At 42.6% G+C, this 72089-nt stretch overlaps 1 protein-coding gene across 1 annotated transcript; it reads left to right on the top strand.

Moving 5' to 3' along the window:
• The first annotated feature begins 28793 nt into the window (after positions 1 to 28793).
• PRKG2 (protein kinase cGMP-dependent 2) lies at positions 28794 to 64046 on the top strand. Its single transcript, XM_075751390.1, has 18 exons — positions 28794 to 29305; positions 40083 to 40249; positions 41915 to 42028; positions 45186 to 45291; positions 46617 to 46680; positions 47983 to 48060; positions 49100 to 49194; positions 49986 to 50054; positions 57050 to 57148; positions 58056 to 58206; positions 58728 to 58864; positions 59028 to 59117; positions 59371 to 59512; positions 60277 to 60440; positions 61128 to 61250; positions 62169 to 62231; positions 63041 to 63107; positions 63943 to 64046. The coding sequence occupies exons 1-18, from the start codon at positions 28794 to 28796 to the stop codon at positions 64036 to 64038; spliced, it is 2337 nt and encodes a 778-aa protein (XP_075607505.1). The 3' UTR covers positions 64039 to 64046.
• Positions 64047 to 72089: the final 8043 nt, after the last annotated feature.

Here is a 72089-nt window from a genome sequence, read left to right as displayed (position 1 = left end):
TGGACGGAAGCCATAAGGATCATCAAGTCCAGCTCCCTGCTCCTCACAGGACTACCTAACACTAAATCATGTGATTAAAAGCATTGTCCAGGCATTCCTTGAACTCTCACAGGCTTGTAACGGTGGCCGTCTCCCTGGGGAGCCTGTTCCAGTGACAGACTACCCTCTCAGCGAAGAACCTTTTCCTAATGTCCAGTCTGAACTTCCCCTGACGTGCCTTCATTCCATTTCCTCATGTCCTATCGCTGGTCACCAAAGAGAGGAGATCAGCAGTTCCCCCTCGGCTGCTCCCCTTGAGGAAGTGGTAGGCTGCGATGAGGTCACCCCTCATCCTTCTCTTCTCCAAGCTGAACAAGCCAAGTGACCTAAGCTGCTCCGTGTAAGTTTTGCCCTGGACACCCTTCAACATCATAGCTGCCCTCCTTCTTAAACTGAGGTGCTCAAACCGCACACAGTACTCGAGGTGGGGCTGTACCACTGCAGTGTAGAGTGGGACAATCACCTCCCTCACCCGGCTAGCTATGCTGTGCTTGATGCACAGCAGGACACAGTTGGCCCTTTTGGCTGCCGGAGCACATTGTTGAGTCATATTCAACTTGCCATCAACCCAAACCCCCCAGGTATCTTTCCACGGGGCTGCTCTCCAGCCTCTCTTCCTCCAATTGGTACATATAACCAGGATTACTCTGTTCCAGGCGCAGAATCCAGCACTTGCTCCTGTTGAATTTCATACGGATAGTGATTGCCCAGTTCTCATCTATCTATATCACTCTATGTAAGGCCTCTACGCCCTAAAGGTAGTCCACAGCTTAGTACCATTGGCAAGTGTACTTAATGTACATTCTATTCCTGCACCCAGATCATTTATGAAAACATTACAAGTGATAGGAACATTATCTAATTTACTGGTGACTATTTTGGCATCAAGAAACAAAGCAGTATCTACCGATAGCACAAGCCAGAGATACAGATGCATTTTGGGTGTGAATAACAAGTACATGCTTGCTAGCTGTGTGCATGAGGAATTTTTCTCCATGTGAAAAACACTGTTTAGGGCCCAAGCTGGAGGCCGTATGACAGCAGGTACCAGGAATTAGCGTTGGGTAATAAAAAGTTAGTACCACAACGCTTGGCTTGCTGCTGAATTCTGGGGATTGTCTTTTTATAGCATAACTCCAAACCACATTACTTCATTAGACCATGACTTACAAAGGCCACAATGCAAATAGTCCAAAGACTAAGAAGAACATCTGTTCTCCAGCATGCAACTACATCTCCCGGAGACGTAGTTTGGAAGCATCTCTAATACTTAGTTACAGAGGGCTTGCTTTCTCTCGACACTGTCTGACACGAAGCATTGAAGTATAAAGTAGTGCTGCCATTAAGCAACTTTTCTGGAACCAAGCCTTTATGAGGCTTTTGCATTCCTCTGGGGCATGTGCCTCAAACACTTTGTAGCAGGGGTGCATCCCAAGAAACTTAGTTAATGCTTGATTTAGGTACGGAGTGCTGTTGCGTAATTTAACAACAGTTTTTGAATTTGCCGCAATTACTGACACAATAGAAGAAGGGACCTGCAAGCTGGAGCTAGCTGGTGCCAAATTCGCACCCAGAATGTCAGGATGAAAGGCAAGCAGGCTGAGGTTTATCAGCTTGGTTTTTAAAGCCATGCATTTTGCAGATGCTGCCCCAGATCTGTATTTCTTCACTTGGAGCTCTCGTATTGTTAGGCTTACAAATGACCTTGGGATTTCTGAAACCTCTCGAGGCCCCAGCAACCAGGGAAAGATGGCTGTCAACAGACAGCACCTTAAATAACTCCTGCTGCTATGGGACATGTGCCACAGAGGTTACAGAAGCTCAGAGCTTTCTCTTATTCTCTGCAGCAGCTAAGCAATAAAAGCATGATATCAGCAAAGTGGCTAGCTTTAGACATTCACCCTTTGTGCCAGCATTTACAATCCACTTGGATTGAGCTGTAGCTGTCAATGCTAGGAACACCTTCTTCCCTGCCAAAATTTTGCTCTTTGTTCTGTTAACATCTATTGCAGCAGTTGTGCAAGGCCCTTCTCCAGTGGTTCTGGGTCAGATGCTCTGACATACTGTGGGAGATGATCCCCAGCAGCTTTGCAGGATGCTTGGTCTGCAAGCAGAGGTGAAGTTACCAGGTGAGATATTGCAGAGTCTAAATAAAGCCCATAGGGGCAGCTGCCTTGTTCCATCATTAAAAGCAATTCCCAGATCCAACAGCCATGGAGAAGATGAGAAGGCCTCCTGCTCCCTCTCTGAAGTTTTTCAGAAGTGATATGGTCTCAGAATGTGGTTTGGGAATCCCTTGGAGCTGTGGTCAGCAAGGGGCTGAGTCCAGGGAAGAAGAGGAGCAAGATATACCTACAACTACTTCTCCCAAGGTACTGTGCCATTAGCTGGGACATCATGTGTAAGGCCCTGATAACAAGTGAATGTCGCAAACACCCATCTTGACATGCACAGGGATGGGCTGATGATGACCAGGGAGTGTTGAACAAGAACAGAGCCTGCGGAGCCAGGATAACGTCTTGTGAGACCACTCCTCTGTTCCCGAAACACGTAAACGATGACCACCTGTGCCCTGTGCGCCATGTGCCTGTGAAAGATCATCACGCACTTGGTCAGCCCTGAAGCGGGTGGGGCAGCGAGACCCCCCCAGGACCCCCACAACCCACCGACTCATTTCTAGAACGTTTCTGAACGTTCCTGAGTGCATATCGCGCCTGCTCAGTGATAACAGACCCCCGCCTATGGGGCGGGCACATCAGGTTATAAAAAGGGAAAACAAGTTTTCGGCGCGCGCTCACCACCTGAAGACCGCAGCTACGAGCAGAGAACATCGCTGGTGGTGATATTTTTTTTTTCTCTCGCTCTCTCTCTTTTCTTTCTCTCTTTCTTTTCCACTCTATCACTCTCTTTGTCTCTAACTTTGTTTTCGGCACATAAGGGTAATATCGTCACGTATTTTGCTAAACCCTTTCCTTTCATAGTTCTGCTAAGTTTTGAGCATTGTTATGACTTTTCCCAAGCCTCTATCTTTTAAAGTTCCACTGAGTTTTAAGTAAATTTATGATTGGTTTGAGCCTCTAAACTAATTGTCATTACTTCTGATTACCGCGCAGAGAATTAAAAACTTAACCTCACCCTAACTGACCGAGTGGGATGGGACATCATGGAACTGAACATTGAACTTGTAGGGGAATTCTGCCAGCTGGTTCAGCAAAGCCACATTAAATAACTTCAATCAGATATATGGAGATATTTTGCTAACAAGTATCAAAAATCAAAGTGTGTCACTATTTCCAAATAGAGAGCTAATAGAACTGTCCAGGAGAGGGAGGCAGGTAGCAAAAGAACACAAATCATGGCATTTCAATCTTTCTGCATGATTCGAGTGTACAATATATTCAAAAGAGACTTCTTTATGGGCTGGAAATCCCCTCTCTTCCTCAGCTGCACTATCAAAGAAGCAATGTCAGAAAACGCTAAAAACATCATCAAAACATCTGATTCTTAAGTACCACACCATGGTCATTTTTCTGTCACAGAATCAATCTGATATATATATATATACATGCCCTCTTCACTATTTCTAAAGTTGCTCGAGAAAGAAAATTTGCACTGTCCTTTTCTATCAATAAGCGGAGCTAAGATCTGTTTCTGGGTTTCTTTTCAAAGGCAAGTTTTGTGTCAAGCTCCAAAGGAATATGCTTTGTATGTAGAAGAATGAACACCCAGATGGCACCCAGAGTCACTGCTGACATTTTTATTTGGTGGCTATGTTAAGAAAACTCCCGAAAACAGACTGTCAGATCCCAATATACAGAGGCATACAAGGTATTACCCCCTGCTCGCAGTTGACAGATGCACTGATTTCCCATCCTAAAGAGATGATGGCCAGAGTCAGGCTGAAGAGGTTGTGTGGCATTTAATTATTGCTTTCCAGAAGTCATGTTCTACATAGTGGACCTGTATCCTCCCGGAGATCCAGGGCCAAGAATAGGAAGAAGACAAGCTGCACAAAGCTGGATTAGAGCAAGCTATTTACCCCCATCTTTCCACTCACTTTGAACCAATGTACTGCCTATATTAAGTTATATTAGAGGCGTGTTATAAGCAAGGTAATTTATGTTAAAGAAAAAAATCCATTTTGTAAATATGTCTTCCTTGCTGCTTATGATTTTATTCTTTTATGGTTAAGAAATGCTGTCTCTCACTCTTCCATGGAAAGACCGAGTGGTTATATTTATGTTCTGAATTCTGCTGCTGTACCACTTTGAAAGAGCAAAACCTCTCTCTCTCGTAAATCCTGTGAAATATTTGCAAGTTTGCTTCCTCAAAAAATTTCTTTTTTTAAAAAAATCCTTTTGTTTAAATTTTAATTCTTTCCACATCAGCATCTTCACTGCAGTTGCGCCGAATGATAAAAGGCATGCAGAAAAACCCATGTATGCGTTATACATTCGTTCCCAGCAGGGAATCTGTTCTTTCATCATGTTCACGCTAAACTGAATTATTCAATTAATTCAAACATCTCTCTGAGATTCATTCCCAAATTCCTCCTCTGTAATATCAAGAGTCAAACCATCAATTGATTGGATGCTTTTCTCTGGCAGTTAGTAAAGTAGCATGTACATTGTTTAATTGTATTTGTTAAGAATTTTCAAGCCAGGCGAATTAGCGATGAGCTGCAGTTGTATAGCACATTTAAGTTTCTCTGTGTTCTACCCAACAGTTGAAGGAGAGCAGAGGGGGTGGGGAGGGCAGGGAGGGGAAGAATAGGCATATATAGAGAAATGTGGCCACTTGCTGCCGCATGCCTTTCATGAGCTGGGCTGTCACTAAATGCATCACACTGGCAATAAAGATACGATCATTTGGCAGTGCAGCACCAAGTCTTATTTTTATGAACGCAAATGACACCACAAGCCAAGAAGTGAAAGTCAAAACCCTCTGTTCGCATCACCAGCTGATAAGGCAGTCAAGTTCCAAAATCTTTGGTCTTTGCTTTCAAGTAATACCTCTGCACAGGTCTTTATAGAGAAGAGGCCAGCCCCGAACACATCTAGGATAAAGAAAAGGCAGCACTAAGCACTGCCAGAGCAAGGTGAACACATTAGACTCAGTGATAGATAAATCATTGATGAAGAGGAAGAAGTTTCCCGCTGACTTAGCCTCCTGTTTGCCCTGGAGCTTAGTTTTCAAAGTTTCTCAACTCTGGCAATATGGACCAGCATCAGTGGGCGTAACCAGGGCTGTATTGTTCTGAAGTCAGACATACTGACTTGGCAGACGTTTCTCATGTGAGCTTCAGCGAGCAAAGTGCAGCGTTGCTCTCCAGGTCTCACCCACTAATTGCCAAACGCTTCCTCCATGTTGCTCAACATCTATCAAATACAAATCAGTATTACCTCCATTGCATTCACAAAAAAGCATGCCTCATTAAAATTGCCTTAATTCCACGTTGTTTACCATGAACAGACTTTGACAGCGTTAGTGTTCTGACCCTCTAATGCATTTGCTTCAATAAACAGACTACTTGAAAAATAATTTAATGGCTCTAGAGCCATTAAGAAGGAAATAATGTTTCAAAATTGCTGTAATTCTTATAACAGTTACTTGTTATTTGACATTGTGGTTGATTTAGTGGCCTGTTGTTCTTGCACACATACACTGCTGGTCTTAAACTCTCTCTGCAATAACTTGGAGATAGACTCCATAAGCTCTGACAGAAGACAGGTAGTGATTCTGCCCTTTGATCAAACAGGATAGGAGACCAATCATCCAGAGAGCAACATGTGCTGTGTTAAACATGCTCTATAATTAGCTCATGGTACAAGATGGCCTCCCCTGTAAGCATCCTACAACATTTTATTTCTCTTCTGCCATCTTGCCAGAATAAAAATAAATTGAGTGGGAAACAGTGCTTATGTCAGATCCCTGTGCTGGCAAACTCTGTTTTTCCTGGTCTACCACTGCATTCCCATCTGCACGCAGTAGCAGGGATTTCGTGGATTGGCTGTCTCCAGGAAACTACAAGGGGAGCACAGATGTATGACACAGAGAAGATGTGAGGGTGCTATAGTGGAAAAATACACTGTCTGCAGTGTCTCTTATAAAATACTTGCCAGAACATTCATCTGTGAGCACCTATTAGCTGCTAGTCATTCATTTCCTTATTCTGAAAGGTTATTATCATATCAAGCGGTAGATAAAACTAGTTAAACAAACCACGCCTTACAAATATTCCATAATCAAGGCAAGCATTTCATGGACAAGCAGCTGAGTTATAAAATGACCCACAGCTAAAACTTTTCTTAATGTCTATGAAACCAGCTACTTTCATAGACAAATGTGCACCGATGCAAAGTCTCAAACAGCTATTCAGCTTCACTTGCTGGATCTCCTAGGTTTAGGGTGATTCACGATCAGTTCATTGGAACATTTGACCAGGCACACAGTCCATCCCATTCCACAGCCCTGCATATGGGCAGGGCTGCTGGTTTGTGTCTCCAGGTGAAGCCACATAGCTTCCTCCCATAGACAGGCCAGTAGTCAGCAAAGTCCTTAAGAGCACTGCATGAAAGCCACCGTTTACTGGCATGCTGAGGTCCCTTAAAATCATGCCGACCCACATCCTTGGCAGTTCGCTGCCTGGCAGCCTTGCTGTGTAAGCTCTGGGGACTTGTTCAGGACCCAGCAAAAAAACATTCAACAGCTCTAGCTGTTACAGTGTCTCCTACACATCAAACTTCCTCTCTTACTCAAGGCACAGCATCCTTCCTCCTCCCTATCCCACTACTGAGTTTTGTCTTTTTTTTAATATATCCCACTATTAATTTGTACTCCTCCTTCGTGTTTACGCTGTTTCTTCAGCCATGTAGAGATTTAAAGTTTCCTTCCCCTTAGCTGGTAAATACATAATATATCTAACTCCTTTAATCTTTCTTCCAGGAGCCAGTCCGTCCCAGTTCTTAGTACTTTTGGGTCATCTCTGAACTTCAGGACATTTGCCTAGGTCTCTCAAGCACTTAGATATGCAATAATGAACTCAGTAATCTTGCTAGAGGAAAGTTAGATCATGCTACCTACGATTTAGACAGCTGCCACTTACTGCAATTAATGGTCTCATTTGTTAAGACTGGAATCGCTGGGACAGCCCATCAAGAAATTACTTGCTGCTACCAAAAATCCCAGAGGGATGCTAGTCAGGTAGTCTAGCTAACAAATTATATACTTATCTATAATACAAACAAAAGATACTTGGCTATTCAGAGATTTTGGACAAAATAAAGACAAAACTTTTAAGCTAAGAAACCTTCTGTATCCCTGCACACATGAGAAACAAAAATAAAAGGAATGCAGTGTGTACACTGCTGAGAATTAAGTCAGGAGTTCCCTCTATCAGCTTCAGGCAGCAGTAATGGTGCAGTGAAGAACAGCAAAACGCACGTGAGATTCCCAGCTAGGTATCACAGTGGCCTAACTTTACTTACTGATGCCAGTGAAAATCCCACCAATCACAATGCAAGTGGGTTACACTGACACATTACAAAACCCTCAGACCAGCACTCTGCATACGTATGTAGAAAATGATAGTCCCTGCCCCAGAAACCTTACCATTTGTACCAGAATGTAACTGATGGGCAAGAGACTGGGTATATCAGGAAGGATAGAAAAATGACATAAATCACAGGGTAACAACCATCTGCTGTTTAGGAACAGGAAACCTAATTCACCCCCTGCCCACCCACCACTGCTCAATGTAGTTTTTTGACCACTCTGAAACCTGGTCCCTCCTCTGTCGGTGATCCGTGATGTGAATTGGTGGGGAATTGAGCAATGAGGCCTGTCAGCTAACACACCTTAGACTGCAGTGCAGATCCTCCCCTGTTGCAGACCCATCCAGTGCACTCAAGCAGTGACATTTATCTTCAATAAACCCTGCATGATCAGCAGGATGCCTTTCCTGTGCACTCACACACATATACACATTGCAGCTGTGATAGCATAAACAATTAATTTTTGATAGGAACAAATTGATAAACAATTCATTTATGGCTTTACAGAGAGTCCAGGAGCTGAATGCAGCCTTGTGTGTCACTGCTACATGACCCTTTCTTATGCTCACCACACACATACAGGGAACACGCTGTGTTTTACTGCCATCCTATGGCATCCTATCCTTCTCTTTTCTGAACACTATTTTAACTTGGGGCATTTATAGGACAGATATAAAGCTCATTGCATGAGGCAGTCTACATGTGTCCTGTCCTCCCTCCCTGGCATTACCTATTTGTTCTATCAAAAAAGATTGGGCTAATGCTAAGACCACAGGCAGCCAGAAAGAGGCTGGCTTAAATAGTCAAACCAGAATTGTTTCAGCACTGCCTGTGTACTCCTTCCTTTCATATAATAGGAAACGCTGCTTAGATTTCACTGCCTTGGCAGTTGGTTGCCTGTTTTGCCTTGCTTAGATTAAAAATGGCTGTGGCTCAGGCTTTCCTGCCCACCTCAGATGATGAGAGCCTGCCATGTACTGAGCCATGGCAAAATGGGGGCCACAAAAGCGTATTAATGAAGCTTCTGCTTCTTGATGTGGCGCAGACATTATCCCAGAGCGAGGAGGTAGAGAAGCCCGCTCAAGACCTAGTAACAAAGCATGATTGCACCAGGCTTTTTCTTCTGATGTTTGTGCTTCCATTGCCTTTCTGCTGGAGACAGCAGGCCAAGCTTGCAACCAGTTAAATACCCTCTGTTGCAACAGCATGAAGGGTAGCAGCTGCTAGTCCTTTCCCTCTCCCCCCACAACCCAGAAAGTCAACACATTCCCTTGGCATATTTGCAGAATGGTCTTCAATTTTTTTCCGTATTAGCAGCTCAGAAAGGGAATTAGCTTAATACTTATTCTGCAAGGAAGTCAGCAGATTTCCCCTTAAAACCTAGTGAATTTGATACATTAAATAATATCACTTTGGTTGTCAGTGGACTTGAAAACAGATACTTATATACAGCAAAGGCACCTGAAGCAATGCATTTGAATACTACGAACAGGCCGATTTCTCTTGGGTATACCGAATTAAAAGCTTCACTGTATTTCTTTCTTTTTTTTAATCCTAGGGACAACCTGCATTCCTTCCTGAAAATGTAGCCCCTGAAAATGTAGCCCACGTTCATGTCCTGGTTTTTACCCCCAGCTGGCAGCTGAGCACCACGCGGCCACTCGCTCACCCCTCCTCCACCTGGACATATGGGGAGGAGAATCGGAAGAAAAAGGTAAAACTCGTGGGCTGGGATAAGGACAGTTTACTATGACAGCAAAGGAAGAGGGAAATAACAAGAACGATACTTAGAATATACAAAGCTGGTGACACGGAATGCAATTTGCTCACCAACTGAGACCCGACACCCAGCCAGCTGGTCTCTGAGCTGCCGCTCCTTCCGGGCCAGCCCCCTTTATATACTAGGCATGACATCATGCGGTATAGAATACTCTCTTTAGCTAGTTTGGGTCACCTGTCCTGGCTGTGTCCCCTCCCAGCTTCCGGTGAAAATTAACTCTGTCCTAGCCAAAACCAGGACAGTTAGCTAGTTACCTGATTTACTGTGCCCCGCAGCAGTTCTTAAAAGAGGACAGTTCCAGAGGGAGGTACGTCTCCTGTCACAAGATTCAGGAAAGGCAATATCACACTCCTATTGGCCTGATATGCTAGACAATGGATACGATTTGTCTATGTTTATCCACATTAGGACAGAGCAAAACTTGATTTACTGGTCCTCTTATCTCTACTCATTTTGCGTCCTGCTCCTCAACTCATACCTTTAGGGAAATGCTAAAAAGCCAGGATCGAACATATTCAGAATTACAGGCTCCTGCATTATCATTCCCGCTCCCTAACGAACATTGTTAGAATAAGCCCCCAGTGCTGAAGTTTCTCAATATATGAGCTGCGTTGAGAGATAGATTCATCACTGCAATGGGATATAAACCCATGTCATTAGGTAAAGAATTATGGTAGCTCTTGTCAATCTGCAGTTGTTTAGGAAAAAGGTAAGAGCTGTCAACAGGAAAAACTCTGTTCCTCTCATCTTCCAAGGGGAAAATTTACTTCTCTTGCATGACTATCTCCACAGAATCTGTGAGGATTTTGTGGATGCAAAGCTGATGCATAAGGGATGAGGAGACCAAGCCCATTATCACTAATGAAATGTAGACCAAGACCTTCAGAACACGGTGTTATATGTAAAGAGAGATTCTCCCTGCCCCCAGCATTCTGCAGTTTAATTTTCACCAATGACAAACACGTCAGATTAATATTTCCACATTTGCACATACTGAGAAACTTGTTGTCATGGCAAAGAAGATTTTTTTTTTTTTAAAGAAAAAAGAAAACCACCTAAAAGACATTTCCAGTTTCTGTGCAAAGCCAGAAAGCAGTGACAGTGCACCAAGGAAAGAGCCTCACCCTCTCCGAACAATGACTACGTGAGCTTATTGGTTGTCTAATCTCACCAGCAGCTACTTGGTGAAAAATGGATTTAAATTGACCTGTGTCTATCAGACACTTCCCAGCAGTCCTCTGCTTAAGAGCAGCCATTGGCAGAATTGTGTGAAATTTCACTGACTGGAAATATGCTTCCAAAAGCCAGTTTTGAAAAACCCATAATCCCCAGAGCAGGGATGTTGTCACAAGACTCAGGCAGCGTCCAGAACTTAGAATGCACCCGATCTCAGAGACCCATGCTCTCCTCCCATGTCCTAGAAGTTCTGCTGTCCCTGTAGGTGACCCTGTAGGAACAAAACCACCAACCACCAGAAATGAAAACAAACTAACCATAATTTATTGCAAGAAACAGATGTCCATACAGTTCTCAAACAAGTTTGGATGCCACCGGAGCTGGCTCACTCTTAGCTATAGAACAAGAGCAAAACCAAGTATGGGTAGCACTACTACAGGGGTGACCAAAAAGCTCTCAGGGTTTAAGGCAGGGGGGCGGGGGGAGATGGGGAGGATCCGTAGTGCACATTCACTCACCAGTTATAGTGAGGGCACCCAACTCAACCTCGAGGAGCATCCGTGGTAGGCGTCCCCTGCCACAGGGAGGACCGCATGTCACAGACCTGCCGCTCCAAGGAGGACTCAAAAATGGCCTCCAGCAGGACTCCGTGTATACCTTAGTCGGATCGGGGCTCGTGGTCATACATGGTAACTCACTACAAATTTCTTTGGACTGAGGTGCCTCGTTGGCCGAGAGCCTTGTCCATCAACTGAAGGGGGTCTCGCCTGTGGACTGAGGTGTACACATGATGGTGATCCCTAGGGAGTGCTGTGGCTCAGCTGTTAATAAGTTTCTAGTGTTGTCGGGTCAGGTGTGCCTGCCACAGTAGGGCACTGTCATGATGTATCACCAGGTTCTTGACTGACTCAGGCATGATGATCAGTTGACAGTCCAGGAGTTTTGCCCATATACAGATCTGGTGAGATTCAGAGTCTGTCAGTCATGGAGCACAGACATGTCAGAGGCAGAGATACCCCTTTTCTGCAGAAGTCACTGGTTCTGTAGACAACACAAGAGCAGAGGTTGTCATTTACCTAGACCTTAGCAAGACTTCTGAGTCAATCTCTCATAGCATTCTTGTGGCCAAATTACGAAGGCAGAGACTGGATGGGTAAGTGAAAAACTGGCTGGAGTAATGGGCTTAGTGGTAGTGACTGAAGAGCCAAAGTCTAACCTGCAACTTGTAACATTCTTCAGCGATCAGCACAAAGACTACTGCTGTTTGATGTCCTCATCAGCTACCTGAGTGGAAAAAGGCCGCACCCATCCATTTGCGAATTCCACCAAATCAGAGGAGGAACAGCAGATATTCTGGAGGGTCAGGTCAAGGGCCCTCAACAGACTAGATGGCTGAGCTGAGAAGAAATGTCATGAAATGCTACAAAGGCAAATGCAAAGCCTGCATCTGGAATGAAATAATCCCATGCACTAGGATATGCTGTTGAGCAAGTGGTTTGTAGCTGAACATGAGCCAGCATGGATGGAAGCTCCACTTATTTTGATTCTGAAATGCAGATAAACCTCTGCTTTTGTTTTTCTAAAGAGCAAAACATTGCTCCTTTCTAGTGCGAGTGTGAGCTACCTTGAAAATTGCCCTTGGGAGTATTAGTACAACCTGTGACCAGCTGGAGAATTCATCTCATGGTTACTATTTCTAGCAGGTAACCACCCCCTGAGGATGTGACCTTCCAGAGGAAACAGGGTTAGAGAAACTCATGTGTACATATGTGTTAAAGCACATGTTACAGGGAAGGTGATGCTCCATTTAAAGCATTAATCTAAGGCCTGTGAAATCTAACACATCCTAGATATGTGCAATGCATTCTCCACAGATGGAAAGTCTTTACAGCTAATACCCAAACATAGTTGCTTGAAAGGATTTCCACTGCAGTGCTGCCTAGCACTGGTGGTTATGCTATGCATACTTAATGATCTGGCTTTGTGTAGCTAAACCAGGGACTGATTGCCTGGAACGGAACTTCAGCTGAGGCAGTGGGAACTCAAAGACAGGAGCCAGCTTGCGAATAACCCTAGAGCTGATGCAAAAACATGTATTGACAATCCAAGCAAAGGCTGAACTGGAGCTGGAAAGGCTGTAATCAAAAGCAACACTCAGCACCTTAAAGAAGAGGGGACAATTGGGCTCCTCATCAGCCCCACTGCAGCCTGAGGAAGCAGCACTTGTGTAAGCTGTAAAACAGTGCCAGCTCTTCACTAAATTGGCATGCACTGTTAGTGGATCAAGTTTTGGCAGGGCATGGTACCATGTTGTGGAGAACCCAGATAGAGCATCTCTGCCCAGGGCTTCTCTGACTGCTGGTGCCCAACAGGTGCTTGGCATTGGGCTCACCTAGGCATTTGTGGTGGGAAGGAAAAAAAACACAGTTGTAGTTATGTAAGAAAGATGTCAAATCTGCATTACAGCCTCCACAGCTAAGACAGACACGCACAAGAAAACAAAACAAAACAAAAACCCTCATGGAGAACCAACAAAGGAAAAAAAGGGAAAAAAACCCTTACTGTGATATATGTACCACAAGTCCCCAGCTACAACATAACCCAATTCTTTCTCTGAAATATTTTGCCTGCAGCACACTCCATCATCCACCCAATCTTATAAAACATAATAAATGCTTGTCTTCATCTGGAGCACATGTTGGAAACAAAGAATACCGGAATATGTCATTTCTTATAAAGGCCTGAGGGGGTATTGTGACCAGTCAAGTGCTACAATTACATTTGCACTTCAGTGACAAACAAGCCTAAGTGTGTTAATAACGCCCGTGTGCTTTCCACTGCTGGTAAGCGAATTTAAGGTAAAGACTGCCCTCTAGAGCAGGTTTGGAGAAAGAGCAGTCGTGCAAACTCCACTCACATGCTGCAAAATCACCACCATTCATACCTCTATTACAATCACGGAACCAGGTTGCAAGATTTTTTTGGTTTAATTGTTATTTTTACATCTGTTTTGCCTCAGATTGATTAAATCATATTTTTCCATCTGCAGACCCAGCAAAGCACAATTACTCTTGAGTGGTGACAATATTTAGGAGTCATTTTTTTCAACAGTCTGGCCCACCACTAGATATCTTTTCTGTGTGGGTATCACCCAGAGCCATCATCTGTCAGGCTGCAAGGTAGTCTTAATGCTAATTCTGGTGGGCACTCCCACCACATACAAGGCGATTGATTTTTTTTCTCAATCCTCTCCCCAGCCTGGGAAAAAAGTTCAGTGCCAGTGAAAAGAATAAATATATTGTCACTTTGGTTAAGTTTGAAAATCCAAACCTCAAAGACACTTTGAAGACTTGAAACAGAGAAATGAAGAAAATTTGTGTTTCTGAAGATGTACTTTCATTTTTTTGGCTACCAAAAAAGCATTTAGGGTTTAACTTAGTGGCTTCGGTGTTAGGCTTCATAAAAGCTTCATTTTACAGACTTTGGCAGCAATAGAGCTTGAGGCGTAGCTTTACATTTCTGGCCTATGCAGCTTCTTCCTAGGGCTGCAGCAATTCAGCTCTGTGTAGAGGGAGTCAGATCAGGGAATTCATCTTACTTTAAAGAAAAATAACAACTACTACCTTTCCTTTGGTAATGTTTTTTTCAAGACAGATTGGACCGTGCATCTACAACAGCATGAAGTTTTGGCTGTTTCACCCCCAATGTCCTGGGGCCATTACAAGACCAGCAGAGGAGACCTATCAGCAGTTCTCCTCTTGGCTCACTCTTGGACACTGCCTTTATCTTGATGCTAAACACTGACATATGAAGTCAGGCTTCTGAGATATCAGAAAAACACAGCTCTACATGCAAAGAACTGATGGCAGAAGGAGCCCAAACTTCCAAAGCAGCCTGATGTCAGGACCCTGAGAGCACTAATGGGCCTGATTCCCCCTCTCCTGCACCTCTGTCTACCTGCACTGAAGCTCAGGCCTGGACATTCACTGCTGTCCTGCACTGTGCTGTATGAATGACGATCACCAACTGTGTTGCAGCCAAGCTTGGGGGCCATGGACCTCCTTGATCTGAATCCTGATCCACAGAAAGACTTCCTGACTTGACCCTAGACTTGCCCTGTCACTATGAACTTGCCTGAGGGTCACTGAGCTGTGTCTCACCTGGCTTACTATCACTAACACTGCCAGCTTGGCCTGGACCTGCTAGTTATCGGAGAGTTGTCTGATGGTCTGGACGCTTTGCTGATGCTACCTGCCATCCCCAGGCTGATCCTGCTTGCCTGACTTGGGCACTGTGGGATAATCCCTGGCTGGGGATCCCTGTCCTGCTAGTCCTGCATGCCCTGTGGCTTCCGGCTCCCTGTCCATCAAGGCAACCAAGGAAGAGATGTGAGATACAGATGGGCCCGTGATCGAGGGGTGGACTTGAGCATGGACGCCATCCCACAGGTCATCCATCAATGTGAAACATGTGCCGCAATCAAGCAAGCCAAGCGGGTAAAGCCTCTGTGGTATGGAGGACGATGGTTGAAATATAAATATGGGGAAGCATGGCAAATCAACTACATCACACTCCCGCGAAGCCGCCAAGGCAAGCGTTACGTTCTTACAATGGTGGAAGCAACCACTGGATGGCTGGAAACATATCCTGTGCCCCATGCCACTGCCCAGAACACTATTCTGGGTCTTGAAAAGCAAGTCCTGTGGCGACATGGCACCCCAGAGAGAACCGAGTCAGACAACGGGACTCATTTTCGGAACAACCTCATAGACACCTGGCCAAAGATCATGGTATTGAATGGGTGTATCACATCCCCTGTCATGCACCAACCTCTGGGAAAGTTGAAAGGTACAATGGACTGCTAAAAACTACCCTGAGAGCAATGGGTGGTGGGACCCTCAAACACTGGGACACCCATTTAGCAAAGGCCACCTGGTTAGTTAACACTCGGGGATCTGCCAATCAAGCTGGCCCTGCTCAGTCAAAATTTCCACGCCCAGTAGAAGGGGATCAAGTTCCTGTAGTGCGCATGAAGAATATGTTGGGTAAAACAGTTTGGGTTATCCCTGCTTCAGGCAAAGGCAAGCCCATCTGCGGGACTGCTTTTGCTCAGGGACCATGGTGCACTTGGTGGGTGATGAGAAAGGATGGGGAAGTCCCGTGTGTACCCCAAGGGGATCTGATTTTGGGTGAAAATAGCCAATAAATTAAATTGTATGATGTTAATAGCTGTATGAATGGTAGGACCATAAGAATGACCCAAAACTAATGAAGGATGGACTTTGGAACTAGAACTGACTTCAACTGGTGCCCAGGAACTTCATTGAAATTCACATCTTTGACATCCAGACTGCGAGCATGGACCATAGCAGATACACCAGCCGTGAAAAAAAATCAACTCCGGATGCAGCGTGCAACAAGCCAGCAGCACGTACCATTGTTCCTGCTCTGAGACACTGTAATGGCAGATGGAACCCAAAGCCATGGACTAAATGACCTCAGTGGACACTTTATAGAGTGATGGCCCATGGACTAAGAGAATGGTGTCTGTGAAATAATCTGGGCATGACATAGATGGTATAGAATAAGGGGTGGATAATGTCCTGCTTCTGGCAAGGATAGAGTTAATTTCACAAGGAGCCAGGACAGGTGACCCAAGCTGGCCGGGGGCTATTCCATACCATGTGACGTCATGCTCACAATAAAAGGGGGGGGGCTGGTCGGGCAGGGGAGGAGGCTGCGTGGTTTTCGGTGTGGTTCTGGGACAGGCTGAGTGTCTGGTCGGTCCTTGGATCGGTGAATTGTTTTCTGTTATCACCCATTGTGAATATCTGTTATCAGCACTGTTGTTGATTTTTTTTTTCTCTCCCTTGCTGTCCCAGTAAACTGTCCTTATCCCAACTCTCCAGGCTTGGCGGTTGTTTTTCCATTCTCCATTCTCCTCCCCACCCCACCAGGGGAGAGGTGAGCGAGCAGCACGTGGTGCTCAGCTGCCAACTGGGCCTAAACCACATCACACCCCATGCAGCAGATGGAAACGTTAAGAGAACGACAAAAATGTCCCCTAAATATGGTAGGTAACATTTCTGCTGTGAAGGCAGAATATGTTATTGCAAGGCTATAGTAGAAACAGTTAAGCTTCCCACTTTTCTAAAAAACCATACCTTTCATCACTTAGCACATGTGATATATTCCTTTGCATGTTTGTTCATTTAACTTCCCTCACTGCTTTCAATTCACATTCTCAGTGCACACTCAGGTTATTAGTACATAAGAAAGAGGAAAAAAAGGACCCAAAGCACAAACATTGTAATTATGGAGAAAGACTGGACTGTAATTCCTCTTGCCTGGATAAACTGTTCACTTTTTTAGCTCCAATGGCCTGTTAACTCCATTAATAGTGAGTGTTTTCATCACCAGTCACACATGTGTAACTCTGTGGAAGTCAATATGCAAAAGATGACAGCGACTCAGTAACAATATTCAAACAGATTTGCAAGGTCTTCTCCTGTAATCATGCAAGCCCTAATTTTGGGAAAAGCTGGCCAGGCAGAAGGAAGGAAGCAATATATTGGATGGATGCCTGAGGTGACATGGGCGGTAGCCAAAGAGATGGATGCACAGAGATCTAAGCCGACCCCACAGTGGTGTCCCTGGGCAGGCTTGTTTACTGTTCCACACTTCTGATGGGAAATCATCCTTCCTCCACTGCCAGTCCCAAGTCCGCTGCCCAACACTGCAAACCCAGCAGCTGCTCTCCTAGGCCTGGTCGACCCACATAATACTCAGCTGGTGACACGTGGGGTATCAGAGGCATAGAGATGGCACAGGAAGATGTTACAGGGCAAGTTGGTAGCCTGAGGAGCAGCTTGCCTCCTCTCCTTTTGAGATGTCATGGGTCTGAAAAAGAGCAGGACATGCCTGAATGTGGGGTACATTTCTGAACCCCTGTGAAGAGGGATTGGGTAGGGATCTGAGGTGAGGCTCATCACGGCTACAAAGGTCTATCAATGCCCTGAGAACCCTGATGCTGTATGTAAGAGCTGTAGTTTTCTGGGGAATTTAATCCACAGCCTTTCTGCAACTTGCACCATTATTAACTTAGCATAGTTAAAAAAAAACCTCTGGGATTTGGATAGCTGCTCTGCCTGAGGGGGCAAACCAAGGGCATACTTGTGTCAAACCAGAGCTTGATGAGTAGAGTTCTTCCCATTGTGAGTGAGGTATCCTCCTGAATTATTTTATTACCTAAGCAGGACCATTGCTTAGAGACAGTGTACTATTTGGAGCATGTTCATGAATCTGCTGGATTATTTTCTTAAATGGACTGAAAGATGAGCCTAGAGAAAAAAAATCTATAAACTAAGAGTGCATTTCTTCAAAGGCTGCAGAGATATTTCACAGAAGCTCACAGCACCACTCTACATCACCACAAATTTGGAATACTTTTTCACTCACTATATTTATAACTCAGACAATGATTTGGTCTCGCTGGACTTGTGTAGTGTACGAGATGCAGCAGGTTGTGCCTTCACACCACCTTAAAATAAAACAAGGACAAAAAATAGCACAGATGTTATACAGGATGAGCACCCCAAATTCATCCTCAGAGGTACCAGGAAGTAATTTTCTCAGACATCTGATCCGGTTACAGCTATTTAAGCAGTTACTATGCATGAGCTCAGTTGTACTACAAGCGTGCATGCAAGTGTAAAGTAAAGCTAAATATACGTTAAGCTAAACTTAGCACTGTTGGAAATTAAATGGGCTTATTCTAAATTGCCTCATGTGATGGGAGTTGAGTGTGCACATGAACAGTTGTGTAGTGGTTCAGCTGATACAAGCTAACTCCTAGCCATGCTAATGAAATCTGTAGACTGAGCCCTCGCCCATGGTACAAGAACAAAAACGCATTATTAGAATTAAAACCTCACAAACTGATGCTTTCTGGAACAGTGGAAATGTTTCCTAAGACATGAAAATTACCTTTCTGTATTTACTGCTGCAAGTTATTCCTGAAGTAAGGAGCTTAGCAGGATCCGGCAAAGGATTAGATGTTTATTTGAATAGTACGACTGAAGTTACTTTGAGTGAGACAATTTCTTGGAATTTATAGTACATGCAAAATGGGACTTTCTAGCAAAGTAATTCCATGCAGAAAATGTCCTATGTTGACAGTTATGCCTGTCAGATATTGACATCTGTCAAAGCCTCTGTGGCTCATTGCCCAAACCTGCCATGGTAATTCCGATAGGCAGACATGCCCCCCTTCAAACATGGACTCTGAGCCATCCATAACTTGTGTCTTCACTCCTGTAATTTGTTTCTGATAAACATTAAATTCTAGAGCAAAAATTATTTTAGCTGTCCACCTGGGTTAATAGAATTGTGTCCATGCTTGAGCTGTTCTGGCACTGCTAATAATCTTGTGTGGGAATTATCTTACTGGCTTTTCATAGTTCTGGATTAGGAGGACGGACACTCATGTGAAGAGGTACATGTTGCTACACAGGGCACCCTATGTCAGCAGCACTTCCTGCCTTCTAGTGTACTCTTCCTCAGCGAGAAAGTGACAAGAAAGAGCTGCCTTTCCCTTAGGCAAAAATCTATCTCCACGAGCTGGACCTCAATTAGCAGAATTGGTTTTGATGGCATAAAGTCCTTCTCCGGTATAAGTGAGGCATTACCTCAAGGTCCCCGTCAAGTGTGAGCAGACTGTCAATAGCAGTAAGGATGTTCTTTTTCTGGGCTGCCTAATATGTGTCCAAAGCAACAAAGAGGCGTTTTTAAGCAAAATTCATAGATAATATAATGCAGCCATGCAAGCAAGGGCTCTTGGGGAATTGTTGTTATGTTACTCAAGAATGGGGTAGTAATTAAGGACTTATCAGGACCTCTGTCAAATGACAGTGTAAATTATTGATTTAATTTCAATTTATTAGGAAAGCTTATTTCCAGATAAGTGTAATGTTTAAAAAATTTAAATTTAAAATTTAAAATATATATTTGAATATTTCTATTTGAATTATTTATATAAAATTTATATTTTAAATTTATATTTGAATATTTCTAGTTAGGAGCTGTACATCAGAAATGTGTACAGCACTGGCAATTTTATTTTTTTTAGTAAAGCTGAATATTTGACTGAGTACTTTCAGACACCCTTTCATTTCTGTGCAGCTAGACATTGATGAATTTAACTTTCTCTGTAGTGAAGGGATCTATGACCAAAAGTCTATGAAATCTGTTGAAAGGTTGAATTATTAGTGTTTCCTGGCATCATCTTGGGAAACAGAGTTAGAAAGCTGATCTCTAAATGAGCTGCAACAAAGGCAGAGGGATATATGTATGATGTCTGAAGGAGACAATTTCATGTGAAAAGTCTCCTAACCTCACAAAATGAGAGATCAGAACAGCCATTTCAGATGATACTGGTATATTCTCTTCATGCTGAGAAATGGCTAATATCAGAAGTGTTCACCATTCCCCAAAGCCATGAGAACAGTTGAATCAGGAATCAGATCGAAAATTTTCTTATATACATCAGCTAGATGTCATAATAACATTCCGATCAGAATCTGTATTTGATGAAAAATTCTGTTTTCAAGTGGCTATTAATCCTTTAAAAATAAACACCAATTCAACCAAATTTCTATATGAAAACCTTTCCAAGTGAAGAATGAAATAATCCCTTTCCTTTTTTAGCAGAAGCTTTCCTGTTTTTTTCCAGCTGTGTAAGCACTGTGTAACTCTGCTGAAGTTGTGAATGTCTTTGGCTAAAGGTAGAAGCTGACTGAAATTATGTACTTCAACAATAAACCAGCAGAGAAACTAACTGACTAGACTTATGTGTCGAACATAACTCAATGTTTAAAAATTTAACTTCTAGAAACAAGTCCTTGATTTTCTGCTATCTGGCAGAGCATGGCATAACATTGTGAAGGAAAAGAGACTGTAAAGTGAAGCTATCCTCATTTGATCATATTTTTCTTTTCAATGTAATGCAATACAGATGTTTTACAGCATGTAAACAAAATGGGTGCCTTCCTAACAATATAAGCTTTCCAAAGTTGGGGTTAGTTCCAAAAGCAAAAGGGACTCAAGACATCAGTGGCAAGCCTCTCAGCAATAGAGATTCTTACTCCCCCAGCTCCCATTCACAGAAAGTCCCAAAGCACTTTCCAAGTAGCCTAAAACAAGAGCAAAATCTTTGTAGCAGCCAACTTAAAGCCATGACACCCAGAAAAATACAGCTGAGCTTTAGCTGGTATTTTTGCCTTCCTTATTCAAAGTGAGGACAGCATTTCCTTGTAACACAAGTTCTTGCCTTATGATAAGTCAGTCATCTGTGATATTTTCCTGCATTTAAATTTTTCTGGATTTTTCACAGGATGAAACTGAACCAAAGATGTTAACTATATGGCCAGAACAAGAGGAAAAGCTGGAGTTACCATTTAAGTTGCTCCTTAATCCTGAGGCTCAGTTCACGCTACAGGTGAAAAAGCTGTGATTAAAAAACAGATTCCATATGTGTTCCTGAAGAATTCCGGATGCAGTGGAGATCAAAATGTTCTTCTAAATGCTTTCTTGTAGTAGATAATAATGAACCTAAAGTGGACATAAAACCAAGGTTGGATTTGTAATGTGTGCTCATCTATTAAAAGACACTAGGAATTTTCACTTCAAACTAATGCTGCATGGCTGAAGCTACAGCAGGCTTTGTCTTTCTTAACCCCCTTGATGATGTCAACCACATACCTTTCTGGAACAGACATTTCTTTAAATCTGTGCTAATACATATTTTTCAGGGGGGAGGCTACTAAGGAGTACTTCTCACATTGTCATCTATAGCTTACCAGAAGGCCACAGGGTCATGTGAAGTGATTTATACTATCTTTATGATGATTTCCAACACAACTGTGAGGATAAGGTGATCCATATGATGTTCTGAGGGTTGTCAGTGATCTGAAAGGTTTGGAAAGCACCGGTCTACCAGCAGTTTCTGCCCATCAAGTATTTACTTTCTGATTCTTTAAGGAACAAACATTCAAAGTATTAATCCCACTGACAAACGGAAGAAGCCCTCAGGACTCACACATTGTTTGCTTTCTGTAGCAAGCTTCTCTTCTGAGCTCCTGGATTCTTGTGTGCCAGAACTTTCACTCTTCCACTCTTGCTGCAAGTGATAGAAATGAGAAAAATCAACTTATATCAGCAAGATATTTATGGATTTTAATACAAACAAAGAATAAACTCTCCTCAGAAACCAACTTCTTAGACCAATGTAATGCAAAAATCAAAACTTGAAGAATATTGCACTTTTAGCAAATTACTATTGGGAGATCCTTTTCCCAACATAGAATCATAGAACCATAGAATCTTAGAATCAGAGTATTATTTGGTTGGAACAGACCTTAAAGATTATGTAGGTCCAAGCCCCGCCTCCCCCTCCCCGGCATGGGCAGGGACACACTCCACTAGACCAGGTTGCTCAAAGCCCCATCCAACCTGATCTTTAACACTTCCAGGGATACCGCATCACAGTTTCTCTGGGCAACCTGTTCTAGGGCCTCATCACCCTCATCATAAAAAATTTCTTCCTTCTATCCAATCTAAATCTACCCTCTTTTGGTTTAAAGGCATTGCCCCTTATTCTGTCACTACAGGCCCTGGTAAAAACTCTCTCTCTGTCTTTCTTATAAGCCCCATTTATATATTCAAAGGCCACAATTAGGTCTCTCCAGAGCCCTCTCTTCTCCAGTCTGAACAATGCCAACTTTCTCAGCCTTTCTTCATAGCAGAGATGTTCCAGCCCGCTGATCATTTATGTGGCTCTCCTTGTGACCTGCTCAACTAGGTCCATGTCTTTCACGTACTTGGGATTCCAGAGCTGGTTGCAGTACTCCACTGGGGTCTCATGACAGTGGAATAGAGGGGAAGAATCACCCCCTGCTGGCCATACTTCTTTTGATGCAGCCCGGAAGATGGTTGGCTTTCTGGGCTTTAGGTGCACATTGCACAGAAATTTTGGCAGACACAGCGCTACACAGGGAGTTGCTCCTCTGAAGAGGACAGCAAGCAGTAGATCAGTGTGTATCCCATTAAAATGGCCCTGAATATGTTTTCCAAGCTTCCACATAGGCAACAGGGCTCAGTTCCAGAGACCCATGGGAACAGTCCTGCTCTGCTTGTTATGCTTGGTCAAAACCTACTCTATGGCCTTCTCCATCCAAGTTTCTTTGCTTTCTTTGTATCCTTCCATGAGGAATGGAAGAGAGAGGGAGGAGGGGTACCATCTGGAGGAGCTGCTGAGCAGCATATTTTATGAGTATGCACTTCACATTCATTATTCCTTCCCACGACCTGTTCTGGGAGCTGAAATCATAGAATCATAGAATCATTGATGTTGCAAAACGACCTTAAAGATTATCAAGTCCAATTATTAACACTGCCACTAAACCATGTCCCTAAGCGCAACTTCTACGTGTCTTTTAAACACCTCCAGGGACGATGACTTTCCTGAGCAGCCTGTTCCAATGGTTGACAATCCTTTTGATGAAGAATTTTTCTCTAATATCCAATCTAAACCTCCCTGGCACAACTTTTCTGATATCTATTGGATATTGAGCCATTGACTGCAGCTCTTTAGATGCAATCAATTCCTTATTGATATTCCTTATTCATATCTCTCCAGTTTTGTGGGACTGTGTCAAAGGCCTTACAGAAGTCAAGGTAGATTACATGACTTGTTGTTCCCTTGTCCACTGATGCAGTCATTTCATCATAGAAAGCCACTAGATTACTCACATGATTTGCACTTGGTGAGTCCATGTTGGCTGTTTATAATCATGTCTGTGTCTTCCCTATCCCTTGACATAATTTCCAGAGGATCTGTTCCAGATCCTACTAGGCACACAGATGAGACTGACTAGTTTAGTAGTTGCCAAGGTCTGTCTTTTTAAAAATGGGTGTGGTATTTCCCTTTTCTCCAGTAACTGGGAACTATGCCTGACTGCCATTTCTTTTTTTTCTCATACGATTGAGAATGGCATGGCAACCTATGTCAGCCAAGTCCTTCAGGATGCTGGCATGCATCCTGTTGGGTCCCATGGACTTGCATATGTTCAGATTCCCCAGGTGGTCTTGAACCTGAGTTTCTCCTGTGATGGGAAGGTCTTCACTCTCTCATTCCGATAACCAAATGAATGCCTGCAAGCAGAAAAGGCTTCCTGTGCCTATAGAATGTTAGAATTGGCAACAACCGATTGACCCAGAATACATGGTCTACTTACTGTTTGTTGAGAGAATTAACCCAGTGATGACAAATCATGCACCCTGAATAAGAGGAAAATGTCCAAAACATCTTGTTTAACAAGCCAATGTGTCTCCTTCAAGAGTAGAATGTTCAAGGCTGGGAGGTTTCGCCTGGGAGTAGGGCCTGGACGTTTTCAGTTTCGACGGTCGAAGCCGGGCAATGGCCAGAGAGATGCTAAGTCGCATGTTGGAGGTTTTGGATGCCTAAAGGAGCCTGTAGCCCCAGGGTTAGAAGGGCTGTGAATGGGGCCATGGTTGAAGTTTCAGGAAAGAAACACCACTTTGGGCTGGGAGGTTTCGCCCAGGAGCAGGGCCCAGATGTGATGGAGTTGCCTGGAGTATTTCATAGATATGCATTTGTAGAAATTTTTCACTAGTGGGGCTGCCAGGAATTGCACATAGGAGGGATACCAGCAAAGACTATAGAGACTGCCTTTGGTATTTCTCCTCCAGTGCTGGCACTTTTGGTCAGCAAGTTTAAGTTTGTGAGTGGGACAAGAAAGAATTTGGGGTGAATGTAAAGACAGTCTCAAAAGGAGACGGTAAGTGTAGAGGAGAAAATTGGAGAGCCAGCGTCCTAGAGGTTAGAGGTTGGGGTTAGACCAAATCGGCTTGACAGCATCAGTAGGAGAGTTGTGCATGCAGCTCTGGCTGTTGTAAAATCCTTTCATTCATGGTTTGGCAGGCTGTTTGGGTCTAACAATCCTTGATTTGAAGGCATGTGTTTTGACTCACCATAAAGGTATGTGATAGAAGAAAACAGCCCTTCTGAAACCTGTAGTCTACAAAGACTCACTGTTGAACATAGAGGCAATGCTCCATTCTGGGGCAAGCCGTGGTGCTCCAGCCTGAGCGAGGACAGAGCCTGGGACATGAGAGGGTGCCTTGCAGGAGTGCTGTGCAGTAGTTCCTGGTGATCAGTTTCAGAGAACAAGGGCTGCAGGGTATCTATCTGCTGCATCTCAGCTGTGTGATAGTCGTGCCAGGTCCTCTCCAAAGGACAGGGAAAAGCAGGCAGAACAAACAGTTGTCAGCATGGCCCGAGCTAGGCTCTGCATTTACTTCCTCTTCGAATTGGAATGGGCTGAGGAGCTCGGCTTGTCCGTGCGGCTCCTTACCCTGCCCGCCTGGGACGGGACATCTGCCTCCCTGCTGAGCCGAGACACCGCACCGGAGGCTTCACACGCCCTGCAAGACCCTGCCTGTCCCTGGGCAAGGGACAGCCCAGACCCCACCCCAGCAGCCGCACGGCCCCGCAGCCCCTACGCCGCCGAGGGAGGGACGGTTGGGCACTGCCGCACCCTCTCCCGCCCCCGCCGCCCCCCCGGCCTCCATTAAGTGGCAGCGAGCGAGGCGAGCAGCCGCGGTTCCGACTGCCCCCGGCTCCGCAGCGAGCGCGGAGCGTCAGCCTGTCCCTGCCGTCGCCCGGCCCAGTCCTGTCCCGGGGCCCTGGGCCCAGCCGAGCGCGCAGGTGATTGCAGCCCCGGGGGACCGGGACCGAGGTGGAGGTGACCGGCGGTGCGGGCGGGGACCGGGGAGGCAGGGACCACGCCGCGGCGGCCGGGGAGTCTGGAGATGCTGCGGCCTCCCCGGCGTGACGCAGGGCTCCGGCGGGGCGGGGGCATCGGCAGTGGTGCTGGCCTGGCAGCACCGGTACCCCTCGGCCCTAGACGGACCTTGTTTCTGAGGAGTGCCGACTTGCGTGGAATCCCTTGAAACGCTCACGCCAGGTGGGCAGGCGGGAGCATCCTGTTCTCTCCTGGGTGGGTTTTGAGTCTACCCGTTTCCTGGCCGTGTCTCTGCCGGTGGGAGACCCCTTGAAAGAGCATGTGAGGTGCCCTGTAGTAGAGGATGTGCTAAATTTTTTTCTCGTTACTTATGGGGAAACATTGCTCAGACCTTGGAGGCATAATATTTTATGTCTTCTGTTAGAATTAAGTACTGTAGTGCTGAATTACCTGTCAGTCTTTTCTTGATTCCTGTTATATACTTGGCCGTGAGTTTCCTATACTAGTAGCCAATAAAGGGTGTCATGCAGAAACAGGGATCTTTCAGATCTGACTGTTTGGTCCATTGTACAATGACGATTAACTGTGTATATACAATGGGAAGACAGACGTTCCTAATGTTTTCACTCTAGTGCGATTGCCATATTATGAACTTTAATAATCATCTCTTTATACAGTAAACCTGTTCTGTTTCTGGATACAATCTAAATAGTAGTTTTTTCTGTGCCCTGGGGCAGTCACTGTATGCATTTGAAAAGGTCATTTTAAAAAATGTCTATGATATCCTTTTTTGAAATGTGGTGACTGCCACTGAGTTTGGTAGCAGAGGCTACCACTGTGTTGGGTGTGATGACAGATCCTGTAATCTCCATTTTTACTCTCTGTATTGTAACATTTATTTTGGTTGGTTGTTTTTTGTTTTTTTAATATGGCTACATGCTGAGTTAAGATCTTTGGTTGTCACATGCAGTGACATGTAAAGCACCCTTCAGAGTTATTTGATTTGGTACCTTGATGTGCAATTTGTTTAAATTCTCCTGTGCAGTACAGATTTACCTTTATTTCTGACCCTGTTATTGAACTGAAGCGCCAGCTGTCAAAAATGCTTCCAGGAAATTGGGGCAAAAGAAAAATATTATACAAAGTCACAATAAGCAAGAGCGAGTTGAGAAGAAAGACAATTTTAAGGAAAACTAGTTTTGCAATCTGAGCTACCTTGTCAAGAATTTCAGTTCTAACCCATTGAAGGCTGCAAACCAGAATAGAATTGTGTATTTGTTAAAAGAATGGTTATACTAGCCAGGAAAAGCATATTGGTGAAGCTTCCCAATTTATTTCTTGTTGTCTGATCAGGGTACCTTGTCAGGGGCATGTTCTTACCCAGTTCCAATGAAATGGTAAAAGAGATTGTCTTAAGACACAGCACTTGCGGTTCAACCTGAAAAAAATATTGTACTTATTTCATTCATGAGGCAGCCCAATAGCTGCTTTGGGCCTATTGCTGACTGGTCACAATAGCAGCATGATTGCCTGGTTAGTGTACCAGTACTTTTATAAAATTTATTAAAATAGCTTATTGATGAGACAGAAATCAAAGTCCAAGGAAACAATTGCCTGTTTCATCTAAGGTAGGTGTTTCCTGTGCTGTGGTCTTCTGCAATACCAGGATACAGTTGAACAGGATTCATCAATAGCCCAAGCAGGGGTTTTGGGAAAAGCTCTGTATGGTGCTAAGGCCCAGAAAATACAGCCCTATGTTAATTTCTTCTCTCCTTGTGGAGTTCTCCTTAGGATTGAACTAAATCAAACTGTAACCTGGCAGTGCTCTGGCCCCCAGAGGGGATTTATAGACAGGCATTGCTGTCCAAGACTAGTTCTGGGGTACAGTGGGTTAGTGATTGACCACTAGTCTTCCCAAAGCAATATGTTAGGGTTTTTCCCCCCCGCCCCTTAACTTGTGCATTTAATACAATCTGACGTAAGCAGCAGGCACTTCTTCCTTGCTCCTCTTATCATGAGACGATAAAATATGCCAAAGATAGTGTCCAGGGAAGAAGTTGGGTCGTTGCAAATCTACTGAAGGCTGCTAGTTGTAGCAAGTACTTGGAGCATAAGTATTCTGACAGGAGTCAGAACTCTTTTTTTGTTTCCCAATCACTTTTCATGACTAGGCAATGGAAAGAGGTAATTCTCCATAAAAGGTAATTGGTCCTTGACAGCAGTAGCTGGTGTTACACTAAGAGATGTGAGCCAGTTTTAAACAATTAATAGAGTTGCAGAAACAGTGCCAGCTGCCTGCTCTTGGTAGGAATAAATTAGGTTTAACTTTATACTGCTCTGAATTTGTCATCAGCAAAAGACAGCAACGTTGGTCAAACTTTTAAAGTGATGTCTGTATGAGGAGGGACTGAGTAAGCTAGGACTTGTCATTCTGGGAAAGAAGTCATTCAGGCATATGTTCAGCAGAGAGTTAGGACACAAATTTACAAAATACTATAGAAAAGATTAAAAGACAAAAGTCTTTCTGAAGGTGGCTTTTCCTAATCTTGGTATCTCTGGGTTTGTACTGGAAGACACAAATAAAATGATGTAGTTCTTCATGCAAGAAGCAGACCCCTTCAATTCTTTGCTAGGATCCTGCCAGGGTCTGCAGATATGACATTTACAGGGGTTAGAAGGGAAATGGGACAAGTACTAGGATTAGAGATCCATGAGGATTAAATAAAGCATATAGGGCTCAGGAAATCTGAAAATTCAGACAGTATTTCAGTAAATCAGCATCTATGCTCATCTTGTTGATACCCTTTCCTGGGCATCTCCTTATGGCCATGGTTGGAGAGAGTTTACAATATAGCCTGACCCCTGTTCTGATCAGTATGATGTTCTTTTACGGTCATAACCCTTAAAGTTTTGGCGTTTTTTAAAAAAAAAATTATTAACACATGTGCTTAATATTCACATATCCTTTATGCCAGGCAGATATGCACCTACTGGTTAAATTAGTCTGTGTACTCAATAATTATTCCTCAGTGGGAAAGTGACCCAAAAATTTTTTTGCGTCTAACAATTTTCTTGCTTCAGCAAGAATTAGCAGCTTCTCTCCTTCCTGCTGTTTGTTTTGTCTTCATTAGGCTGATAGGTGCTTACACACCTTTTCTTCACCTCACAAGAAAGAGTTGGTAGACATCAGATCTTTTGCTTTCCATCCACCAACCTACGTACCTCATCATCCTTTACTCTTCTGACTTTCGGGACTGGAAAGGATAAAAGCAGTTGACTATGTTTACTATAGTTGTATATCTCAAATTCATCTACTAGTTACATATTAAATTCATTAATTGCTATTCCATGATTTTTTTTTCTTCTTGTTGGGGAATGAAATAAAACTGCAAATTTATTTTCTCAGCTAGGTCTCTGGACAAAATGGGGAATGGATCACTGAAACCCAAGCATCTGAGGAGGCCGAATAGACATGTAGCAAATCTCTCTATTGGCTGTGGTGGCAACCATAAGTTTTTGAAGGACCAAGGTCTAGGTGTCAGTGTGATCAATGGGCAAGCTGATGTTCTTTGCAGCAGGGTGCTTGAACTGGAAAAGGAGTTGAAGAGAAAAGATCAAGAGCTGCAAGAGGGTCAAAGTCATGTTGCTGAGCTTCAGGAACAGTTGGCTGTGCAGACTAAGGTCATAGCAGAACTCACCAAGGAACTTCAGAGCAAGTGTATACAGTTGAACAAGCTGCAGGATGTTGTTAGCACTCAAGGAGAGCACTCTCTTCAGCTTTCTCCATTTAAAGCAGCTTCAAGGATTCAAGTCTCTGGCAATAGGAGGAGAGGAGCCAAGGAAGGTGTATCTGCAGAGCCGACAACACAGCTGTATGATTTGACCAGGCAATCTATGTTTTCCTTTGAAAAAGCAAGAGTCCGAAAAGATTCCAGGTAAGCTCATTCAAGGGGGATTATATGCTTGTGTTACAAGGATATTACTTTTATCACAATGATATCTTCTCCTCATGATAAATCAGGATTAAAAGTATCTCTCTTTTTTATATAGACTTTGTTACTGTCATAGAAGCTGGTTGAGTTTGTATGTACCTTTAACCAAGAACCTGTATCCCTCAGACTTCAGATGAAGAGTGGTGGGTAGCCTCTGTATTTTAGTTGAGGAGACTCTTATAGTATCTTTGGGATTTATCTTTCCTGCCAGCTAAGGAGAACCTAAGCCTCTTCTCATGTCCAGCTTTGCCTAGTGCTTGCAGCTTAATCTGTACTCTGGAGCACTAATGAGCAGAAGATTCAAGACTTCAGGATTCTTATTCCTATAGCATGGATGGCTTGGGAAGGAGCAGGTGGCTGCAGCTCGACTCTTCCAAATGCAATACGGACACTGATTCTGAGCTGTGTATGAAGTTTGTAAGCCCAGTTTCAAGTCAGTCTGGTGTGAAATAGGAATTTTTTTGTATGACGTGATTATCCTCTTAGCAGCTTCCTCCTACCCTCCAGCTTCTGACAGTCATGGTGTAGGAACCTAATTTTGCTTGTTTCTCTTTGAATCCAATTATATTTCTAGCCTCTGCAAGAGCCAGAAATATCTGTGGTCGCAGCTGACATTGTGAACAGAGGTATCAGACTGGTATCCTTAAACATACCTTAGACTCTTTTTTACCTTGCAGTGAAGACATAACCTCCGTATCTGTTTTAACATGGTGGTAGCCAGAATCTATCTAAGGGCTTCAGCCAGCACCTTAACTGCCTCATGTCTGTGGGGAGCTTTATTATTGTCTTAAGAAATCATGGCACATTTGAGTATGTATTGTAGTAGACCTGAGAATTATCAGACTTGATTTCTTATCCATCATATCCAGCATTGCACATTAGAGGCTGTGTTGTGAACGAGAAAGGCTGCCCGAGTCACCATAAGGAGCTGAAATATTTGGCTAGCAGTGTTTTTCCAGAGAACTATACTAACATTTTATTACAAGTATATGGACAGTTTAGATAATTGCATGTTTTAGGAGCGTTTGTAATTATATGCCTTCTCTTTGGCATGATCCTTGTACTCAGTCCACCAGATGATGATTTTCTAGGGTGCTTTCAGATACAGCATTGTAACAGCACCGAGACTGAAGCAAACAGAAGAGCCAGTTGCTTAGATAACAGCAGCACAGACTTTGCTGTTCAAAACAAAAACAAATATTCCAGCTTAAGTAACGTAAATGTAATGCTGATCATGCAATAAAAACCGACTGGACGCTCAACCCATCCCAGAGCCACGCCGAACCCGCCCCTGCCCGACTAGCCCCCTTTTATGGTGAGCATGATGTCACATGGTATGGAATAGCCCCTGGCCAGCTTGGGTCACCTGTCCTGACTCCTTGTGAAATTTATCCTTGCCAGAAGCAGGCCACCCATCTTTTCCTCTGTGATCTTACAGTTGATCTCTTGATTAGTAAATCATCAGAGGGGCTAGAATTAAGAAAAAGTGATTTCTAGAGTATCCTAAGCATTCAATAGATCAGTCCAGACATTAAAAAATTATTTTCTTAGAATATAAAAATTATGGTCAACTTGCTATTTTACCCAGTGTTTTTAAACTCAATTTTATGCAATTGAAAAATTTTCAGCTTTAGCTTTTGGTAGGAAATAAAGTGGCAATCTTCCTGTGTTTTACACTGTCCTGGTTTTCGGCTAAGATAGAGTTAATTTTCATAAGAAGCTGAGACAGGACACAGCCAGTATAGCTTAGCCAAACGAGCCAAAAGGATATTCAATACCATATGATGTCATGCTCAAAAAAGGGAATGGGGCTAACCAGGATGAGGGGCGGCACAGAGAGGGCCAGTATGGCTGCCGGATGCTCTGAGTATGCAGTCTGAGTGTACAGTTGTCAGGTGAGAAATTGCATTGTCTCTCACCCATTTTGTGTTTTCTAAATGTAGTTGTTGTTATTTTTCTCTTCCTTTGCTGTGCTATTAAACTGTCCTTATCCCAAACCACAAGTTTTACCTTTTTGTTTCAATTCTCCTCCCCATCCCACCAATGGGAGGAGGGGTGAGTGAGCAGCTGCATAGTATTTAGTTGCCAGCTGGGGCCAAACCCTGACAGTCCTTTCTGGCACCCAATGTGGGGCTTGATGGGTTGAGATAACAGCAGATCTGACCAGAGTGAGTTAAAACAAAGTTGTTATATACATTTATTATATTAGGTAAATAGTTGCTGGTCACAAATTCTACTTGCTGTATATATTCCCTGCGATGCTCTTTATCACCTCTGGGAGAGGGGTCAAGATCCTCAGTTTTGTGTAATATCGACTTATGACATGATAACGTCACTGGTCATGAGCTTAAGCTGGTATTTGTACATAGCATAGCTGTCATCTCCATACCTCGGATGACATCCTTCACAATTGATTAATAATCGCACTCAATCTGTGGGGAAGACGGGGGGGATACCTTCTCCCACTCTTTCATCTCCCCTTTTCCCTTCAGGCTGGTTATAGCAGCTTTTGAGAATTTTGAATACCCTTGGGATGTTCAAGCCAGCATGCTTTTATTTCTAGGTCTCTTGAACATGTTCCAGGTCTCGTTTAGGTTTACAAAAAAATTGTTCGAAGAATAACACCCAGAGTTCTGCCCCAAGGCTGAATAGTCATGGGTGGCATAGCATATGGGAGAGCATGGGCAGGTATCTAGAGAACTTCTCACCTCCAACGGTTTGGAACTTGACTCCTGATCAACTACAGGATCCTGATGAAGTGATAGAATATTTGAAAGAAAAATGCTGTGGCTATTGCAAAGAGGCACAACTTACCACCCTGTGCAGGACCCTGGCCACTATCAACCAAACACTGCTCGATATTAGGCACCACCCTCAGGGGAAGAGAGGGAAAACAGAGTGACAGGCACTGTGGCTACTTAAACCGCCGTGACAGGGACTGCAGGTTAACAAAAAAAAAAAAACAACCCATGCTGGTATCAGTCACCCCCATACAGAAGAAATACACACACACAAAAAAAAAAAATCAATTTGCTTAGTAAGTGATGTTGATGAACCATGACCGTCATGAGACTAGGAGGAAGAGGCAAAATTAAACACTTGATCCCTGTCCCTGAGTGAGCTGCAAGACTGGCAAAAAGATTTCAACACCTATCCAGGCAAGCAGACCACCATGGAGAGAGGTATCCAGTACCTGAGGGAATTAGCTGTACAGGAGATGCTTTATTATGACTAGAACAAGACACACTTACCCACAGATCTTGATGAAGTCCAATGTACCTGACCCAAAAATGCAGAACTCTGTACAGAGCACATCAGTGTCGTATGCCAGCTCATTGGCAGTAATGGACTGGAAAGGCGAAAAATGTACCAATGGTGGATGAAGTGGCTGGCCAAGTCCAGCAATATGAAGAAAGTCTCTATTCCTCCCTCATCTCGGCTGTGGAAAAACTGAACCAGAAGTTCCAGCAGCTCTAAAAGAATATGTCCTGCGCCCCACCTGTACAGACCAGTATTTCAGCTATTAGGAGTACACCTTCTTCTGCTCAAGAGAAAAGATATAGAGGGTATGCACCACGAGGCACCCTGTGGTTTTACCTGAATGACCACAGAGAGGACATGAGGAAGTGGGAAGGAAAACCTTGAAAAATCTTGACCCTAGAGGCATGACTACATGAGTTGCAAGGTAAAACAAGCACAAATAGGGATTCTTCCAGGAAAATTGCCACTCTGCTTTCCAGTGTGCAGTTCCCCAGACTGAGTGGAAGGCCTATTCGTACTTACGGCCCTCCTGAAGGGACTTCTAAGTCGTTTTTACAAGAAACGAATAACAAATACCACGAAAGTGGGGCGTCATGATCCTTCTTGCTTTTAAGCAGGTGGATCAGGCTTCTAAGATTGAAGTGGGTCAGGTGGATTTGAACTGGCAACATAAGGGTGAATTATTGACAGCTTGGTGGGTGTATGATACCTCCGGCCATCAAGGAAGAGATCACAGAATAGTAGAGGTTGGAAGGAATCTCTGGAGAGCATCTAGTCCAACCCCCTGCTAAAGCAGGATCACCTAGAGCAGGTTGCACAGGATTGCATCCAGGTGGGTTTTGAATATCTCCAGAGAAGGAGACTCCACAACGTCTCTGGGCAGCCTGTTCCAGTGCTCTGTCATCCTCAAAGTGAAGAAGGTTTTTCTCATATTCGGGTGGAACTTCCAGTTCCAGTTTGTGCCCATTGCCCCTTGTCCTGACCCTGGGCACCACTGAAAAGAGTCTGGCCCATCCACCCTTCAGATATTTGTAAGTATTGATAAGATCCCCTCTCAGTCTTCTCTCCTCCAGGCTAAACAGACCCAGCTCTCTCAGCCTTTCCTCATAGGAGAGATGCTCCAGTCCCCTAATCATCCTCATAGCCCTCTGCTGGACTATCTCCACTAGTTCCCTGTCTTTCTTGAACTGAGGCCCCCAGAACTGGACACAGTACTCCACACGTGGCCTCACCAGGGCAGAGTAGAGGGGGAGGAGAACCTCCCTCGACCTGCTGGCCACACTCCTCTTAATGCGTCCTCAAGATACCATTGGCCTTCTTGGCCACAAGGGCACATTGCTGGCTCATGGATAATTTCTTGTCCACCAGGACTCCCAGGTTCTTCTCCGCAGAACTGCTTCCCAACGGGTCACACAGATGCAAGATATAGATAAACTTGTGATCAAGGGGTTGACTTGACCATGGACACAACTTCACAGGTCATCCATGAATGTGAAACATGTGCTGCAATCAAGCAAGCCAAGCAGGTAAAGCCTCTCTGGTATAGAGGATGATGGCTGAAATGCAAATATGGAGGATCCTGGCAGATATTGATTATATCACACTCCCACAAACCTGCCAAGGAAAGTGCCATGTACCTACAATGGTGGAAGCAACCACTGGACGGCTGGAAACATATCCTGTTTCCACTGCCCGGAACACTATTCTGGGCCTTGAAAAGCAAGTCCTGTGGTGACATAGCAACCTAGAAAGAACTGAATCAGACAATGGGACTCATTTCTGGAACAACCTCATAGACACCTGGGCCAAAGAGCATGGTATTGAGTGGGTGTATCACATCCCCTGTCATGCACCAGCCTCTGGGAAAGTTGAAAGGTACAATGGACTGCTAAAAACTACCCTGAGAGCAATGGGTGGTGGGACCCTCAAACACTGGGACACCCATTTAGCAAAGGCCACCTGGTTAGTTAACACTAGGGGATCTGCCAATCGAGCTGGCCCTGCCCAATCAAAATTTCCACGCCCAGTAGAAGGGGATCAAGTTCCTGTAGTGCGCATGAAGAATATGTTGGGTAAAACAGTTTGGGTTATCCCTGCTTCAGGCAAAGGCAAGCCCATCTGCGGGATTGCTTTTGCTCAGGGACCAGAGTGCATTTGGTGGGTGATGAGAAAGGATGCGGAAGTCCCGTGTGTACCTCAAGGGCATTTGATTTTGGGTGAAAATAGCCAATAAATTAAATTGTATGATGTTAATTTCTAAATAACCCTGCCATTGTATGTCATCCCTACTAAAATTGCTTTATGCGCCATCAGTACTATTACAGTAAGTATACCCAAAATTAATGAAGGATGAATTTTAATGAAACCGAGAGAAGTGCAGTCATAATGGAACTAGAACTGCCTTTAGCAACTGGCACCCAGCAACTTCCTTGAAATTGACATCTTCAGCCTGCAGACCATGGGCATCGACCACATTAGATACACCAGCTGCGAACTCTGAATGCAGCATGCAACAATCCACCACATACCATCTCTCCTGCCCTTAAAGATGGTTATGACAGATGGACCGCAAAGTCATGGCTTAAATGAATTCAACAGACATCTTAAAGGGATGGCCCATAGACTAACAGAATGATATCTATATATACCTATATATGTATATCAAAGATAGGAAAAGTGATGGTGATTAAAGGGATAGTGTAGGAGCTGGGCATGACGTAGATGGTATAAAGTAAGGGGTAGATTATGTCATTGTTTTAGGCAGGGATAGACTTAATTTTCAAAAGAAGCTGGGAGGGGACACAACCAGGATAGCTGACCCAAACTAGCCAAAGGGATATTTGATACCACATTACTTCATGGTCAATACATAAAGGGAGTGGGCCTAGCTGGGGCAGAGGAGTCACTTCTTGGGAATGGGCTAGGCATTGGATACTGAGCGGTGAGCAAATTGCATTGTGTATCACCCACTCTTACTAGTATTGTGGTTGTTATTTTCCTCTTCCTTTGCTATCCTATTAAACTGTCCTTATCCCAACCAAGTTTTAATTTTTTCTCTTCTCCATCCCACAGTGGATGCTTCCTCCAACAAATCAAGTAATAGTGAAAGATCTTGCTCAGAATTCTGGGGTGGGGGCAGATAAATCTTTTGATGCAGTAGAGGCCAAAGTATCATTTGATCTTCCGAATACTTTGGAAGGAAACAAATGCAAAAAACCCCACCACAAAACTGTTTTAGACATAGCACTTCTATGCATCTGAGATAAGCCTGTGATACACATGCACTAGTTTAAGCCACCATCACCTTGCTATTGAGACAACTAAATTTTTGAAGAAGCAAACATTTGCTTTCCTTACCTGGGCTGTAAATACTGCTATAGTAGGTCAAATTCAGACAGTTGGCATACAAGTAAGGAAAACGTCTCACCTTCCCTGTCTACAGACTTCTGTCCACTGTAGTTAAAAATACTCATCCTTTAGCCTAACAGTGTCTGTGGAATTGTTTAGAGTTGCTATATAACTAGCTGCCTCCCCTCTACAGAGAGGGGACTGAATGCAGCCCCACTTCTGCATAAGATAATTGCACAGTGTAGCTACACAGTTGTGAAAGGAGCTATTTCAGAAGGAAGGGAAGCTCCATGCTATGTTCTTGAATTTGCATTGAGTCCAGAATGTTATCAGTCCATTTTTAGAAACACTTTGAAACAAATGGCACAATTTTATGCTATTTATTTAGCAGGATTTTACTTTTGTTTGGAGTATGTCCGCATGAATGATTTTTAATGAAAGTTTTAGAAGCTTCCAATGGTTCTTATCGATCCCGTATGAGTTGATGTTTTCTCATGTATATACGTCATCTCAAACAACTCAGATAAATCAATCTGTGTTTCCAAAAATATGTTTTTCATTAATGGGAGTTTGAGCATTGAAAATTTAACTAAAGCCTGAAGAATTTAGAGTTTGAACATGGTGTGTGAAAGCAGATCTGTCAAACAAGTCTTTCAAATGAAAATTTTTTAATCTTTTATCCTTCACAGTGTTGAGAATCTAGGTGTCTCAGTGTCTGTAGGACTTGGTTCTCCATTTTTCTGAGTCCTTCCAGAGCATGCTATCACCATCAGCAGCATCTAAGCTGCCAATATCAAGGTTCTTCCCATTATGGGCTCAGGATCATGACCCAGTTCTGTTATCAGCTGTTACTGGTTGGGGAAGAACTATCTTGACAGTTGACATTGATGTCCTTTCCCAGGCAATGCCAGCAGATAACCAAAAAATCTCTCATTACTAGAAGAAAAGCGTATTAAGAGGGAGATATATTTTAAGAGGGATATATGGCTCTGCAAAGTATATGTTGTACCCTTGTACCTGTGAGATGACATCTAGCTTATAATGGGAGTAAATTCCCAATCCTGTTCCCAAAAAGCCCTTCTCAGAGTGTCAGGTGGATTTCTAGGGGTTGACTGGGAATGTATTGAAAGGGGCAGGGGGAACATTTCCACAAGAGCTAACAGCAGAGAGAGGAACAAAGCCTGGAGAAGGATGCTATGGCAAAGCTAGCCCCGGGTGGTGAAGAAACTCCTAGTAGCAATGGGACCAAGACTGTTCACTACCAGAAGAGTTGTGTGCAGCTGTGCAACCCCTTTTTAGCCTTTTAGGACTATTCATCAGGACAGTGACTGGCACAAGTACGGATTAAATGTCTTCTGTCTTTTCAGGACTTCTAGTTATTTCCAGCAGCAAATCTCAGAAGTGGTGCAGGAGAAGCTGAGGAAAACAGCAGAGAGAAAACTGTTAGATATCGTGCTGGATACCCATGAAATGAGCAAGCAGCTGACTCAAGAGACTGAGCCATGGTTATGATACTCATGTGTCCTTCGTTGTGTGGCCAACTGCACTTTGCGAAAACAGCATAGTCTCCTATTCTGTAGTTCTGGAAGCTTTAGTGCTCATTTTAAGTAGCACTTTATGAGCCATTACTGTATTTTATTGCAGTATTGTATGCATGATGCAGGCCAGGGTGAATTAAATAAGCAAGGTTGTTTTTAGCAGAAAACAAAGTTAGAGCTTATATTCTAATAAATCTGTTGCTTTCAGCAGAAGGTAAGTTATGATCTGTATGTCTAAACACAATCCTCACCATAGGTACTTGATTTTATTTTTCTTCTCATCTCATTAGTCTTGCTTATTCTTAGTCATTATATGAGTAGTAACATTGTAAATCTACTTATTTGCCTTAACTGATTGATTCTTCCTGGCTTTTCCTACATAACGTAGTTTTGATGATAACCTTGCATTATTTCATGAATACAAGCAAGAGTGAGCCACAGGAAACTGTTAGTGTGTTTATTTTGTTATGTAGCTTCCTTACACATGCACATTAGGAACATGAGGACTTAAAGGCAGTCATTTCAGCAGTAAATGACTCAGTAGGTCCATAAAAGCTCCATCAGTGCAGCAGTTGTTTAATTGCATTTATTTCTGGCATGGATTCAAGGCACTGCTTTATAGGATACGCTTGATCCAGAACATGTGCAAGTCAATCAGAATTCATAGATTGCCCAGTATGTATAGCCAGCTTTGTCTCAGTTGGTTAGTCATTATTAGTGGATTCATCCACAGTTGATTTTTGCACATTTTCTTCTTCTTAAAAGCCAGCCACTGGGCTCTTCCACCAACAGCTCAAATAATAGATTGTTCTTGTCTTTACAACTCATCCATTTATATGTATTTACTACTGCAGGAAGTGATGCAGAGGCTCTGTCTCACACTTGCTGCACAAGAGTAAGTGACCTGGATGTGACTACAGCACAGACAATGCCCTCACTAACCAGGGCACCATCCCACAAGGTCTGGACAGGGTAGGCAGAGCAGGATTGTGATAACAGGGTCCACCAGGAATCCCACAGAAGAAGAAATCAGTATCAGATGCAAGCTTTAACCAAGAGACAGAAACGAATTGCTTACAATATTGGGGCAATACCCATCCAGAAGACAAAACCAAAAATCAGTTATTTCTATAACAACTCAGACAAGAGTTGAATGCCCAGAGCTGAGCTTAAATGCAGTATACAGGCTAATGGCCAGAGGATGCATGGGTGGTGGTCCCAAATGAGGCCGATCAGGGTAGTTAAGGCCTATTACTGCCCTCAGGGTGCTGACAGGCTAGTCCTTGATCACTGATCTGCCTTTTGTCAGAGTTTTACTGACACACTGAAGCTTTTCCAAAGATTTTTTAATGAAATAATTTGGGATGCCTGTAGTTTGCTATAGGATCACCAAAGTGAAATATAATATGTTTATTTCCCTGAATGCTGAATTTCAGAAAGCAAAGAGGTCAGCATTAATGGCTGCATACCGGTATCCACAAGCCCTTGTCTTATATTTTTACTTCTGATTATACCCTAAAAATTCCTAAAAGCAGTAGAGGAAAGGGCTTGCTTTGGGAAGATTCTTTCATGTCTGCTCATTCTTAAGGAGACAGAGCATATTTGGCATCCCACCTGAGCAGACTACTACAGGATTTTTTTTTTACTGCGGTAGGAGCATTTATGCTGTTTGTTGTCATCTGTGGAAAGGAACTGGGCACAGCAGAGTGGTGTGGGAGGGATCAGCAGTTACCCTCCGCCTCCACCTCTCCTGGATCCTGGACTTATTTTGTGAATTTTGGGACCATGTTCAACAGGTACTTTGCAAGCTAGCCATGCGATCATGTCCAGATCATAAATTTGCTTAATAGCTATGATCAGGGCATGCCACAGGATCAATATTATTTTGCAAGTGCAAGGGTAGTTATCTCTACTCAGTTTTAAAATCACATTCATTTACAACTTGCTTCATTTCTCCCACCACCAATGTCTACTAACAGTCTCCTAACAGCAACACCTGTTAATCATGTTTTTGCACTCTTTTCTTTCCTTGCATCTTTCCTCATCACAAAGGAGAAACTCTTGATGAGGTCTTAGTACCACAATGTTTAACCTTAACCTTATTACTATCATCAGTGTTGTGATTTTGCTGGATATTAGAAAAAATGTATTCGAATGTTAGAACCGTGGACCTGGTTTTATATCAAGTTGCCATTCCTATACAGGCAGTGGTATGTGAAGACATACCTCTCACACTTCTTTCAGATAAGCAAGGCTATATACCTTTGTCAGGCAATGGGAAAAGAATATGGTGAGAAACTGCAAAACTTTCTGAGGATCACATATTCTACTGGGAGCCTTTTTACATCTAAGCTGATGCTTTCTGCAGGCAGGGTCACACAGGAGAAGAGGGCCACAGTGTGGCACAGCTAATGGCATGCATATTAATTGCAAGGATTCTACCTTTTGTCAGTATTACTGGTCATGTAAGTATTAGAAATGTGAGGAAACATCTTGAGAGGAATGAATGTCTGGTGAATAATATACCCGAACCATGCTGGATCTTTTAAATTTTGTTTTTTGTTTGAAACCAGTGAGAAGCAGCTTATCATAGATGCCCTGAATAAAAATCAATTCTTGAAGAGACTGGAGCCTCACCAGATCCGAGACATGGTGGAATGTATGTATGAAAGCACTTTCCAGCAAGGGAGTTATGTCATCAGACAGGGAGAGCCGGGCAATCACATTTTTGTGCTCAAAGGTGAATACTGCTTACTTGTACAATGCACAAGTGCAAGAAACAGCAAATTTAGAAGTCTTTGCAGAAAACCACAATTGTGCTCTTCAATCATTTATAATGGCCCTGCTGAGGGCAATGAAAATTTTACCTGTGACTTTTATGAAACAAAAAGCACCTTAGAAACTTGAACCTTGATTTAATACTATTTCATGACCTCTTTCATTTCTGAAAGCCTAGAGGCCAGAAAATCATTTCTATTGTAGGTAAAGGTAGAGCCAACCCTTTCTTCTCCAAAGGAAGAGCAGGTATAATTTAAGCATACAGAAAACTGTTCAATTGTGATGCCACTTCTGAAATAAACTTACTTTTCTACATTCGTGACAGCTTATATCAGTTTTCTGTGTATGGGAAATTGAGAGATGAGGGCTAAGTTTACTGTTCTCAAAGCTTAGATTTTTTTTTTAAACAGCTGCCTTTTTTTTCTGGGAAAAAGCCTAGAAAAAACAAAAACAAGCTTTAGGATAAGAAGAGTTTCCTAAGATAATGCCAAGAGGATTGAAGTAATCTCACTGCAGTCATCTGTGTAGACTGCTACTGTGCTTACACTCAAATCTCAAATTACAGATGAGCCATAGTGGAGTCCAAGTTTAACACCTGAAAGTTGCTCCTAGCAGCAATACTCTCATCATCTCACCACAAAAAAAAGATAAAAAAAGAAAAAAGTCAGTATTTGTGTTAATTTGCATACTTACTCAATTCTGGACCACTAGAAGGCCCATGAATTAGAGCTCATGCTATAAGGAGTGTGTTCTGTTGAGGCAGGAATATTTAAGCTGGGAGCATATTATTATATGTTGTAGAGCCTATCTTCTGTCTTCATATGGATGGATTGGTTTGAAAAACTGACGGTAGCCGTGTTAGGATAACATAGATGGTGCAAGGAGAAAGAGGAGGCAGGATTTGTAACAAATAGCCATATTCTTGCTAGAAAAATGGTAAGATTCTGAAAAACAGATTAAATATGAGGCAGAAGTTGTGCACCTAGAAATTTTTCTGGCACATTAGATCTTTTTTTGAGGAGTCTTGGAGAGAAGAGGTTCAAATTTTTCACAACATGCTTAAGGGAAATTTTTTGGGGGCCTTAAACTATGAAGAAAGTCAGACTTTCTTTGACTTTTGCTAATTTTGTAATACGGCTCAACGAGAATTTCTTAAAGGAAGATTTAATGTGCTTTTCATTTTTCTGCACTCTCCTTTGTATTCTGCACATATATACATAGATGTGTACGAACTGACAAACCTCATGAGTAATTTCTCCTGTGATAACTATTTTTAAGATTTGTTTGTCTACACCACACTAGGCTACCTGAACCAGTACTGACTGACTTGTAGCAAGGGTTTATCCCATCAGGATTTAGAATACGCCTGTTTCATGGCCTTTTTTGTGTTGAAAAGTTTCTGTCAGCTTTCCCTCCCTTCCAAAGCAGATTTGTAGATTAGCAACACATTTTTTAAAAATAAAATGTCTATTGGTTTGTACTCCTGTTTCAAAGCACTGTTTGCATCACTGTTCCCATTCCTGTGTTACAGGGAGTGGTGAAGCCAGAAATATATTGCTTTGTTTTCCATTGACTCTGTGCAGTTGAGCTCAGTTTTAATACCTATTATCCTGATGATTTTCGACAGAGGGCAGTCTCGAAGTCTTTCAGCAGAATAAACTACTCTCCTCAATACCTGTGTGGACAGCATTTGGTGAACTAGCCATTTTATACAACTGCACACGAACAGCCTCTGTGAAAGGTACCTAAGGTTTATTATAACGATGTTGCTTATCTACTTTGGTGAGGTTCCTGTTATATCCAGATTTTCTTTGAAGTTTTAATTTAATAGATGTCTGCATGTTCTGATTATCTACAGTAAGATTATGTTTCCTTCCTTGAGTTCTTTCTGCTTGGAAACTCTAATAGTACTATGCCGTGAATATAATTCCATCACTACCATGACCTTTGATAAGCAATTGGGCATCTCCAAAGTATGCTAGTTAGCTAGATATGTACCAAACTAACTGCTAAGGAAGAATTACGTTGAATGATTGAGTAGCAGCGATAGTCTTTGCTCTTACATTCTTGTGTCAAATGCAACTCTGAGGCTGAAATTACAGTGAGTTTAAGATGCTATTAGAACCATGGTGGTTTTAATAGAGCAGATAAAACCTAATTCGACAAGAACTAAAATAAGTAGGAACTTCTTTTAGTCATTGCACTTCTTTTAGTTCTATGTCATTAAGTTACTGAGTCCTGTCAAGATCTATTTGCACCTGGCATTTGCAACTGGCCTTCGGAAGATTTGAGTTTGATCTCAAATGTGGTAGTGGGAGAGATGAAACCTCTAGGTGAGATGTGCTGCATCTCTGAGGCAAATACTGGCTCTTTGTGTTTATGGGCTAACCAGAATAGAGTTTTTAAGTATTGGTGTGATACAAATATCCCTCTTCCTGCGTAAGACTGTGTATTCATCCATTAAGTACTGCTTAATTCCTTTTCTAACCTGCCATAATTATTCTGTGACAACCAGTAAATGACCAAATATGATTAAATTGATCATTTCTTCGCTCTTCACCATTCCATAAGTATTACTTGTGTTTGAAGGCTAATTTCTGTTCTTATCTAAATCTGCAGGAACTTTGAATCACAACTAAGTATGAAGAGTTCATGTTGAGTTAAAAAGGAGCAAATGAAATAAACCAAGAAGTTCACTTCAAAAGCTTCTGGTCTTTTTTTCCTGCACCCATTTTAAGCACTTGATCACTGCTGGCTGTGCAGATGGAAGTTATTACATGTAATCTGGTTTTGTTGCTGTCTGATAAACAGAACAGCATCAATAATGTAATTATTTTTCTTACTAGCACACTGTTCTACTTGACTATGTTCCCTATGTTATTTTTTTGCCTCCTGTATAGTGTTAGCACTACACAGTAGTGTTTTGGCATAGTAAGATGTCATGCTGCTTTAGACCTTTTTTAACATTAATTGGTTTTGAGGTCGGGCAAGACTTGTCCAATTATGGACAAGAAAGAGTGTCTGAATACTTAAAAATCACTGCAGAAACTTGCCCCTCCCCAGTAGCTTTCCTGTGATTGTTGTGGCACAAGAGCAGTACAATGCCATAACTGAGCATGACTAGTAAATAGATCTGTGAAAACCTTTTCTTGATGCTGGATCTAGTGACCTTTTAGCTGCAGTCTTTGAAAACTGATAAGTGAAGGGCCTAAAGGAAAGATGGAGAGGGACTGTTTATCAGGGAGTGTAGTGACAGGACAAGGGGTAATGGGTTTAAGCTGAAGGAGGGTCGATTTAGATTAGATGTTAGAAAGAAATTCTTTACTGTTAGAGTGGTGAGGCACTGGAACAGGTTGCCCAGAGAGGTTGTGGATGCCCCCTCCCTGGAAGTGTTTAAGACCAGGTTGGATGGGGCTTTGGGCAACGGTGGTCTAGTGGAGGGTGTCCCTGCCTGCAGCGGGGGCGGGGGGGGTTGGAACTAGATGATCTTTGAGGGTCCTTCCAACCCAAACCATTCTATGATTCTATGATTCTACGACTTCAACCAGACAGCATTTCAATGGCTGCTGCTACCCAGCAGCATCTTTGCATGCAGTAGCTGTATTTGAAACTTGAAATGTGATTTAATTCTCTGATTCTGATTTTTCTCTTTCTCTAGCTCATCTTTGACATTACAGGCTTTTTTCGAGCTATATAATGGCTTTATTTATTTAACGTGCAAGATACAGGAAATGCATTCACGATAGCTTGGAGACTTCCGTATTTTCTTCATGCAAAGAAAACTTAAAGATGTTACTTAGGAGAAAGACAAAACCAAAGCAATAACTTTGTTCTCCCAGTATCCAAAAATATTTTTGAGCTTTTTTGATAAATAGCCATTAACAGCATATGTGTATATCAGGATTAAGTACAAAGACCAATAACTGTGCATCATTTTAAACCTGGAATTTTTATTTCCTGTAAAAATGATTCTATATATGACAAATTGAGGAAATAAATTGCTCTTTTTTTCTTTCTTAGCTTTCCTTTATGCCAGAGAAAGTTTTGTTTCTTCTTATGACCGCTAGAAAACTGCTGAATATGGTGTAGCATCTTTTTAAAAAAGATATTAAATTAAATAGAATCACCTTATTTTGCTTAAAAAAAAATAAAAAGTGCGATGTGTTGTGTCAGTGATTGCACACAGAGGCTGTTTAGTGGTTTGCATCTTTGATGCTGGATCTTATGCATGCTTACTGTATTAATATTTTAATGCCTTTCAAAAGATAATAATGTTTTGATCACCCTTTATTGCATTATAAAATGGCTACATTGGAGGAAAACTGTGTGAGGTTCACAGGATGAAATGAAAAATGAAATTATGAAATGAAATGGTATTTCTTGACCTCTGTTATTTCTATCTTATTGCATATCTCACAAACTTTTGCATGTAATCTGAATTAGAGATGGATTGAAGCCATAGTATTCAATATTTACTACATAAGTTTTGAAAAACATCAGTGGAGTTTTTATTTCTTTCAACTCAGCTCCTTTGCAGCTTACATTGCAGCTTCTGAGTGTAATGACTGTCCACGATTAGGAGTAGATCTTCACAAATGTTCAGCTCTGTTTGTGGTCATAGTAAATGGCTACATTTTCAAGGTTAGTCAGCCTGTGGAGTTGCATGGAAAGCGGTCCATGGAGCATTTGGAAACCTATGCCTTACTTTAATGAGGATTGTTCAAGTGGGAGCTGATTTCTTTAAAAATCTGATTGCAATAGGTGCTGCATATTTTAAAATGTGGCTTTGGGCATTTTAGAAGAGCTAGTCTGTCTTGTTCTATGACCTGATATTGTAATATCTTCCCATCAATCATTCGGAAACATTGTGGATATTGTCGGGTTTTGTTTTCTTAAAGCAATCACCAATGTTAAAACATGGGCGTTGGACAGAGAAGTGTTCCAAAATATCATGAGAGTTACAGCACAAACAAGACAAGAACAATACAGAAACTTCCTTAGAAGGTAAATATAACACATTTCTATTTGAAATGCTGGTTTGGGCTACTTCCTAAGGTGCACAACAATACTTCACCTGTCTTTTAAAGAGACAAAGAGACGCTCTTAATGCAAAAAGCCTCAGAAACCTGAATATTTACCACTTTTGATTTTTTTAGGATTCACAAAATAATTTTTCTCATTTTTTTATTGTTTTTGCTCTGAATTACATTAGGAAACAGCAATAGGTGCTTGAATGCTTTTAAGTAATGGAACAAACATATAGGAAGGTTACATGTCTAGAAGTTAAAACAATATATTAAATAGAGTTAAATAAATACTACAACCAGAAGTTAATTTGCTGCTGGACTAGATTAAGGAATAGTCCTCATCCCTTGGAGACGTTAATATGATAAGTGCATGTCTCTCAATTTCTGAACTAATTCCAACATAAATTACTAGGAGATCTGCAGAGAGTAAAATAAGTCTCTATCTTGCAGGGAACACTGAGAGTTGTACTGTGTTTTTCCTTAGGAAGAAGGTCAAATTAGAGTTTCCAAAACATAATTAGCTGATGTCATATTTTCTTTCTTTAACAAAGAATGACCATTCTGTTATGGCTTCAAATCGAGATCTCAATCCTGGCAATGCACAGTGTCTTGCGTATTTTTGCATCCATGTCCATCTTTGATTTCTATAAATATTTTCTTGCTGAGCCTGAGTAGCTGGAGCTCTATCATTTCCTAACTTTTACAAGTCTGACTGCTCAGGATGGTAAGTTTTTCATTCTTACCACTAAGCTCACTAAGTCATCACTGTAGTTGAATTCTCTAGCTGTGCAAGTCGTACTGAAGTCACCTTTTTCTGATGTTGAAGTCTCTGCAGTGCATTTGAAAATATATTATTGGTATATATATTGGTATATATTATTGGTATATATAGTAATAATTATAATTACTATAATTATATAGTAATTATAATTATTACTATAATGTCTTGGTTTGCAATTAATGGATTTTGTATGACTGAATTTTGAAATTATCCTATGTGCCTGCTAGAGTTTTTGCCCCACTGAAACACAAGGTTGATTTACAAAGTGATCAATGTTTGCTACATTTCTAAGTTGTAGGATGTGCAAGTTCTTTTTATCTAAAAAAACAAGATGAGAATGCTTGAATCTTCCAAATTAAGATTTAGTTGTATATTAAGTGGTTTTTTGTAGCACCACCAGTTTAGCTAGTTATAAAATGTGGTTGTACAAATTGTATAGATGAGAAGAGATAATGAAAAAACTGTTAATGATAGCTACTTTGGGGGTTTTTCTTTTGTTTTGCATTTCTGGTTTCTGGAAGTGTGTCCCTGCTGAAAAATTTACCTGAAGATAAATTAACCAAGATCATGGACTGCCTGGAGGTGGTAAGATACTCTTAAGTTTTTCTAAATAGTGTTCAGTAAGCTTTTAAAATAACAAGAATAAATTAGTAAAAACAAAACAAAAAAAAACAACAAAGCTTTTTTAGCTTTTTTTATAATATGACAGTGGTTTTGGAGTGGTCAGAGTGGAATTCCGGTTTTGCAGCAAATGATAACATTTAGTAGCATAAAATAAGTCATATTTTTAGCATTGAAGGAGTCAAGCAAGTAGATAAGAGGATCTATAATCTAGCCTTTATTAAGATTAACCCCAAAGTTGCTGACCAAGTCTCTGACTCTTTTTTTTTATAACATTTTACCTGTTCGCAACATGGATATGTAATGCTTTCATATGCCTTGGACCATATACACTGCAAAATATAACGCGAAAAAGGCCTCAGGCTTTCAACATATGAAACCGGACAAATACCTGTATTTTAGGGCTGCATCTCTCAGCAGCCTTTGGAGGTAAAGGCTTGATATATAGTCGTAGCTGTGATGTTTTCCAAGAGCAGTGGTAGCTATTTGTAGCTTTTAGTATAGAGAAGGTCTGTAGGAATCCCAGTCTTGGAACATTTCTGAGGATGGAAAACAGAAGTCACTTAGAAACTACGCTTCAGGTCCCAAGTTGGAGGAGGCAGATAGGGTGATGCATGGCACAAGGGGATGAAATCACGGTGTTGATTATGTGGAATGACAAATGGCCTTAGCATACCAGTATCACAAGCAGGGACATTTTTGGGGGAATTCCTGGCAAGGCAGACCTTTCAGGAAAAACTCAGAGGAGAAAAAAATGGGGTTGTTGTTTAAGAAGAATAGATCACAAAGCTGAAAGTTAGCATGGAAAAAATGCTTGATTGAAAGTTAAAAAATGGGGTAATGAAGGCAGGGTTCCTTAGCAGGGACAGAAAAGTTGGTGCTTTGGTAGCTTGCAATAGATGATTTAGGTATTCCCACTGAGGTGTCAAGCCCAAAATCAGTTTTGGAAATGGGATTTTGATTTAGAACTCTTTTAAGAGCTTTTGATATTTTTCTTCATTTTCCCCTTCTTCATAAGGATAATACCAGTGTTAATATTTATTTAAACAAATAACGTTCTGCTGCGTTAAGAGATGTTATATTGGCCACCATGCTTTATATAGTGGAATGCGTGCATATTATTATTGGATGCAACATATGCAGTAGATAGGGAGTTGAATATCATTGGAACATCCAGGTATATTAAGAAATCTACAAAGTAAACAGAATTTTCAAAGACGCCAATGATATATTGGACAATATTTTCTGTCTCTGTCCCCCCAACAGGAATACTATAACAAGGGAGATTATGTTATTCGGGAAGGAGAAGAAGGAAATACCTTCTTTATAATAGCAAATGGAAAGGTAAGATATAATAAACCTAACTTAGAAAGTAACAAACACCTCTATTTCAAAAGCTACCTGGAGGGGTGTGGTGTTCAGTAAAAGATGTGCAGAGAGTTGTTGGGGATGCTGTTAAGTTCACAGTACTGTGATAAAAGCCTGTAGCAGTGTTTCAGAGATTCAGGGAGCCTAATTTTCATTCACAATGAACCCATGTTACGCTGTTCTAATTAAAATGTAATTAACATATGTCCTGAAGCTTCTTGACACTGTAGCAGAAATATAAAGTCAATTTTTTTTTTTTTTAAAGAAATTTGATCCTATGTCTTCTCCTGGATATTTCAGTATCTGATGGGCAAAACATAGACTTGTGACATATCTAAGAAATAACGGAGTCATAGGTTTAATGGAGAATGGCCTCAGGACCTATATCTTTCATTTGTTAGTCCCAGAGGAGGAAAGCAGCAGCCTTAATCCATTAGCTGTTACTTTGGAGGCTGACACAGGACACTAAAGAATCAAATCACGACAATTTTCATCAATAAACTTCCAGTAGGAGTTTCAGGTTTCCAAAATATGTCTGTGTCTGGCAATATTCTGGTTTGTTTTTTGCTAACAGGTGTGGGCATAAGAAGAATGTGAACAGTGGAAGGAGAGTTTCATGATGCAGGAAACGTTAGTTAATGTTCTGGGGCTATCTCTTTAGCTGAGAAGACAAAAAGCTCATATGATGCCTACACATTGTGGGAACTGAAGTATTCTTCAGTTTTTTCATTAAAATGCAATTTATTTTGCTCTGTTTTAAAAGGTATGAGGGAAAAATATTAGGGGCTGCGTAATAGTGAATATATTCATTTTTCCATCTCAGCAAAAATCAGAGAGGTGTCAGGCAACATTTGATGGTTTTAATTTTTGAGATGAGGGAGTAATTATATGTATTTGTAAGTCTTTCTGCAGCATTACTGAGTTTAAGACATTTATAAAATACACAGAAAAGAAGGGGAAACCATGCAATACTTTGAAACTTACCTTGCTAAATTTTCGTTACTGTACTTTTCAGGTGATAGTTACCCAGAGTACTGCAGAGCACTCACAGTCTCATCTGATTAAAACTCTACATAAAGGAGATTACTTTGGAGAAAAGGCTCTCATCAGGTTAGTTCATATTGTCTGATTCACAATGTGTAGTATTTCAATTCACTTATCACTATGTGTCGGATTACACAATGCATGGCCGTTTTGCATATAATCTTTGTTTTGATTGTAAAGTCAGCAAATGAAAGCAATGTTTGAATTTCTATTAATGTTTCGGGTTTTGCAGAGAGAACTTGAAAGTGTACACTGTCATCTACCTTTGGTTTTCCCTGAAAAAGCAAATGCTGACTCTCTCTGGATTGCTGCTTATTTTTTATATTTCAGTAAAAGCTGTGATGAAAATTTGTGAACGGGTTTGTATGACTTCTAGCATGGATAAGTTCCAGCATTACTGGATTGAGCTGTTGTTTCTGTGCTGGTGCCCATGATAGTTAGAAACAGAGAAAAGGAGTACAGAGAAGATAGGACCTGTGAGCCCAATAGCTTATGTAGCACATGTTTATGTGGGTAATTGAGTAAGAATCGTTTGGTCTCTGGTATGTTTTATATCTGAGGATCATATAAGAAATTAATAGTAAATCCTGATGTAATGCTTATTACATCTCATCCTAATTTGCTAAATGAAGTCATGACTGAAACCCCATTGAAACTGGAAAAAATACTGTGCTAGACAACAATGACTAGTAAATGCTATAATTGTGCATTTGGTTCAGCAATATTAATCCAGATACAGGCTGCAGAGGCCTTCAAGGACTTTCATCTATAGCAGCTATGACTGTATCAGTACTGTGTGAGGTACTTTGAGGATTTTGATATGCTTCTGAATTCTTCTAATCTGTTTCAATTCTTAGTGATGATGTCAGATCAGCAAACGTTATTGCAGATGAATACAATGTGGAGTGCCTCGTTATAGATAGAGAGTAAGTATCATGGTACAGTTTAATGAAAGACTTGCATCCTCTTTCAGTAAGTTAACAGTAAGATGTGACTTCACTGTAGGCACAATCACAATGTTTTCTTAAGTGATTACTGACCAAGTGGTTATGCTTTTGGAATACTGACCTGTGGCTATGCTTTACACAAAGACATAGTGAAGAAAGGCCAACAAAAGGTGCAGGAGCACAGAAGCTTAAGAGTATTTCAGAGTTATTCTTTCCTTCCTTGTGGTGGTGATGTTTCACATTTATTAAGTGCAATTCATTGGCTCAGGGAACAACAAAAGCCTCTGCATGTCCCTGGTTTCAGGATATCCTTTTGGAGGGTACGTAGAATCATAGAATCATAGAATGGTTTAGGTTGGAAGAGACCTCAAAGATCATCTAGTTCCAAACCCTCCCCCCCGGCTGCAGGCAGGGACAACCTCCACTAGACCACATTGCCCAAAGCCTCATCCAACCTGGCCTTGAACACTTCCAGGGAGGGGGCATCCACAACCTTTCTGGGCAACCTGTTCCAGTGCCTCACCACTCTAACAGTAAAGAATTTCTTTCTAACATCTAATCTAAATTGACCCTCCTTCAGTTTAAACCCATTACCCCTTGTCCTGTCCCTGCACTCCCTGATAAACAGTCCCTCACCATCTTTCCTGTAGGCCCTCTTCAGGTACTGGAAGGCTGCAATTAGGTCTCCCCAGAGCCTTCTTTTCTCCAGGCTGAACAACCCCAACTCTCTCAGCCTGTCCTCATAGGAGAGGTGCTCCAGCCCTCTGATCAGCTTTGTGGCCCTCCTCTGGACTCGCTCCAACAGCTCCATGTCTCTCATGCACTGGGGCCCCCAGAGCTGGATGCAGTACTCCAGGTGGGGGTCTCAAAATCAGAGTAGAGGGGCAGGATCACCTCCCTCGACCTGCTGGTCATGCCTCTTTTGAGGCAGCCCAGGACACGGTTGGCTTTCTGGGCTGCAAGCGCACACTGCCGGCTCATGTTGAGCTTCTCATCAATCAATACACCCAAGTCCTTCTTCTCAGGGCTGCTTTCAACCCATGCCTCGCCCAGCCTGTAGTCGTGCTTGGGATTGTGCCAACCCACGTGCAGGACCTTGCACTTGGCCTTGTTGAACTTCACGTTCTTCACATGGGCCCATCTCTCCAGCCTGTCAAGGTCCCTCTGGACGGCATCCCTTCCCTCCAGCGTGCCGGCCACACCACACAGCTCGGTGTCGTCGGCAAACTTGCTGAGGGTGCACTCGATCCCACTGTTCATGTCGCTGACAAAGATGTTGAACAGTGCCGGTCCCAGTACCAACCCCTGAGGAACACCACTTGTCACTGATCTCCACTTGGACATTGAGCCATTGACCACAACTCCTTGAGTGCAACTGTCCAGCCAATTCCTTATCCACTCCAATTTAGACACAAGGATGTCATGCGGGACAATTGTCAAATGCCTTGCACAAGTCCAGGTAGATGACACCAGTTGCCCTTCCCTTATCCACCAACACTGTAACCCCATCATAAAAGGCCACCAAATTTGTCAGGCACAATTTGCCCTTACTGAAGCCGTGTTGGCTGTCACCAATCACCTCCTTATTTTCCATGTGCCTGAGCATAGTCTCCAGGAGGATCTGCTCCATAATCTTGCCAGGCATGGAGGTGAGACTGACCGGCCTGTAGTTCCCTGAGTCTTCCTTTTTTTCCTTCTTAAAAATGGGGGTTATGTTCCCCCTCTTCCAGTCAGTGGGAACTGCGCCAGACAGCCAGGACTTCTCAAATATGATGGCGAGTGGCCTGGCACTTCATCCTCGAGTTCCCTCAAGACCCGTGGATAAAAGTCGTCAGGTCCCATGGACTTGTATACTTTACATGCAGCCTAATTCCTAGTTTTGTCAGGTAGAGGCCAATTTTACACTTCCTAAGGTGGAAAAAAACAGAGCACATGAAAGATATAAGCAAGGAAGCTCCCAGTAGAAAGTGAAACAGCTCAGGGCTAGCTGTAAGGATGCTTACTTGGAATGTGCACAGCTACTAACCTCTTTGTCCTGAATCCCACAAGAGCTCCTACTGAGGGCTAAGATTCTAAACCAGGAAACGGCATCTTGGGCTGTGAATGCATTTTCCTCTTCTCTTCTTTAGCTTGTTTAAATAGGTTGCAGAGAAGCATGCCGGAGCTGGTGCAGTCTAGGGGAAGGGGATACCAACAGGATTGCAGTAGGTAAACCAAGGGTTGTCATGGCATCGCCAGACGGTGGCAATACTAGTGGGATCATTTACACTGCTCCTGGGAGCATGGAGCTGAAATGCTTGTACACCAGTGCATGCAGTATGAGAAGCGAAAAGGATGAACTGGAAGCATTGGTCAGCTCCCAGAGCTACGATATCACTGGTACTACTGAATGGTACTTGGTAGAATGAGTCCCATGATTGGAGTGCTGGGATGGAGGGCTACAGGCTCTTCAGGAGGGATAGACAGGGCAGGTGAGGTGGAGGTGTTGCACTATACGTAAGGGAGAGGTTTGATTGTACAGACCTTATAGTTAGTGATGATGTGGTTGACAGCCTCTGGATGCGGATTGGGCGATGGAAAACAAAGGAGATGTTGTAGCAGGTGTCTACTACCAATCACCCAGCCAGAATGTAAGCACTGATGAATTATTCTGTAGGCAATTAGGAGAAATTTCTGGATCGACTGCCCTTGTCCTTATGGGAGATTTCAATGTCCTAGGCATTAACTGGGAATATGAGACTGCTGTGACAAGCATGTTTTCAAAAGTTTGTAGGAGATAAATTCTTGTGACAAGTACTCAGTGAAAGATGAGGAAAGAAAGATCTAGGAAAGATGTGTAGACAGGCTATTTGTGAATGGAGAAGGACTCATGGGGATGTGATGGTAGGTGGCTGTCTTAGCCACAATGATCATGAAATGGTTGAGTTTAAAATTTTTGATGTAATAAAAAAGCAGAGTTTCTACCCTGGATTTCAAGAAAGCAAACTTACAGCTATTCAGGGAGCTATTTAACAGACTACCCTGGGAATCTGCTTCTGAGGGCTTAGGAGTCCACAATTGCTGGTCAGTCTTTAAGAACCATCTTTTAGAAGCACAGAAGCAGGCAATCACACTGTCAAGCAAGCAGGGAGAAGATCAGCTGGGCTGAATGGGGAACTCGTCATGGAGCTGAAGAGGAAAAAGAAATTGTGTGATCTCTGGAAGCAAGGTCAGGCTTCACAGGAAGATTACAGAGCTGTAGTTTTTATATGCAAGGAAAAGACACAAAAGGCCAAAGCTCAAATATAGTTGAAACTGGCCAGTGTTGTGACAGTTAACAAGAAGGCCTTTTTAAAATATGTTAACAGCAAGAGATCTAAAGAAAACATTGGATTGGTACTTGTAGAAGATGGTCACCTGACTAATATGGATGAAGAAAAAGCAGAGGCTTTCAATGCTCTTTTTGCCTCACTATTTAGCAGTATTGATAGACCTTGAGCTGCCTGGTCCACTGAGATGGAGGACCACAAGTGTGGGAACAGTGACTTTCCATTTGTGGACACTGAAACTGTAAGGGACCAGCTGTATCAGCTGAATGTTCACAAGTCCATGGGGCCTGATGGGATTTATCCCAGAGTACTGAAGAACTTGGTGGATGTTATGGCAGGATCCCTCTTGATCATCTACCAATGTCTTGGGAATCTGGGGAAGTCCCTCCTGAATGGAGAATAGCCCATGTTATTCCAATTTACAAGAAAGGCGTGAGGCAAGACCCAGGGAGCTACAGACCTGTTAATCTAACCTCAATTCCTGGAAAAATTATGGAGAAGATCATCCTGGGTAATCTTGAAAGGCATTTAAAGAATAATGCAATCACCAGGCACAGTCAACATAGGTTCACAAAGGGAAAGTCCTGTTTAACTAACAATATCCTTCTATGGTCACCTGCCTAGTGGATGAAGGGAAGCCAGTGGATGTAGTTTTTCTGGATTTTAGAAAAGCTTTTGATAATATCCCTCACAGCTTCCTTCTGGACAAGTTGTCCAACTGTGAGATAAGCAGGTTCATGGGGCGCTGGGTGAAGAACTGGCTACGAAACAGGGCTCAAAGGGTTGTAGTGAATGGGGCTACATCTGACTGGCGGCTGGTGTCTAGTGGTATTCCTCAGGGTTCAATTCTGCAGCCAGTTCTGTTCAATATATTTATCAATATAAACAGGAGAGAACAGGAGAGCTGCATGCAGGCTGGAGGAAAGCCAATGTCTCTCCGGTCTTCAAAAAGGGCAAGAAGGAGGACCCAGGAAACTACAGGGCAGTCAGCCTCACTTCTATCCCTGGAAAAGTGATGGAGCAGCTCATTCTGGAGGTAATCGCTAACCATGTGGAGGAAAAGAAGGTTATCGGGAGTGGTCAACATGAATGCACCGAGGGGAAATCATGCCTGACCAATCTGACAGCCTTCTATGCTGGCATGAGTGGCTGAGTGGATGAGGGCAGAGCAGTGGATGTTGTCTACCTTGACTTCAGCAAGGCTTTTGACACTGTCTCCCATAACATTCTCACAGTTAACCTTAGGAAGTGTGGGTTAGATGAGTGCACAGTGAGGTGGAATGAGAACTGGCTCAAAGGAAGAGCTCAGGAGGGTTGTGATAAGTGGTGCAGAGTCTAGTTGGAGGCCTGTAGCTAGCGATGTGCCCCAGGGGTCAGTACTGGGTCCAGTCTTATTCAACATATTCATCAATGACCTGGATGAAGGGACAGAGTGTACCCTCAGCAAGTTTGCTGACAATACAAAACTGGGAGGAGTGGCTGATACACCAGAAGGCTGTGCTGCCATTCAGCAAGACCTGGACAGGCTAGAGAGTTGGGCGAAGCGGAACCTAATGAAATTCAGCAATCCTACACCTGGAGATGACTTATCCCAAGCACCAGTACATGACCTGCTGGGAAGCAGCTCTGCGGAGAAGGACCTGGGAGTCCTGGTGGGCAACAAGCTCTCCATGAGGCAGCAATGTTCCCTCATGGCCAAGAAGGCCAATGGTATCCTGGGGTGCATTAAAAAGAGTGTGGCCAGCAAGTCCCCCTCTACTCTGCCCTGGTGAGGCCACGTGTGGAGTACTGTGTCCAGTTCTTGGGTCCTCAGTTCAAGAAAGACAGGGAACTAGTGGAGATAGTCCAGCAGAGGGCTATGAGGATGATTAGGGGACTGGAGCATCTCTCCTATGAGGAAAGGCTGAGAGAGCTGGGTCTGTTTAGCCTGGAGAAGGGAAGACTGAGAGGGGATCTTATCAATGTTTATAGATATCTAAAGGGTGGTATGTCAAGAGACCAGGGCCAGACTCTTTTCAGTGGTGCCCAGGGTCAGGACAAGGGGCAATGGGCACAAACTGGAAGACAGGAAGTTCCATCTCAATATGAGGAAAAACTTCTTTACTTTGAGAGTGACAGAGCACTGGAACAGGTTGCCCAGAGAGGTTGTGGATTCTTCTTCTCTTTAGATAGTCGAAACTTGCCTACGTGTGATCCTGTGCAACCTGCTCTAGGTGATCCTGCATTAGCAGGGGGCTTGGACTAGATGATCGCCAGAGATCCCTTCCAACTCCTACCATTCTGTGACTGTGTGATTCTGTGATCAACGATCTGGATGCAGGTGTTGAATGCACCATTAGCAAGTTTGCTGATGATACCAAACTGGGAAGTGCTGTTGACTCTTTTGAGGGATGAGAGGCCTTGCAGAAGCATTGAGATAGACTGGAGCATCAGGCAATGATTGACGGGACGAAATTTAACAAGTCAAAATACTGGATTCTGAACCAAGGATGGAGTAACACCAGGCAGAAGTATAACTTGGGAGAGGAGTGGCTGGAGAGCAGCCCTGCAGGAAGGGATCTGGGGGTGCTGGTTGACAGCAGCTCAGTATGAGTCAGCAGTGTGCCCTGGCAGCCAAGAGAGCAAACCACATCCTGCGGTGCATCAAACACACGCTATAATCAGTCGGTCAAAAGAGGAGATTATTCTGCTGTATTCAGCATTGGTGCGGTGTCACTTTGAGTAGTGTGCAGTGCTGGGCCCCACAATTTAAGAAGGCTCTTAAGGTCCTTGAATGTGTCCAGAGGAGGGCAACAAAGCTGGTAAAAGAACTGGAAGGAATGTCCTATGACAAGCAGCTAAAGACTTTGGGGTTATCTAGTTTGGAGACAAGGAGGCTGAGGGGTGACCTCATTGCTCTCTGCAGCTTCCTGAGGAGGGGAAGTGGAGAGGGAGGTTCTCATCCCTTCTTCCTGGTATCCAGTGATGGGACACATGGGAATGGTTCAGAGCTGTGCCAGAGAAGGTTTAGATTGGACATTAGGAAGCATTTCTTTACCAAGAGGGTGGCCAAACACTGGAACACGCTTCCTAGAGAGCCCCATCCCTGTCAGTGTTTAAGAGGCATTTGGACAATGCCCTTAGTAACATGCTTTAACTTTTGGTCAGCCCTGAAGTGGTCAGGCAGTTGGGGGCTAGGTGATTGCTGTAGGTCCCTTTCAACTGAACTAGTCTATTCTTCCCACAGTGCCTTTGCTCACCTGTGAGGTAAGAGAGGTGATCTCAAAAGCTATTGCACTGTATAACAAAGGCTCTATGCATTGGGACAGAAGGACTTGATAGCCTGGGTTCATGCCAAGGTGGTTGCTGTGGTAGGGGTGGTGGAACCACACTTAACCATAGTGTGTGGGAGGCAAAGTACACCCAGCCTGCTCCGAATCATTTAAACATAAAATGAAATGACCTGAGGAGATCAGGCACTTTGTCCCCCTACTCTCTGGGAAACCAAGTTTGGTACTTCAGCTGGTTACTCTCTCTTCAAAGCTCTTAAAATCTGCACTGTCAAACTGATAGTGTAAAGCTCAGTCTGGGTCATGACTTAAAGGCAATGTAAAGCCTTGGTGCAGCAGCAGTTACTTTCTCTTTCCACTGTATTAGTAGTTTATACTGTTTCATTCATGTTTTTAGGACATTTAATCAAACTGTTGGAACTTATGAGGAGCTCCAAACTTACCTTGAAGGTTATGTGGCTAATCTGGCCCGGGCTGATGAAAAGCGACATGCAAAGTAAGTCAGATCATTTGTTAAGCACATCTTTAGTAGCTAATCATGAAAAAGAATAAGAGTTATGTAAGTGAAATTGTGGATGGTAGTTGATGGAGATAGGCTCCAATCACTATAATAAAACTGTCTGGATATGCTTATGGAGTCCAAGAAATTTTTTTTCTGAAACCAAATTAGAATCTTAGTATATTGACTTCCAACTGAGAATCGACTCTATTCCAAGAAAACTGAGCACAGAAAAGAAGTAAAAGTGTGCTCAAATATTTTTTTGCGTTATGATAGTAAATACTTTGACTGGTAAAACCCCTAAAGGTCAACTTTAACTCCCAAGTGAGTTAATGAAACAGTATTACTGTACAAAAGACTAATTGCCATTTCAAATAGAAATAAACAGAGATAAATCATTTATTTTTATTGTTTCAGTGTAGCACTGCTGCTGTTAAAGAGTTTGCTTTTAGCTGTGGACCGCACTTTTAGTTTATCTGCCTCTGGTTTCAACCTGAGCACGATTGGAAGATTAGCAGTGTATGTTTTATTTCTGTTTAGAAATACTGCAGCGTTTTTATCTCTAATCATTCTACAGGAAATGGTACACAGTCCTTCAGAAATTTGTTCTCCGGCTTGGAGTGCTCAAAGTTTTGCAGCTGAATGCATAATTAGGAACTCACCATGGATCGGCTCTGGATAAAAATACCATTGATTGTACTCAGTGAACTTCAGTAGCATTTTGCTTCTAATTTACTCCCATAGGATGTCCAGAAAGAAAGTGCTTCTGCATAAAATACAATTAATAGTCTGTAAGAAAATAACAAGGCTTTTTTGTGGGGCTTTTTTTAATAGGACTTTAGAGTACTGTGATACAAGTTTCTGGCAAGAAAAGCACTAACGTATGTTAATTTTCTTATTGCAGAGGGCGATCTTTCTGTGGACAGTTGACCAAAGCGGTGTCTTTGGAGATGATGGAGCTGAAGGAGAAAGTAGCCCAGTTCCCGCCTTCCCCATTCCGGAATTTAGAAGTTGTCACAACTCTGGGTGTTGGTGGGTTCGGAAGGGTTGAGCTTGTAAGGGTTTGTTTTAAACATATTCAAGTAGCTCTCTGTCTTAGATGAAAGTTACGTCTTGGTTTCCTGGAAGCCCTGTTTTAACTTCCATCTTTTTATTACATATTGGATAATATTTCAGTGTAATGCAAAATAATTTGTAAACATTCTTCATAAACTGCAACTGCTTTTTGTTCTTTTTTTGCTATGCTAGTGTCTAGAAATCTTAAATTGAAATTAGGACCTGCTGAGGTATAAACTCATTGTAAAATATGGTACCTATCCAAACTGCTAATATTTTTTATACATAAAATGAACCCAGGGAACATTTCTTTTCATTTTACGAGTGGGAACTAAGGAGACCTGATGCTTGACTTAAAATTATACAGAACAGTCTGCAGAAAAATCTGTAATTTGTCCCTCGTTGCAGTCATCAATTTCAGTGCTGTGTTGAAAAAGATGGTTATCAGTGTACCTATTGAGAACAGATTGGTAAAACATCCTTTCCTTGCCTCACATGTACTCATCATTTTTATTCACAGGTTAAAGTGAAAAATGAGAACATGGCTTTTGCTATGAAATGTATAAAGAAGAAACACATAGTGGACACCAAACAACAAGAGCATATCTATTCTGAGAAGAAAATCCTCGAGCAGATATGTTCTCCATTCATTGTAAAGTAAGTTGACCATAAGGTTTCCTTGAAAGCTGACTCCCAGTTGACCCACTGGACAGCATTATTAAGGATGAGGTTTGGCATATATATGAGTTCTGGAGAAAAGACATTGCAAGTCTCTCATTTTATTTTGCTTTTCCTAAATTGCTGCCATTTGTCTCCACAGACTTTATCGCACGTTCAAAGATAGTAAGTACGTATACATGCTTCTGGAGGCTTGCCTTGGAGGGGAGTTGTGGAGCTTGCTGAGAGACAGGTAACAGCAAACAAAGTGGAATGTTGTCCTTTAAAATCGCCAGTCAGCTCCATATGTCCACTGAATAGGTTCTGTATTCAAGGGCTGTCCGATGAAAAGATGTTTGTTTCAGTTTTTAACTACATGAGTGATGTAATGAATGTCAGTGCAAAAAAAGTTGTTAATATTCTGGGTGTTATATGTTATCTGGTTAATGAGCAAGGCATTTTTAGAAGTGAATTATCTGCAAGGATAGTGATTATTTTTGTTCCAGAGGTAGCTTTGATGAAGCCACTACCAAGTTCTGTGTTGGGTGTGTGACAGAGGCTTTTGACTATCTACATCACATAGGAATTATCTACAGAGACCTGAAGCCAGAAAATTTGATTTTGGATGCCGAAGGATATATAAAACTGGTAGGATGTAATCCTTTTGTAATGTTATCCTTTTGTGCCTGCATCCTGTTTCCTTGCAGGGAGGATATAAATAGACAGCATGTAACTATAGTACCAGGATCCCAGAGTTTAAGAACCCTTAAGCTTCAGTAAAGAGGGCAAGCTCCTCATTGCACAGTGAGAAACAAAGGCATTGCAAAGCCATAGCAAACCACAGACAGAGGATTTGCAGCCTCTGAGAGCTCATGTCACAGTATAAACAGCAAAAATAATTTTTCCCAGCAGTCAACTCTAATGTAAAGGCAAGAACCACATTTCCCAGGTGCAGAATTGCCTCCCTGTCCATCCTCAAGCAATCAGATCTTCTATGTTGTCTCTGTAGAGAGGGAACATAGTGAAGAGCTCCTGCCATACTTGACTGTGACTGGGAAAAGTGAAAGAGAATACCCTTCAAAGGGCTTGAAATGTGCACTCTGAGGACAATGACCAACCCACTGTTTTACATGGGCTGTCAATCTCTTGTCCTCAAGGAAAGCATGGGTTGTTCTATCCAAAAGGAAAATAATTCAGGAAATTACTTGTGAGAATAAATAGATCTGTTCTACAGAATTCGGTGATCCAGTGGAATTACTTCTTTCTCCTTCACAGCAACACTGTGTAATTGTTTTAGCTGTAAACTGGCAACTCTTGAGATCTATGCAGGCGGTGAGGAAGCAGTTAAGAATTTAAGGTTTCCCAGTGCAAAACATCTCTGCATTATACAGCATATGTTGATTTTTGATCAGGTTGATTTTGGATTTGCAAAGAAGATCGGATCAGGGCAGAAAACATGGACGTTTTGTGGAACACCTGAGTATGTTGCCCCTGAAGTCATTCTGAGTAAAGGCCATGACTTCAGTGTGGATTTTTGGTCCCTTGGGATTCTTGTGTATGAGCTCCTTACTGGCAGGTAAGTGCCTCATACTCCAAGTTCTTACTTTGTTTGGTTTTAGAAATGTTTTCAAGGTTAGTTTTAAAATAAACAGTTTGGGTTTTTTCCCATAAGTACACAGGAAGGACTTGCAAAATGATATTTCTTTTTGTCTCTTATGCATATCTTCCATCATTTCAGAACCACCACAGACAATGCGTGGGACATATTCTTAATTCTGGTTTATCCATCCAAGAAAGGGCCAGACACTGGCTATAAGTGGCTGGTGCAGAGCACCTTTAACTGATGATAAGGTTTCCCGTGAGGAACAGTTGACAACAGATTGTCCTTTTCCCCTTTAGTGCGTGCCAGAGTATAGTGGGGTGAGTGAACTGTAAGCAGGGCTTGTTGTTTGCCTCCATGCACAGTTTAATGACAGCTCTTTGTGAATGGTCAACGGTATAAAAACATGTAAGGTGCTCCGAGTTAGGCTAGAGGCAGCGCTACCTTAAGAGGGACACATATGATCATGCATTTTCCCTCATACCTACAGGCAGCTTCTCAGCTTCAAACCTTTCTAATGCCTTAAACACACTGAAAGGTTGAAGGTTGTAAAACTAGGAAGGGGGGGAAGGGTCCATATTCTCAAATATTTGCTTTGATGAGAAATGGCCACATCTGTTCTTGCCAGCCATTCCATTTATCACTGTTGCTTTCTTTTTCTAGTCCACCATTCTCTGGGGCTGATCAAATGATGACATATAATTTGATTCTCAAAGGCATTGAAAAGCTGGATTTTCCTAAAATAATAACAAGGCGGCCTGAAGATTTGATACGCAGGCTCTGCAGGTAGGAGGGGCAGTTTGTGTCAGAGCCTGGGTGTAGACAGATTGAGCCATTTAAGATCCAGACTACAGTGTTGAATTCCTGACAACTTCATTTAAAACTGTTATGACTAGCATAGTGTGTTCTGATTATATACAGTATGCATGCGTGCTTCTGAGTGTGTGTCACACCTCTTAGTCTGCAGTGGTATCATCTATGATGCAGGCTCTAGGCTTTCTCTGTAGCTGTGAATTTTTTCTGAAACACATCTTAGGGAAAATTTATGAAGTGTAAGCCTAGGAAAGAGCTAAAGAATATAATTTTATTATCAAATGCAACATTTTTAAAAAATGCTTCCAAAATTACATAGACATATGGCTCTTACAGAAAATGTAGGGCACTTAAAGACTGACTTAAGCCCCCTCAAAAACATGCAAAAAAGGTGGTGTTTCTAAAGGGCCAGCATAACTCACAAGCATTAGTGCATAGTGGTATGCACAATGTGTGGCTGGTGACACTGCTGTCTTTGAACTCCCAGCTCCAGTGAGAGGTCATCCATGGCACTAGGAAGAGTATACATTGTGTTTGTGCAGCATGATTGAAAGGATCTTTGTAGCTGCAAATTTTCATCTGCCTCCTTTGTAACCCATGATGAGACCTGCTGGCCAAGAAAAAAAAAGATGTACAAGTAAAATTCAACCGTTAGATTTCTCTCTGCTGCTTCTTACAGCAGAGTGACACTATTTTGGCTTCCTGGAATGGTTCTCCGTCCTCAAAAGAAAGGAGCAGTGAGAAACACCTCATTGCGTGTCCTTATGAGACCACATACTGTATGTAAGCTCCATCCCTGTGTAATCATTAAATGCAAGCAGTTGGGACCTATAAATGCTCTTTTAAAAAAATAACAATATTTCTTAAATTCTTATCCTTATTCTTTTTAAGGCAAAACCCTACAGAAAGATTAGGCAATCTGAGGAATGGAATTAATGACATCAAGAAGCACAGGTAAGTGAAACAGACTGCCAAGAAGAAAATGTGGGGGTTAATTTTTAGAACCCAGTCTGGTAAACCCATAAAGCTCCAGGCACTTCCAGGCAGATTGCATAAGAGCGATCTCTGTTGCTATTGAGTATATTTGTGACTACAGCAAGCAACTATATAAACATAAATCCTTCAAATGATTATCTAGAAACATCTTGTTGTTTACTGGTTTTGTCACAGGTTGCTGATGTACAAGTTTAATTCAGTTCTCAGAGAAATCGATGCCAATTCAGCATCTGCCTTTCAGAACTCCCACCACTTAAACTGATGCTTTTTAAGAATGGTAGTTAAGAGCTCCAGAGCAATATTAGAGTTCTGTCCTCTTTCTTCTAATGAAGAAGCATTAAGCATCTGTGGATTAAACATTTCCTGCTTTTTCATCTGAGTTGTTTCTAAGCCTTGCAGTTTGTGCTTGGGAAAAGAAGTGCTTTAACTTTTCTGCTTGTCTCTCTCATGCTGTTAAAAGAAGGTGGCATTCCAAATGGCCACATACATCTTTGGCTGTGCTTACACATATATTAACCTACCTGTCACTTTGGCACTTCTATACAGAGGCGATTCAGTGTATCTGCTGGTTCTGAAGCTCCCCCTGCTACCACTCCCTTGTATGGCAATATGACAGTACTCAACTTTCCTCATCCTAAAAACTGTGTTGTCACATGGACAGAAGTTGTCATGAAAAATGTCTTCTAGCCTGAGTTCACATGTTTTTCAGCTGTTACTAGTATAATGACAGAAAAAAATCTGTCTTTCTCTCATTTCTTTTTAATCAGGTGGTTGAGTGGTTTTAACTGGGATGGTTTGAAAGTGAGGAAATTAACGTCGCCTTTAAAAAGAGAGGTATTGGCTTTGGCTTTCAATATCATAATGCTTTACTAATATATAGGTGCTTGGCTACAAAGAAACAACTGATGGCAAAAGCAAAATTTCTCAAAGATGCATTTGAATTATTATAGCTTGCCATTTTTAGTGAAAATCAAATGAAAGACAGCAAGCAATACATAAATTAAATAATGAAAATATTATTCTGCCTGTGTACTTTGCATTAGATTTTTGCCATTACTAGAATAAATGGTGTTTGGTCAGAAACAAATACTGAAAAAAACATATTTTCCTCTGTACTGGGCATATTATTAAGATGCACTGTTCACATTACTGTGCAGAGTACTAATCCCTGTATTTTCTTATTGAGTTACAGCGCATCCTTGGATAAGCTTCCTGTTTTAAATAGCCCATTTGGCTTTGCCCTAAAATGAAAAAATATTGAGGATACAGAATTTGAAACTCACTTTGAACTCAATTTCAAACAAAAAAATAATTCAGAGATTTGCTTTGAGTAGATTTGGTCTTAAATAAATTCGAATCAAAATTGTATGCAGTGTGGCCTGGTATTCTTACGGACTTTATAGGGCTTTGGGTGAAATCTAGGATTTGATATTATTTGAGGATTGTTTTTGTGTAAGGAGGCTGATGCCATTGTTCTGTTGTACAATTTAATTACTGGAGGATTGTCTTTTAAAGAACACGGAATTGCATCCATTGAAAGAAGTCATCCGTATTATGCTAGCCTTTCCTTCCTCCACTGGTAGCAATAAAAATGATGCATAATCAATGGAGACTATTTTCCAACGTTACCTTCTGAAACAACCATTTGTTTGTGTTTTTAATGTCCTAGTTGTCTGGACCAACTGATTACAGCTACTTTGACAGCTATCCACCTGAAGAGGGAACCCCTCCAGATGAACTTTCAGGCTGGGACAAGGATTTCTGATATTTCTTCCAGAACATTTATAGAGACTCATATGCATCAGTTCTAAACCTGCTCTCTTGCTTAAAATAAATTACACAAGGTTTGTGAGAAACACAATGTTCCTTGAAGACAGTACAGCAACCAGAACTTGTTTGGATAATACACCAAAATCTGTGTGTTTATAACAAGGGCATGCATTCAGTCAGCAGATGTAACCTGAAGGGGTTTTTTTTTATACACTGTGTCTCTATGAGCATTTTCAAACACTATGGATGGATGTATGGTTTTGCCATTGGAAATACCAATAGCTAATACGGAGTGAATGAGTATTGGAAGCCAATAACTCTGTGGCATTTGTCAACAACTGACACTACAGGCATTTATTTTTCATTTTATCTTAAGTCTGCTGTGTGTTTCACTTTTTCCCATAATGGGAAAGAGTGTAAGCCTGTAAGATTTTTTTGCAACGAGAGGAAACAGCTGTCCTGACATTTAGAGAATCCTGTGATTTCAGGCAAGATTTAACAGGTCTCACTTGGAATGAAAAGCATCTGAGATCCCTTTCTCCTCCCACAACTCAGCAAACTCTCTCTGAACAGACACAACTTTCTTCTGCTGTGGTGCCCAAGCACCTTGTGGTGTAGTGGCAAGAAAACCTTTTATCTTTATTTGACAAAGTGGGAGCTGAAGTTCTGAGAGATTTAAGCCCCTTGGTGACTTTTAAAGTCCTTCTAGACAGCTGTGTTTAGACATCTTTGACAGTTTGACAATTTGGCTTCCTCAAGATTATCCCTCAAGACAATTAAAGCCAGTCTTCTCAACTGTAGAGTAGCATGCTACCCTAAATTCATCCTCCCTTCCCATTTTTTTGCAAGGCAGCATAAGACTGGTGCTCTGTATCTCTTGAGTTCCTTGTGCTTGGATGTTGTAGCACAGTTATTTTGTTTCCTGGCAGGGGTTTGAGCATTGCTGATTTACTTCTTTCTTTACTTCTTGATCTAGGGCTAAGCAAGCAGGAGTGAATCAAGAGATACAGACAGGTGTGCACACCTGACTATGCCTATTAGAGACCGCTGTTTACTATTTTCATTTCTCTCCACTGAAGTGGCTGCATGTCCATACTTAGATAAATGGTTCCTATGGATATGGTGCTCTTCAAGTGTGTAAGATCTGATGAGGTGAAAGGCCAAGGAAAATGGATTTGCACCATATTTGATTAACTTATTTTGCATGTGGTGCAGTTTTGGGAGAGCGGGGAGGCAGTGCTAAAGAGGTAGAATGCAGCGTCAGTAAAACCAGATAATTCCTCTCAAAGGTAGAAAGCAAGGAGGAGGTTGTGCACAGAGCAGATATGAAGATGTGAAATTAAACGCATCCATAATAATGCACAGTCGTGACCTGTTGTCCTTGAACCTTTATGTCCTTGTGGCTTGGGAACCTGAGTCACCTCCAGGTGAGAGGACAGGGACTCTGAGACCTAACACAATTTACTCAGTAGGTTAGGCCAGTAGGGAACCATCAAGCAGTCAGGAGCATCTTTTCCCCTTGAGACTCAGAGTCTCTGCTCTTGTCACCTGCTTGTAATCAGGGGCAAGAGATGAGGGCCTCATTCTTCTGTACATTGTGTGCAAGATGATGCTAGACAGGGACTTACAGGTTCAGAGCAAATTGACTTTCACACCAGCCACAGAAAAGGTGGGTAATTATCTTCTTGCAAATCCATGATCTGTTGTTTGCCACACAAATATTGCCCGGGAGTCTATTTTGGGGATAGCAGTAAGACAGCAAGATTTAATCAGTTTTGTTGTGGTTTAGCCTCAGCCGGCAGTTAAGCACCATGCAGCAGCTTGCTCACTCCTCCCCGCAAAGGGAATGGGGAGGAGAATGGAGAAACACACTTGTGGGTTGAGATAAAGACAGTTTAAGAGGATAACAAAGGAAGAGAAAATAACAATAATAATACAAGTGATGCATAAATGCAATTGCTCACCACATGCGAAAGGAAAATAAAACAATCTGACACCCACTCTGTTTCCGAGTAGTGAATCTGCCTCCCAGCTAACCTCCTCAGTTATATATGGAGCATGACATTATATGGTAGGGAATATCCCTTTGGCCAGTCTGCCTCAGCTGTCCTGGCTGTGCTCTCCCAGTTTCTTGTGCACCTGGCAGAGTGTGAGAGGCTAAAAAGTCCTTGACTTATTGTAGACACAACAACTACCTAGCAACAACTAAACGCATGGGTGTGTTATCAACATTATTCTCATACTAAATGCAAAACATAGCACTGTACCCGCTACTAGAATGAAAACTTAACTCTATCTCAGCTGAAACCTGGACAGTGTTCAGGTGCATCCCTCGGCAGAACTCCCAAATATGAGCTCATTGTGACTCCTGATATGCTGTGGTTCATCACTGGTTGGTGGGAGTTGGGACAAAGCTAATGAAATAAGGTGAATGCCTGATCCACAGAAGTCAAGGGAATATTGTAACAGACATCACTAGCCAGTATTTCATCCATGTGTGGCAGCTGAGACATAGCAAATGTGATTTTAAAGCTTATCTGATGTGCTTGCAGAGCCAAAAGCTGTTACCCACACCAAACTGCAGGACAGCAACAGCAAAAGACAGAATGAATATTCCAATTAAATTACGGGGCTAATAGCAGGAGACACAGCTGCTGAATAGTCTAGCTAGTCACTAGGGAAGCAAAGTCCATTGCCAGTAAGATTGTTATCCATGCTGTCTTGGTAAGCAAAAAGCATTTCAGAAAAAGAAAGCTGAAACCCACCCTCATGGGACGCAAAACGGCACGCAGCAACGTTGTACAGTTACACTGCTGTAGCGCCTGGCTGCTGAGCACTTTAGGGGTGGTTCTGATCATCTTCCCTGACTGAGAGGAAGAGCAACAGAAACATGCAGATCTTATCTTGAACTGTATCCTCTGTGGCACATCATCCTGCTGGGGACAAAGGGAGAGGTAGCTGTGTCCTAGTTCCTTCAGCTTGTGCCTCACCAGTCACGCAGCGTGCATTGACTTGGGCACCAGAAACAGATATTTTCCTGGGGGACTGACTACCTTTCTCCAAGTCAGCAGTCTCATTTGAAGTGTGATAACCCCTTAGCCCTCCCGTGGGGAGTTAGAAAGCTGCAAGGTACTTTCTCCTCAGCATTGTATATGGGAAGATATAGTCTGGTGCTATTCTAAAAAAGCAACATGCTGTAATCCTAACAGAATGTGGGGTGCCAGACTTATCCAGGCTTGTTGGTACCGAATACAGGGCCGTTATGACCCAGCAGAAGGGGCCCTGGGGGAGTCCAGCCTGGGCGAGAGCAGGGATTGAGCAACTTGCTTATCTTGCGCTGATAAGCACTGGACCTGAACAGGGGCAGGAGATGAGCAATTTGTTCATCTTAACAAGATGCAGCGCCTGACGGGTCTGCTCCTTAATCAACTAAGTGACGCCTGGGGTGAGGGGGAGCCTTCACAGCTTGACGTTACTTTGGTAAAACTAAACAGACCACCGCTCCTCTGTACTGAATGCCTTTGTTCTCTGCCACTTCCCCCCCCCAGCCCCGATCAACTGCACAACAAGCCTTGTTAAGGGCCAATCGACACACAATACCTGACTTAGTCCCACCTCGCCAAAAGTATAAATCTGGCATTTAGAATCCTCTTTTCTGAGGACGAGAACTCCAACTATCCGGATGGGTCGACGGGCCTGGACCTCTCTCCTCCCCAAGCAGGGACGCCTCTTTGGTAAGACTTGCGCCTCCGATTATGTCGGATGTTACCCCGGGAAAACTATCATTAACAAAAGCGCTGAACTATTAACTTGAGCTCAAAATCATTGCAGTTAGTGCATTTATCAACGGCAATTCCGAACTTTTATATCTGTCGCTTCAATAAATTACCTATTTTTTCTTTTCAACTTTGCGAAACTGTTTCAGTGAAAGTCCTTAGTGGGGCTCTGACAGGCAAACGTTGACTCTGATAAGTGGCTACACACGTAACCCTTTAGACATAAACCGTTGACCAAGTCTGGGACTAAGACTGGACCTAGCCGCACCTAGGCTCCTCTCTGAGAAGGAGTTTAGAAAGCAAGGGGGTCCTTTCTGAACCTCGTGACTCAACGGGAGGGCCTCCCTCAGCCACATATCAGACTTGTACCCTTTCACGCGACAGTAAAATTGGCGTCACGGACAGGATTGCCATGGATAAACTGCTGCAAAAATATAAGTGTGCACCATCCCAAGCGGGAATAGAATGGGCCCAAAAATTTTGGAAAGATGAGGATAAAGTGATAGAGAGGATAGAACAGTGTAGAAGTGAGCAAAAGATTAAAAAAGGTAAAGGCAAAGGAATTGTTTGTGCAGTGTTGGGGGCTTGTTTATCCTGTGCACAAAGGGAAATTAAAGAGTCCCCTTCTCCCGAACGAATTGCAGATGTAGAATATGCCTCTCTGAAATCAGAAAATGAAGTATTGAAAACTTCATTAACCTTTGAAAAGGAAAAAGGTGAGAAATTTGGAACACGAGTAGATGCCCTCGTGATTGAAAACCAAAGCTTAAAAACAGAAAATAAGGAACTTAAAATGCTATTAGCCTCAGCGGAAAGGCGAGAAAAACAACTGCAGGAAAAGTTAAATCTTTTACTGAATCAAATGCCATCCTCGGTCTCGGCTAAACAGATCCGCAAATTAATACACTGTGCAGATCCCGAGACATGGGATGGAGACATCTGGTATGATAACGATAATGATGAACCGGTGGAAGATTTTGATCTTACCCCAGAACCTGTGCCTATACGACCACTGATTAAAACTGAAACTACAAATGAGGGGGATGATGATGTTCGTACTACTGTACGCACTATTCCCTGGTCTCCTGCTGAATTAGCAAAGTTGCAGGAAAAGTATTCCAGGAACCCGGAGGAGTCTGAGACGGAATACGTGTGGCGAGTCTCCCTTACGGGGGGGGACCGAATTTTACTAAGCGAGGAAGAAGCAGGAGGCTATTGGGGCCCTGGAGTGTTTTTAACCACTACACCAGGCAATCATAATTATTCATTAACGACACGGGCTGCCTACTGGGCTGGCGGCATAGACCCGCAAGAAAGAGGAGATCCCCTTGTTATCAAAACATCAGGATTCTCTGACTTGGCTGTGTCTGTACAAAAGGCAGCCTGCATACAAGCAATGTATGAGAGGGATGTGTTAAGGAAATCCCCAATGCTAGCCCCTATTGACCCAGCAAGGTTAACTCCCCTCATCCGTGGCCTCCCGGACAGCTTAAAGACATATGTAGCTAATGTCCAGGATAGGATCAGAGCCACCGGGGAGGCTAATGCTGTACCTTACCGTGCACCCCGAGTTGGGAGACACAGGGATCAGTCAATTCCCACCTGGAGCGAGTTTGTACAAGAGGTAGTGAATTATGGGCGCCGCATGGGTTGGATTGGACCGACCACTGGGAAACCACCAGAACCACCCCCTCGACGAGTTCGTCAGGTCCACACCACTAAGCCTAAATCAGAGTTCAAACTAAAGTTTGATAAGGAACGTAATGATCTGTGGCGCAGAGCCTTGGCGATGGGAGTGCCACGACAGTTACTATACAGCACATCCACTGCTGATCTCCGAGCTCTGGTACAATCACTAAGCCAAAGAATTGATTCAGTGGGGGGAAGTCAGACGGCTGGAAATAAATCAATTCCTGTTAGATCCTTGCCCTCAGCCCCACAGCAGGAGCTGATTGATTTAGTAGATACTCAAACAAAAAACTTGCATCCCCGGGGAGGACAGTGAGCCACCCTGCCCGGCAAGTGCTAACTATACAATGGCTCTTTGATAAACACCATGAACCTGTCATTGCTATTCCAGTAGGACCAAGGAGAATTTTTACATATTTCCTCATTGATACGGGTGCTCAAATGTCAGTAATCACCAAGGAGACCGCGGAATGCCTAAATGTGAAACCCGGTCGCCGTAAGGTAAAATTTACAGGGATTGATGGAATCGTAAAGGAATGCCCCACAGCAAAAATTGCCTTGTGGCTCCCAGGCGAGAGCAAATTGACCCGCACTGAAGTACTGGTCGGTGCTGCAAACACCAACATATTGGGATTTGATGTATTGTGTGGCAGAGTGTGGAAACTCCCCGATGGGTCAGTCTGGAGTTTCGCCGGACGAGGTGATGGAGAAATAGCATGGCTTGAAGAGGATGAAACTAAAGCTATAAACTTATTAGAGATGTCTATACCTCTACCCCCATCAAGAATTACTAATGTAAAGCAGTACCCCCTGCCAGCAGCCGCACATTCGGGCATTGACGGGGTGGTAACAGATTTAGAAAAAAGAGGTATTATCACTCGCACACACTCCCCCTATAATTCTCCTGTCTGGCCAGTAAAAAAGCCAAATGGACAGTGGCGGCTTACAATTGATTATAGGCGATTGAATGCCAATACTGCACCTTTAACAGCAGCCGTACCAAACATTGCAGAATTAGTAACCCAAATTCAGGGAGCATCGCACCCATGGATGGCAACTTTAGATGTCAAAGATATGTTCTTTATGATCCCACTCCAGGAACACGATAAAGCCCAATTCGCTTTTACCTGGAAAGGGGTACAGTACACCTTTAATAGGCTGCCTCAGGGATATAAACACTCTCCTACCATTGCTCACAATGTTTTGGCGAAGGTTTTATCAGAAATTACCAGCCCACAGGGTGTCACGATCTATCAATATATTGATGACATACTGATAGGAGGAGAAAACTCAGAGGAAGTCGGGCATACCATGGAAGGTATACAAGAAAAATTGATGACTTTGGGACTAGACATTCCCCCATCCAAGTGTCAGGGACCTGCCCAGGAGGTTAAGTTCCTGGGAGTTTGGTGGATTAAAGGAGCCGCCTCTGTTCCCCCTGACACCCTGGAAAAAATAGAGCATGGGCAGAATCCATCTAGCATAAAGGAGTTACAGCAAGTTCTGGGAACCTTAGGCTATTGGCGCAAACATATCCCTGGTTTTTCTATTATTGCCCGTCCCTTATACAATCTGCTCAGGAAAGGTAAATCATGGGAATGGACTAAACAGCACGAGACTGCGTTAGAATTGTTAATAAGAGAACTGAGGCTATTTCAACAGCTAGGCCCCTTACACCCGACTGACCCTATCCACGTAGAGTGGGGATTCAGTGAACATGGTTCCCATTGTAACCTATGGCAAAAGGGACCAGAAGGGCCAGAGAGACCGCTAGAGTTTAGCTCCCATTCTTTCAATGACACTGAAATGAGATATTCAGACCTTGAAAAAGGCTTGCTATCCTTAGTGCGAGCAGTGAAAAAAGTGGAACAGATAAGAAAAGAACAGAGTGTGATCATTCGGGGACCTTTCCGTCTTCTGGATATAGTTCGGAAGGGTACGGCACCACCTGCAGGCATTGCCCAGAAACCTACAGTCCGTAAATGGTACGCCTACCTGGAAAGTATCAATGACATCATGCCTATTACGGAAGGCAGCATTAAAGTATCTAAATTGCAGAAAGATATAGACAGCACATTGTTATTCCAAACTCCATCAAGCAAACAATCTCCAATTCAGGAGGCACCTCCTCTGAAGGAAGGCAGTGACCTTAAAGGGGTATGGTTCACTGATGCGTCATCTTACAGGCAAAACAATGAGTGGAATTATAAGGCTGTGGCGCTGGAAGTGGCCACAGGGGAAAAGTTAAGCGAAACAGGTAAAGGAAGTGCACAAGTAGGGGAGCTTAGGGCAGTCCTACTAGCCGCCCGACATGGTGCCAGCCATATCTACACCGACTCATATGCTGTTTTTAAAGGAGCCACAGAGTGGGTAGGCCACTGGGCAGTCAATGACTGGCAGGTAAACAGAGTCCCAGTCTGGCAAACTGACAGCTGGAAACAATTGCTAGAAATAGGAGAACAAAGGCTGCTGCATATCGGATGGGTGAAAGGACATGATCGATCAGCTTCTATTGCTGCCCAGTTCAATCAACAAGTCGATAGCCTCACACGACTACAGAAAATTGATGTCGTGAGTAATG

This window comes from Balearica regulorum, chromosome 4 (assembly GCF_011004875.1).
Source record: "Balearica regulorum gibbericeps isolate bBalReg1 chromosome 4, bBalReg1.pri, whole genome shotgun sequence".
Lineage (NCBI taxonomy): Eukaryota > Metazoa > Chordata > Aves > Gruiformes > Gruidae > Balearica > Balearica regulorum.
Note: the sequence above shows the minus strand (reverse complement) of the source record. Positions and strands in the feature narration are given on the sequence as shown.

Excerpts from the sequence above, each read along its gene's own strand:
- PRKG2 (XM_075751390.1), top strand. The coding sequence starts at position 28,794 with ATGGGGAATGGATCACTGAAACCCAAGCATCTGAGGAGGCCGAATAGA. Across the intron at positions 48,061-49,099 it reads TTATAATAGCAAATGGAAAG|GTGATAGTTACCCAGAGTAC; the intron begins GTAAGATATAAT and ends TGTACTTTTCAG. Across the intron at positions 62,232-63,040 it reads AATGACATCAAGAAGCACAG|GTGGTTGAGTGGTTTTAACT; the intron begins GTAAGTGAAACA and ends CTTTTTAATCAG.